General features: G+C 62.6%; 5 protein-coding genes across 8 annotated transcripts; 2 read left to right on the top strand and 3 right to left on the bottom strand.

Moving 5' to 3' along the window:
• LOC108637177 (ATP-binding cassette sub-family A member 2-like) lies at positions 4,976–8,199 on the top strand (the record flags this gene model as incomplete). 3 transcript variants are annotated; one of them, XM_018056174.1, is given in 9 exon segments in its annotated part: positions 4,976–5,154; positions 5,231–5,372; positions 5,450–5,584; positions 5,924–6,027; positions 6,109–6,201; positions 6,403–6,505; positions 6,576–6,713; positions 6,788–6,994; positions 7,434–8,199. In XM_018056174.1, coding segments are annotated over 9 exon segments (1,533 nt in total), but the record flags the coding sequence as incomplete, so codon positions are not given.
• CLIC3 (chloride intracellular channel 3) lies at positions 8,270–11,933 on the top strand. The gene is made up of 6 exons (XM_018056177.1): positions 8,270–10,118; positions 10,855–10,964; positions 11,037–11,162; positions 11,285–11,391; positions 11,467–11,642; positions 11,726–11,933. The coding sequence occupies exons 1-6, from the start codon at positions 10,083–10,085 to the stop codon at positions 11,882–11,884; spliced, it is 714 nt and encodes a 237-aa protein (XP_017911666.1). The 5' UTR covers positions 8,270–10,082; the 3' UTR covers positions 11,885–11,933.
• On the bottom strand, positions 12,504–15,788 carry C11H9orf142 (chromosome 11 C9orf142 homolog). 2 transcript variants are annotated; one of them, XM_018056178.1, is made up of 7 exons: positions 13,872–15,788; positions 13,742–13,802; positions 13,465–13,514; positions 13,195–13,385; positions 13,039–13,113; positions 12,791–12,875; positions 12,504–12,693 (listed from the first exon to the last, which is right to left on the bottom strand). In XM_018056178.1, the coding sequence occupies exons 1-7, from the start codon at positions 13,982–13,984 to the stop codon at positions 12,654–12,656; spliced, it is 615 nt and encodes a 204-aa protein (XP_017911667.1). In that variant the 5' UTR covers positions 13,985–15,788; the 3' UTR covers positions 12,504–12,653. The 2 variants fall into 2 exon arrangements, with proteins under 2 accessions (XP_017911667.1, XP_017911668.1); XM_018056179.1 differs by lacking the exon at positions 13,465–13,514 and having other exon boundaries at positions 13,195–13,345.
• LOC108637178 (lipocalin-like 1 protein) lies at positions 25,660–28,632 on the bottom strand. Its single transcript, XM_018056182.1, has 5 exons — positions 27,397–28,632; positions 26,835–26,908; positions 26,593–26,703; positions 26,225–26,326; positions 25,660–25,968 (listed from the first exon to the last, which is right to left on the bottom strand). Exons 1-5 carry the CDS (start codon positions 27,465–27,467, stop codon positions 25,943–25,945), a joined length of 384 nt encoding a protein of 127 aa, XP_017911671.1. The 5' UTR covers positions 27,468–28,632; the 3' UTR covers positions 25,660–25,942.
• On the bottom strand, positions 28,738–31,844 carry LOC106502686 (prostaglandin-H2 D-isomerase). Its single transcript, XM_018056180.1, has 7 exons — positions 31,584–31,844; positions 30,735–30,874; positions 30,565–30,641; positions 30,088–30,204; positions 29,843–29,944; positions 29,223–29,248; positions 28,738–28,879 (listed from the first exon to the last, which is right to left on the bottom strand). The coding sequence occupies exons 1-6, from the start codon at positions 31,695–31,697 to the stop codon at positions 29,223–29,225; spliced, it is 576 nt and encodes a 191-aa protein (XP_017911669.1). The 5' UTR covers positions 31,698–31,844; the 3' UTR covers positions 28,738–28,879.

Here is a 66,021-nt window from a genome sequence, read left to right on the forward strand (position 1 = left end):
CCCAGACGCAACCAACCGGCCGGGGAGAGTGCCAAGCCTGCAAATCTAGGCCCAGACCCACCCTCTCTCCGTGAGGCCAAGCATTGCCCTGGAGGCCGGAAGGCCAATAGGCCCGACCAGCATGGGTCTCAGGCGCTGGCAAGTGGACCTGGGGAGCCCACCACAAGGACGAGCCCAGTCCAGCCACTCAGGCGTGTCCAGCTCTCGCGACTGCAGCCCCCAGGCCTCCCTGTCCATCACCCGCTCCCGCGAGCCTGCCCACACGTGTCCATCGAGTCGGTGATGCCATCCAGCCCTCCCATCCTCTGTCGCCCCTTCTCCTCCTGCCTTCACTCTTTCCAGCATCAGGGTCTTTTCCAAGGAATCAGCTCTTTGCATCAGGTGGCCAAAGGATTAGAGTTTCAGCTTGAGCACCAACCAGTCTTTCCAATGAATATTTCAAGACTGATCTCCTTTAGATGGACTGGTTGGATCTCCTTGCAGTCCAAGGGACTCTCAAGAGTCTTCTCTAACACCAGTTCGAAAGCATCAGTTCTTCAGCGCTCAGCCTTCTTTGCGGTCCAACTCTCACATCCATGGCCTTACTTCTGTTACAGGCCAGGCCCGAGGTCTCAGACACCGGTCAGGGCTGTCCTGCTACCTCCAGAACCAGAGGGGCCAAGAAGGGTCCTGACAGCAGGAACAAGGCCCTGCCAGCTGTCAGGGGGCACGGCAAAGGCCTCCAAGGGGCGGCCACACAGCAGCTGCAGGGGCCAGAGCAGCCTCTGGCACAAAAGGCAGTGCACCCACGTCCCTCCACCACCCCCGGCAGGCCCCTCAGGCTTCTCTGCTGCACCCCCACGGCCCCCAGGAGCCCACCAGGCCAGGCGCCCACCTTGAGGTAGCCTCTGCCCCTCTGGCCCCCAGGCCAAGGGTCAGCACTCCTGCCCAAGAGGCAGGAAGCCCCACGGCCAGGGCCCAGCCAGTGCAGGTGAGCGGGGCGGGTCTGCAGGAGAGGCTAAGACAGAGGGCCATGGGACGGCGAAGGGGCCCTGCATAGGTGCGGCGGCGGGCGGAGGCCCGGGACCCCGTCCTAGGGCTCTGGCGGCGGACAGTGGCCGGAACTGCCCCGTTCGCTGACCGACTGCTGGGCAGGCGATGTCAGCACAGGCCCCACCAGAGGGAAGGTGCGAGGCGGGGCTGCCCCGACCCACAGCACAGGCAGACCCACTGCCCGGGCACACGATGGCGCTGGCAACCTGACTCGAGGGAACAAAGCACAGTCACCAGCAGGGAGGCCTGGCTCTCACCCTGCACTCGCCCCAGGAGGCGCCAGGGCGGCGAGGCTGTGGCCCGCACGGATGCCTGCGGGCTGATGCACGGTCAGGCTGGGGTCCCGCTGGGGTCCAGAGCCCTGGCTGTGCCGGAACCTCCTCCCTCAGCAAAGCCGGTTCCAGGCCTCCCCCCGAGCGGACGGCGGGTGTGCACGAGGGGTTAAGCCTGTGGACCACGGCTGAGCCCGCGGCGGAAGACAGGGAGAGCCATACCGCCCGTCTCGCCTGGTCGCAGGGCACGGCTGCCCTCCCCGGAAAGCTCCCTGCGTGTCCCCCGGGGAACAGTCCCCACCCGGCCACGGTGCCCCAGGCCACAGTCCCCCAGGCCTTGATTCTCCACCCCGCCACGGTGCCCCCCAGGCCACAGTCCCCCCCAGGCACGGTCCCCCCAGGCACAGTCCCCCCAGGCCACAGTCCCCCCAGGCCTTGATTCTTCCCCCAGGCCACGGTGCCCCCAAGCCAAGGTCCTCCCCCAGGGCTACACAGTCCCCCCAGGCCACAATCCCCGCCAGGGCCACAGGAGCCCATGACCACACACCCCCCAGGCCATGATTCTCCCCAAGCCACGGTCCCCCCCCAGGCCAAGGTGCCCCCAGGTCACGGTGCCCCAGGCCAAGTTCCCTCAGGCCACAGTCCCCACAGGCCACCGGTGCCCCCCAGGCACAGTCCCCCCAGGCCAGAGTCCCCCCCAGGCCAGAGTCCACCCAGGCCAGGGTCCCCCCCAGGCCAGAGTCCACCCCAGGCCACGGTCCCCCCCAGGCCAGAGTCTCCCCCAGGCCAGAGTCCCCCCAGGCCACGCGTCCCCCAGGCCAGAGTCCCCCCAGGCCACGGTCCCCCAGGCCTTGATTCTCCCCCCAAGGCCACGGTCCCCCCAGGCCAGAGTTCCCCCAGGCCAGGTCCCCCAGGCCAGGGTCCCCCCAGGACAGGGTCCCCCAAGGCCACGGTCACCCCCAGGGCCAGGGTCACCCCCCAGGCCACGGTGCCCCCAGGCCAAGGTCCCTCCCCAGGCCACAGTCCCCCCAGGCCAAGGTCCCCCCCAGGCCTTGATTCTCCCCCCCAGGCCACGGTGCCCCCCAGGCCAAGGTCCCTCCCCAGGCCACAGTCCCCCCAAGCCAAGGTCTCCCCCAGGGCCACGCAGTCCCCCCCAGGCCACAGGACCCATGACCAACACCCCCAGGCCATGATTCTCCCCCAGGCCACGGTCCCCCTCAGGCCAAGGTGCCCCAGGTCACGTGCCCCCAGGCCACGGTCCCCCCAGGCCACAGTCCCCCCAGGCCACGGTCCCCCCCAGGCCAGAGTCCCCGCCAGGCCACAGTCCCCCCAGGCCTTGATTCTCCCCCAGGCCACGGTCACCCCCAGGCCAAGGTCCCCCAGGCCACGGTCCCCCCCAGGCCAGAGTCCTCCCCAAGGCCACGGTCCCCCCCAGGCCAGAGTCCTCCCCAAGGCCACGGTCCCCCCCAAGCCAAGGTCCCCCAGGCCACAGTCGCCCCAGGCCTTGATTCTTCCCCCCAGCCACGGTCACCCCCAGGCTAAGGTCCCCCCAAGGCCACAGGACCACGACCACAGTCCCCCCAGGCCTTGATTCTCCCCCCAGCCACGGTCCCCCCAGGCCAGAGTCCTCCCCAAGGCCACAGTCCCACCAGGCCACAGTCCCCCCAGGCCTTGATTCTCCCCCGCAGGCCACGGTCCCCCTCAGCACGGACCCCCAGGCCATGGCCCCGGGAGTGGCCCTCTCCCTCGGCCACCTTCTGGAGGCAGGAGGCGGCAGCCCCTCAGGAGGCAGGACAGAGACTGCTCGGGCTAGAAACTGTCCCCCAACAACGCAGCCAAGCTCCGCGGTGGCCTGGCTTCCCGCCTCTGACCCCTGCGACCCCAGCCCCTCCCCATGCAGAAGGCGCCCCTGAAGCAGCCCCGGGGGGCCCTTACCCCGCCACCCCCCAAACTCAGGGCCTTGCTCGCCCACACTCTCGGCCCCTCCCTGCCTCGCTCAGAAGGCATGGCGGCTGCCAACTTCCTGCCAGCGGCTTCGAACCCACAGTTGGTGTAAGGCCTGCTCAGCACCCTGCGAGGGTCGCCGGCGGGAAGGCCGAGGAAAGCGTGGGGGAGGGCCGCAGGCCTCAAGCCCTGGGTGGCCGGGCCCCTGCAGCCCTGAGACAGCCCAGCCACACGGTGCCTCCCCAACACACCGCCCCCATCCCAGGGGCTGGGACACGGGTGGGTCTGGAATCGGGGCCCATGACCCTGAGGACACGCACGCGTGGAGGGTCAGAGAAAAGAGGGACTCAGACTCTGGGTGAACACTTTAAATTTCAGGAGGATGGGGTGCTCCTCACACCCCCACATCCAGCACGGGTCGGTAAGCTCTCACTCTGGGCTTCTGAACAAGGGCAGTGCATGTGTCTCACTGAGAGCACACGGACCCCGGAGCTCCGGGCAAGCTCCAAGTGGGGCCTGCCTGCCCCACGGAGGGGCTCGCCCAGAGACCCAGCCCCGCTCTGGGCCTCCACCGATGGCCCTGCAGGTGGAGGGGCCAGGCTACCCCCATTCTCACCTGCTCACTGGCTGGGAGTCTCCATGACAGGCCGTCACCCCCAATCTGGGGAACACAGGGAGGGCGGCCAGTTAGCCCATCAGGGGCCCAGCGGCTGACCTCCCAGGCCAGCGGAGAGCTGAGTGCCGACCCTGCTTGGGGCCCCAGGGAACGGGGCAGGACTCCCTGCTCCAGCAGCTCAGAAGCAGCCGGTCTGGGCTTCTGTCCTCAACCAGGTCAAGTCAGGCTGGGCTCCTGATGCTCACAGGGCTCATCCTAGGCCAGGGGCCGCGGGGCCGCCACAAGGACCCCACGGTTCAGGTTGGGAACAGCAGCAGAGGGCCTTCCTGGGATGGACAGGCGGCGCGAGGCGAGCACACACAGGCCGCCCTGAATTCAGAGACCCACACAGCTGTCCACCCAGCAGCCAGCCTCAGGCGGGTGGGAGCATGCCGCACCCACCCCCACCAGGACCCCTGGGTGCTCAATGCCCAAACCCCTCACTGGTCTCAAGCACAGGGAGCCCGGGACCCCTCGAACGCTGTCTGGCCCCCATGGCCCATCCGCACACGCCAACCAGGCAAGGGCACAACCGGTGTTTCCTGAGCGCCCCGTGCCCGGGACGTGCGGCTCATCCCATGCGTTCAGAGACCCTACAGGCGTTGCTGTCTTCTTGCAGAAGGGGAAGGAAGCGAGGCTTGGACACCAAGCTCAACCTTCCCACGGCCACCCTCTGGTCAGTTCAGGGGCAATGGGGGCCCGAGGCCACTCAGGCACACGGCACAGAGGTGAGGAGGCACCGGCGGGGGGAGGGCCCAGGTCAGCAGGGGGATGGTCGAGGGGCGAAGGTGGGATCCTCCATCCCACAGGGGATGGAGATACAGAGACGGCCGTCGGCACACACACGGGCGGGCGGGCGGGGCCTGGGCAAAGGGGGGCCGGGCCGGGGGCGGGGCCGGGCCGGGGCCGGGGCCTGGTCGGGGGCGGGGCCTGGGTAGGCTGGGGGCAGGGCCTGGGGCAGGGCCTGGGGCAGGGCCTGGGGCAGGTGGGCGGGGGTGGGGTGGGGGTGGTGCAGGGGGCCCGGTGGGAGCTCATAGGGCCTGCTAAGCGGCCGCCCTCTCACCTCCGACAGGTGTACAAATCGCGGAAGATTGGTCGCATCCTGGCCGTGGACCGCCTGTGCCTGGGCGTGCGTCCTGGCGAGTGCTTCGGCCTCCTGGGCGTCAACGGCGCGGGGAAGACCAGCACTTTCAAGATGCTGACAGGGGACGAGAGCACGACGGGGGGCGAGGCCTTCGTCAACGGGCACAGGTGCGGGCAGGTGGGCGGGCGCCTGGGCGGGCAGGCTGGCGGCGGCGGCCCGGTGCTGATGGCGCTGTGTCCCCAGCGTCCTCAAGGAGCTCCTCCAGGTGCAGCAGAGCCTGGGCTACTGCCCGCAATTCGACGCCCTGTTCGACGAGCTCACGGCCCGCGAGCACCTGCAGCTGTACACGAGGCTCCGGGGCATCCCCTGGAAGGACGAGGCGCGGGTGAGGGTCGCCCGGCGGGGGAGGCGGCCGGCGTGGTGGTGTGGAGGGGGGCCCCCTGACGTTCCCGTCACTCCCAGGTGGTGAAATGGGCCCTGGAGAAGCTGGAGCTGACCAAGTATGCCGACAAGCCTGCCGGCACCTACAGTGGAGGGAACAAGCGGAAGCTGTCAACAGCCATCGCTCTGATCGGGTACCCAGCCTTCATCTTTCTGGTGAGCCCAGGGGTGGCACTGGGGGGGAGGATGGGGGATGGGGAGGATGGGGGGGATGGAGGATGAGGTGGGTTGGGGAGGATGGGGATAGGATGGGGAAGATGGGTGATGGGGGAGGATGGGGATGGGATGGGGAAGATGGGTGATGGGGGAGGATGGGGGGTGGGGTGGGGGTGGGGATCAGGTACCCCAACCTTCATATTCCTGGTGACTGATCATAAGGGAGGGATGAGGGTCAGTACCCCATCTTTTGTGTTCTTGGTGAGCCTGGTGGGAAGCGGCTGCTGGGGCCAGCCGGGGTAGACGGGGTGTAGCAGCTGAGCCTGGCACTACCCCCAGGACGAGCCTACCACAGGCATGGACCCCAAGGCTCGGCGCTTCCTCTGGAACCTCATCTTGGACCTCATCAAGACGGGGCGCTCGGTGGTGCTGACTTCACACAGGTCTGCCCCTGCCCCCACCTGCCCCCCGCCCCCCCCCACAAGCCCCTCCACTCCATGCCAGCCTGTGGGTCTCGCCCGCAGCATGGAGGAGTGTGAGGCGCTGTGCACGCGGCTGGCCATCATGGTGAACGGACGTCTGCGCTGTCTGGGCAGCATCCAGCATCTGAAGAACCGGTAAGCCCCGGCAGCGGAGGGCCTGGGGGGGGGGAGGGGCACAGGGGGGCAAGGGAGGGGGCGGGGAGCCTGGGTGGGGAGGGGCACAAAGGGCAGGGTCCCACGGGGGCGGCCGAGGTCACAGGGGGCGGGGTGTCCACGGGGACAGGCCGAGACTGGGCCCCTCTGCTGGCTGGGTGTGGCCACGAGCCTGTCCTGCAGGTTTGGGGATGGTTACATGATCACGGTGAGGACCAAGAGCAGCCAGAACGTGAAGGACGTGGTGCGGTTCTTCAACAGGAACTTCCCGGAGGCCATCCTCAAGGTGGGCAAGGCCTGGGAGGCGGGGGGAAGGGGGCACCGCCCGAGCAGCCTCTGACCTCTGCGCCCCCCAGGAGCGGCACCACACGAAGGTGCAGTACCAGCTCAAGTCCGCGCACATCTCGCTGGCGCAGGTGTTCAGCAAAATGGAGCAGGTGGTGGGCGTGCTGGGCGTCGAGGACTACTCGGTCAGCCAGACCACCCTGGACAACGTGAGTGCCCCGGGCTGGGGCCGCCCTCCCCCCTGGGCCGGCCCCCCGCCCACGCCCCTGCCCCCGCCCACCAGGTGTTCGTGAACTTCGCCAAGAAGCAGAGCGACAACCTGGAGCAGCAGGAGACGGAGCCCCCCTCGGGGCTGCAGTCCCCGCTGGGCCGCCTGCTCAGCCTGTTCCGGCCGCGGCCTCCCCCCACTGAGCTGCGGGCGCTAGTGGCCGACGAGCCCGAGGACCTGGACACGGAGGATGAGGGCCTCATCAGCTTCGAGGAGGAGCGGGTGAGCCAGGGGCTCGGGTCAGGGCCGCGGGCTGGCCAGGGGGCCGGGCTCGGGTTGGGAGTGGGGGCCGGGCTCGGGGCGGGGCGGGGGGCCTGGCTCGGGAGGGGGGCGGGGTGGGCGGGGCCTTGGGCCCCACTGTGCTGAGCCGGCGCCAGGGCAGCTGATACTCTGGAGTAGTGTGGGTCTTGGAGGCCCGGGCGCAGTCAGGGGAGACAGACCACGGCGACCTCCTAGCACCTTGGAAACCGAGGGCGTTTTGGAGCCAGGCAGAACCGAGGTGGGCGGAGCAGAGCCTGGGAACAGCAGCCACAGCCACTGGCCTGGCAGGGGCAGACCACCCGGGAGCCCTGCACGCACCGAGAGGGAGCTCGGGGCGGACAGAGGCAGGAGGGCCAGCGAGAGGGACGGCCTGGGCCGGGGGCGGACTCACACAGCCCAGCCCGCCTGTTGCTGTCCACCAGGCCCAGCTCTCCTTCAACACGGACACTCTCTGCTGACCGCCGGAGCTGGGTCGAGGTTACGCAGTGGGAACAGAAGTCAGGCGGTGGCTGAGGTCCCACATGTGCCCCCCTTCCTTCCCCATGCCCACCTGCCAGGCCCTGGAATGGGCGGTCCAGGACCAAGGGCTTCATCCTCCTCCAGCCCTGCCCCCTCGGCCACCGCACCGCCCTCCCCTCGTTGTGCCAAAGGCTGGCCCAGCCCCGGGCTGCGTACACCCTCACCCTGCTCTGCCTTAAAGCCTTGCGGTCTGGCTGGCCCCTGGCCTCTGCCCTTGCCTAGCTCTGCCCACCACTCCCAGGGCCGAGGGGTGCCCCGGGCTGCCAGGACCGCCCGAACTCTCCTGGCGGGACCTGGCCTCCCCATGGGCTGAGCTCTTACACCCAGTTTGGATGGTGGCTGCTGCCAGCCTTGGGCTGAGGTGAGGGGTGGGTTCGGCCCCACCCAAGGCGCCTATTTATTTTGCTTTAGGATAAGGCTCCCTCACCCTGGCTTCCCGCAGGGAGGCTGCCAGGGGTGGTGGGCCAGGAAGCAGGAACGGAGACGCTGGCCCCACCGGCCAGGTGAGGGGCCTGACCACCCTCCCTACCCCTCCTGCTGGCATTGCCCTCCCCCCAGCTTGGCCCCCTGTCCTCCCACCTGGGAGCCAGACCTGTACATAGAGCACAGATGTTTGTTTTAAATAAACAGAAAAGTCCATGCAAGCCCGTGTGTATGGGGTGGGGTGTGGGGTGAAGGGGACCCACTGGATGCCAGGACACAGCGCCTGCCCGCAGGCACTGGCCTCTAGTTGGGGGAAGGAGATGGGGTCAACCTGGAGGAGGGGCCGGGCTCCTCTCCCCTCACTAGCCCTTCTAAACAGAGCTGTTAAAGTGCTGCTGGAAAGGGCCCGCAGGCAGGAGCTCAAGAGAGGAGTTTCCACCAGAGATGAGGCCCAGCAGGGGCCCTGAAGGGGAAGGGTGGGCAGCTCCACGGGCCCCTCTGGCGGCTGCTCTGCGGACGTGGCAGGGGCGGCGGGGATGGTTAGACAGTCCCAGTGCCGCAGGGGAGGCTGTGGTCCTGTTAAGGCTGGCACACAGCGTGGTAGGCGGTTCAGAAGACGCAGGTGGAGAAAGCACGGGCGGCGCGTCTGCGCTTCCTGTGTCCAAGGCCACTGCAGGCGCACGCGCGGGCTCAGAGCCACAGGCGCGAGCGCAGGGTGCTTTCGTTTGCTGGGTTTCTCTCTCCCACTTGGCCGGCTTTGCTAGGGCCACCCTAACAGAGAACCGCCACCAGGCAGCTTACACACCAGACACCTGCTCCCACCCCCGGGGGACTGCAGGCCGTTGATTCATCCTTCGGGTACTTTCGGGGACGTCCCAGAGGCGCTGCCGTTTACCGGGAGTGTTTCCCCACATCCTTGCCAAGAATATGGCGGTCACATTTCTGTCCGTTGAACCACAAGCCATTCTCTCTCTTGTTCTGATTTGTTCTTGAAATAAGTGTGCACTGCAGCCCTCGTGTGTTCTGTCGGGTGTTTTATTTCCTTTATTCTGAGCCACCTGTTCATTGCACCATTTTCCTAACGGATGTGTGAGGGTGTTTCCACACACAGGCCATCTGGCGAGGAGGGCCCGGGCCCCCCTCCAGGATGGGCTGTGTGATAAGGAAGCAGGAACCCAGCTGGGCGACCCCCTACCAGTGGTTGCAGAGCCGCCCGTGGTGGTGGCAGATGGGTCGGAGGCCCAGGCCCCGAGGCCACAGTACGGCCAGGTCAGCCCGGCTCGTGGCGGGGCCTGTGCCCGGGGCCCTGACCAGTGCTGGGTCTGGGGAGGGGCTGTCAGGCTGGGCCCGAGCGGGGCGGGGCCCCGGGCCTGGAGGAAGGCGCGTGCAGACCCCACGGTGGCCACCAGGCGGCGCGGCACCTCCACAGCCCGCCCCGAGGCCTGGCCCGGGCGGGAGACGCTGCGAGCGGCCGCTACTGGGCAGGTGCGCGCGCACCTGGGGGGCTGCCAATCCCCAGCCTCTTCTGTCCCTTCCTTCCAGTCCGAGAGGAGGGCGGTTCCCATGGGTCAGAAACTTGTGGCTTCTAACACCAAGAGCTCTTCTTTTCAAAGGTTAAGGACCGGGAGAAACACACCGCGACCGCACAGGGGAGAGGCAGGGGCGTGGGGTGGGCGGGCGCGCCCCGGGGACAGCTCACAGGTAGGAAGGGGGCGTCCCTTCCAAGTGGCTTCCCACTCTTGTGACGCCCTGGTCGGCAGGTGAGGAAACTGAGGCTGTGGCCAGGCTATTCCCAACTCCCCCGCTCCCTGGCCCGGGCGTCCACTGGGGGGAAGGCAGCGGGGTTTTCGGTGGGGGCGACCCTGACCCAGAGCTGCCCCCGCCGTCCACTGCCTCCTCCTCCATCACTCTGTCCCCTTCCCTCCCCTGGGACCCCTGGGGGCTTCGGTACGGTCTGAGCTCCCTTGTGCCCGCCCCGCAGGAGCCTGGCAGCCTTCCCAGCCGAGGTGACTCCACAGGGCGGGCGGGGGCTGGGGAGGGCGGGGCGCTCGGAGAACCTTAAAGAGCACTCCCGGCCCGCCCAGGCCCTGCTGCCGCGGCTCCCACCATGGCTGAGGCCGGCAAGCTCCAGCTGTTCGTCAAGGTGCCAGGCTGCCGGGGCTGGGGGAGGTCCCGGGGAGGGGTGCTCTGTGGGGCTCTACTTTCTGGGGCAGGCTGGGGGGGGTGTCTGCGGCTATGTCCCCTGAGGCGGTGGGCTCAGGCTGTCTCATGCAGGCTGTGTAACTGGGTGGGGGGGACGGGGGGTGCATTAGAAGGGAGAGCACGCCATCCCCAAAAGGGCTGAGGTGGCTCCATTCTCCTGGAAAAAAAGCCCCTTAGGGGTTGCACCAGGCAGGTAGCCCGAGGCCGGGGCTCAGGGGCTGTGCCAGGCAGCCCCCTCAGTGCCCAGATCTGCGATCCCTGTGAAGGGACTGCCAGGTCCTGGCCTCCTCCCACCCTTGGAGCCCAGGGCAGCAAGGTGCCCAGTTGGACGGGATGAATCACTCAGAAAACAGCTCCATTGGCCCGACCCACCCTTATGACCAGCCTGCAGGGCCTGGTGCCCAGGGGCCTGGCCTCTGCCCAGGCTCTGAAGATAAGGGTCAAGGGGCCAGGCCCCACAGCCAAGGTCCCACCCCTACACCCCTCATCCTGGCACCCTGCCCAGCCTCCAGGCCCTTGGCAGCTCCGCAGACCCCTCCTCCCGGGGACCAAGTCAAGGGCCTTCACTGGCCACTTGTCGAGGTTGTGCCTGAGAGCGCAGGAGCCCTGGGCAGCAGGAGGCCACAGGGGTCCTGGGTGTGCCCCCTGCCCTGGCAGCTCCGTGTCCCCCACTCCAGGCCAGCGAGGACGGCGAGAGCGTGGGCCACTGCCCCTCCTGCCAGAGGCTCTTCATGGTCCTGCTTCTCAAGGGCGTGCCCTTCACACTCACCACTGTGGACACCCGCAGGTGAGCCCTGCCCCGGGACCCTGGCCTTGCGCTCCTCTGCCAGCCACCTCCCGCCCTGCCTCGTGCCCACAGGTCCCCGGAGGTGCTGAAGGACTTCGCCCCAGGCTCCCAGCTGCCCATCCTGCTCTGCGACGGCGACGCCAAAACCGACACGCTGCAGATCGAGGAGTTTCTGGAGGAGACGTTGGGGCCCCCAGAGTGAGGGCCGGGCGCAGAGGGGCCCGCGAACAGGCCACCCCCGGGCAGAGCCCAGGAGGGGCAGGGCCCAGGAGGGGCAGAGCGGCCCGGAAGGGCTCTGACTCGCACCCCTCCCCCTCCAGATTCCCCAGCTTGGCGCCCAGATACAGGGAGTCTGCCGCAGCGGGCAACGACGTCTTTCACACGTTCTCCGCCTTCATCAAGAACCCGGTGCCCGCACAGGACGACGGTGAGGGTCTGGAGGCGCGGCGAGGGTGGGGGGAGAGGCGCCCTGGCCGGGCCTCACCGGGCCCCTCCCCCTCAGCTCTGCACCAGCAGCTGCTGCGCGCCCTCGCCAAGCTGGACAGCTACCTGCGCGCGCCCCTGGAGCACGAGCTGGGGCGCGAGCCGCAGCTGCGCGAGTCCCGCCGCCGCTTTCTGGACGGCGATCAGCTCACGCTGGCCGACTGCGGCCTGCTGCCCAAGCTGCACGTCGTGAACGTGAGCGCCGGGGCGGGGCGGGGCGGGGCGGGGCGGGCAGGGCAGACCCGCCAGGAGACCCTGACGGCGCCGCTCGCCCGCAGACGGTGTGCGCGCACTTCCGCCAAGCTCCCATCCCCGCTGAGCTGCGCGGTGTCCGCCGCTACCTGGACTGCGCCCTGCAAGAGGAGGCGTTCAAGTACACGTGTCCCCACAGCGCCGAGATCCTGGCGGCGTACCGGCCCGTCGTGCGCCCCCGCTAGCGCCCCCGCCACCTGCCCACCCGTCTGCAGCCCCATAAAGGCACCTCTGCCCCGGTGAGCGCGAAGGGGCATCGGAGGGACCAGAGGCCCTCAGTTTCTGCCACTCCCAGACGCCCACCGTGGGCCGATCAACTCCAGACAACAGCCCACAGGGACAGGCAGGGAAGCCGGTGGGTGGGGTGCGGCCCATCTCCCTACTGCTCCTGGGTGGCGGGACTGGACTGGGCTCCCAAACCAGTCAGGCCAGGGTGGGGCGGCAGGATGGCTGGGGAGGGTGGGGAGCGAAGCCCCATATGGGCAACTCCGGGCCAGAGGGCGGGCCCCACATTCCTCAGCTCTGCCCAAGTGCAGGCAGGCCACCCCCCACCTCCCTGGCCATCCTGTGGGGTCTGCACCACTGAGGCGTGTGCCCCAGCAGCAGGAACAAGGTTTCTAGCCTCTCAGAGCCCCACCCTTGCACAGCTGGCTGGGCTCCTGGGTGTGCCCCTGGGCGTGCCAAGCAGGGACAGGTGGGCAGGGATAGAGAGGTGGGCAGTCTCACCAGGAAGCACAGAGCCTGACACGGCCCCATGCCGGGCCCGCGGGCCCGGGAGCCAGCGTCTGGCCATGACCTCGTGACTTTCGCCAGATGAAGATGTTTATTTGATGGGGAAGGGGCTGGAGGAGTGGCCTTGTTCGAGCCTGGCAGCAGGCTGGGCAGGTGCTGGCGGGAGGTCCAGGGGGCCGCCCCTGCCCTCGCCTCACAGGCACTGTCCTGACTCTGGTGCCTTCAGGGATCATCAAAGTCTACACCACTTGCCGGCTTCTTACTGGGAGAGAAGAGGGGATGATGCTGTGGGGTGTGGAGGGGCGGGCGGGGTCCACGCTGGACGACGGGCACAGGAGGGACGGGGGGTGGGGGGGCACCTCTTGAAGCCGGGGTTGATGAGAGACTCCCCTGGACACCGCCTCTTGACCCCAGGTCCAGGGCCACCTCTCTGAGGATCTGGGTCTGGGGAAATAGGAGGAGGGCAGGGGGTCCTGAGTCCAGCAAGACCCCAGGCCCACGACCCCCTCCCACGAGGACAGAGCCCCTCTCTGGACTTTGAGGCTTGTTCTTGAGTCCCAGCAGAGTCAGCGGGGTGCCAAACCGAGTCACAAGTGACAGGCCTTACCTGGTAAGAAGAGATGAGGCCCCGCCTGCCAGGCACTCTTCCTGGGGCTGGTGGCTGTCTCCTCTGCTGCAGCAGCTGGGGGGTGGAAAGCAGGAATGCAGGCCCGGCCTGGGGGACCCTAGTGAGCCTAGGTGGGGGGTTCCCACCCCCACCTACCTGCCAGCCGCCGCTCCAAGCTGCACACACGCTCTGCCAGGCCCAGCATCAGAGTCTGCAACCTGGAGGCTGCCTCTGGGCCTGGCACCTTGGACAGGTCGAGTTCCAGCGCCGAGGGCCCCCCTGAAAGGGTCAGGGATGCTCTGTCTTCCTGCAGGGTGAGAGTCACAGCTTGCTGCTCGCAGGCTGCCCTGGGGGAGGAGGGGGGCTGAGTACCGTGGCCACATCCACTGCTCCCCACCCACCCTGCCTCTCTGCTCAGAGGCTCACCTGAATCGGAGGGCGATGTCTTCAGCTGCACTGAGGCCAAAACGGGCTTGCTACAGGGCACAAGGGCTGGTCATCAGGGGCCTGAGACCCTACGGCCTCTGGGGACACCCTCAGTCTGCGCGACCACAGCCTCCCGGGACAGCTGCAGGGCCGTGGGAGGGGTGCCCAGGTACTTCTGGGAAATTCCAGGCTGCCCCCTGAGAGCCCACAGGCGGTCCGCGCTGCAGGTGCGTGGTGCAGGGGGGCCTCCCGGCCACCCAGGAGCCCCGTTACCCACCAGGGCCGCCAGGCGGTCCGGCGTGAAGCAGGTGCTCCAGAGCTCCGCGGCGTCCGTCACACTGCGGGGCAGGGGCAGTCAGGCCGGGCCGCCCGCGACCCCTCGCAGCCCCGCGGGACCCACTACCCACCAGAGGTTGAAGCCGCCGCGTTCCCCGGGCCCGCCGCCCTCCCCCTCGCAGTAGCACACGAAGCGCGGGGGTCCGGGGCCCGGCGGCAGCGTGCAGAGAGGCGGCGGCACCATGCCGCCTCGGCGGGCCGAGGGATCCGGCGGGCAGGGCTTCGGGGCTGGGGCGCCTGCGGGCCCGGGGCGCCTGCCGACCTGGGGCGCCTCGGGACCTGGAGCGCCTGCGCGGGCAAAAGGCTTCCGGAGCGGGGCGGGCTGCGGCGGGGCTTGTCCCGGGGCGGAGCCTGCGCCGTGGGGCGGGGCTTAGTCCGGGGCGGAGCCTGCGCCGTGGGGAGGGGCTTAGTCCGGGGCGGAGCCTGCGCCGTGGGGAGGGGCGACGTGCACGGAGCTGGCTCCCGGGTTGCTCTCACCGAACCTGGTCACCGTCTGGGGCTCTTTGGACCTTCCCTTCTGCGCGCCCCCTGTCCCCGCTGAGTCCGGGGCTCCCCCCTCGGCGCAAGCCCTGGGGGGCGTAAGCCCCGCCGGCCACCACTTTGGCCTCAGATCTCTTTGACCCCCGCCTCTGGTCCCTGCGGCCTCCCCCTGGCCTCCGCACCCCGCTTCCTGTGTCAACTGGACCAAGTCAAATACAAAGCACAATAAAGTATGGTGACTCGCGCCAGCCTTCCGGCCTTCCGCCCCTCGTTTGTTCGCTCCGCCATGTTTAGCCAGCGCCCCTTGCTTCCCGGTGTTGTCCCAGCCCGGAGCTCACCTTGATCAGTAGCCAGGTCTCTGATCTCCTGGAGCTGGGGAGCGCTCACTGGATGGACAATGAAGCATGAAGTCCTCAGGTCGCGCCCAGTGCCCTCTGAGCTGTGACCTGGAAGAAGAGAGGGATGGAGCACGCCAGAAAAGGGGGCACCAGGCAGAGGGGGCGGCCTCTGCAGAAGCCCGGCTGTGGACACAGGACAGCTCTGCCCCAGGCTTGGCGAGGCCAGGGTGACAGGACCGAGGCATATGGGGGGTGGCTGGCAGGTGGGTTTGTAAGCTGTGATGATGGGTTTCAAACGTGCCTGCAGCCAAGCCTGCCGCAACCGGCCGCTGCAACCTGCTTCACAGCCCTCACCCGCCCCCGCCCCCTCCCCCAACCCAGTGCCAGCCTCGGGACCTCTGCGTGCGCTGTTGTCTGCCTGGCACCCCCTCCCCAGACTCAGGCACTCCCCTCAGGTCTTCACGAAGAGGTCCCTTACCGGTGAGGCCTTCTCTTGTTTTATACCTGATTTCAACACCCTGCCCCGCATCCCCTGTCCTCTCCTCTCTGTATTTACTCGCTCTTCAGCTTGTCCCTATACAAGGTATCTTCTGATGTACCTGCGGTGACAGCAGCCTCTAAGACGGCCCCCAGCCGAGTGCCCTCCTAGTTTTGCACCTTTGGGGACCCCTCCCCTGAGCCTGCACTGGATGGAGCCCCTCGAGGATAGCCGATAGAATGTGCCGGAAGTGATGGGCTGCCACTTCTTTCTTCCTCTGGAATTGCTCAAACAGCGCAAGGAGCCCGGTGGCAAAGGACCAAGGCCCAGCGCGGGGAAGCCGAGACCGCGACCCTCTCCCGGCGGAGCCTTCTGCTGGGAACACAGCCTCCACCAGAGGGCACACAGCCAGCTTCTGGACCCTCAGAAACAGGCAGATAACACACGCTGTTTCCAGCCGCTGAGTGCTGGGGTTAATCTTTCTGCAGTAGGTTACTAATACGGTTATTCATTCTCTTTCTTGCCCGTTTTACCATGAGGTTCACAAGGGCAGGGCTTTCTGTCTGTGTCATTCGCCATTGTATTCTCAGTGTTTAAACGGTGGCTGGCACGCTCTTGTTGTTCTGTTGCTAAGTCACGTCAGACTCTTTGTGACCCCCATGGACCTCAGCATGCCTTCACAATCTCCATCACTGTCTCCCGGAGTTTGCTCAAACTCATGTCCATCGAGTTGGTGGTGCCATCCAACCATCCCATCCTGTCGTCCCCTTCTCCTCCTGCCCTGAGTCTTTCCCAGCATCAGGGTCTTTTCTAATGGGTGGAACATAGAGATATTTAATAAATATACAAATGAATGACTGCAGAGTGGAGAGCTGTTGGCGGGTTTAAGCAGGGGTGGGATGGCGGTGTCCATTCTGATTTTTGTGTATAAAGCCCATGTTGAATGTCATGAGGCGGGGGGATCAAGGGTTGCAGTGGTGAAGGCAAGGGGGGCAGGGAGAATAGTAGAGGGCTGCTGAGTTCCTACAGCAGAGCTGACGCAGCTGGGGCCAGGGGCTCAGAGTGGAGTTGGAGAGAGGTAGCAGGAAGGAGGGGATGGATCATGGATGACCCCTGCATTTCAGAAGTGTAGAAAAGCCCTTCCCAAGATGATTGGGGCAGGGCAGGATTGGAGGAGACCTGGGGCGTCTCCTTTTCATGGAATTCCTGACATGACTGTATGTCTGATGGAGGTGAGTGAAAGCTGCTGTGCTTGCAAGACTCTAATCTAGACGATCAGGCCGGGAGGTGTGAGTGTGGCACCACCACCCCTTGTCCTCCAGTCGCTAAGTCGTGTCCACCTCTGTGCGACCCCATGGACTGCGGCATAGCACGCTCCTCTGTCCTCTACCATCTCCTGGAGTTTGCTCAGCCTCATGTCCATTGAATTGAGCCAGTGATGTTATCTAAGCATTGAATCCTCTGCTGCGCTTTCCCCTTTTGCCTCCATTTTTCCTAGCATCAGGGTCTTTTCCAGTGAGTTGGCTCTTCACATCAGGTGACCAACATACTGAAGCTTCAGCTTCAATAGACCTTCCAAAGAATATTCAGGGTTGATTTCCCTCAGGACTGACTGGTTTGCTCTCCTTGCAGTCCAAGGGACCCTCAACAGGCTTCTCCAACACCACAGTTTAGAAGCATCAATTCTTTGGCACTCAGCCTTCCTTATTGCTCAACTCTCACATCCATACATGACTACTGGAAAAACGCTAGTTTTGACTAGATGGACCTTTGTTGGCAAACTCGTACATTTGCTTTTTAATACACTGTCGAGGTTTGCCGTACTGTCTCTTCCAAGGAGCAAGCACGTTTTAATTTCATGGCTGCAGTCACCGTCCGCAGTGATTTTGGAGACCAAGAAAAAAAAATCTAGCCCTATTTTCTATTTTTTTCCCCGACTATTTGCCATGAAATGATGGGACCGTGATCAATGCAAAGAATTAGAGGGAAAAAAATAGAATGGAAAGACTAAAGATCTGTTCAAGAAAACTAGAGACACTAAGGAACACTTCATGCAGAGACGGATGGGCACCATAAAGGGCGGAAATGGTCTGGACCTAACAGAAGCAGAAGAGATTACAAAGACGTGGGAAGAATATATAGAAGAACTATACAAAGAAGATCTTCACGACCCAGATAACCACGATGGTGGGATCACTCACCTGGAGCCAGACATCCTGGAATGTGAACTCAAGTGGGCCTTAGAAAGCATCACTACAAACAAAGCTAGTGGAGGTGATGGAATTCCAGTTGAGCTATTTCAAATCCTGAAAGATGATGCTGTGAAAGTGCTGCACTCAATACGACAGCAAATTTGAAAAGCTGAGCAGTGGCCACAGGACTGGAAAAGGTCAGTTTTCATTCCAATCCTAAAGAAAGGCAATGCCTAAGAATCTTCAAAGTGAAAGTGAAGTGAAGTTGCTCAGTCGTATACGACTGTTTGTGACCCCACGGACTGTAGCCTACCAGTCTCCTCCGTCCATGGTATTTTCCAGGCAAGAATACTAGAGTGGGTTGCCATTTCCTTCTCCAGGAGATCTTCCCAACCCAGGGATTGAACCAAGGTCTCCCACATTGTAGGCAGACACTTTGCCATCTGAGCCACCAGGGAAGTCCAAAGAATGTTCAAAGTACCACACAATTGCACTCATCTCACACACTAGTAAAGTAATGCTCAAAATTCTCCAAGCCAGGCTTCAACAGTATGTGAACTGCGAACTTCCAGATGTTCAAGCTGGATTTAGAACGGCAGAGGAACCAGAGATCAAATTGCCAACATCCGCTGGATCATAGAAAAATCAGTTCAGTTCAGTCACTCAGTCGTATCCAACTCTTTGCCACCCCATGAATCGCAGCACGCCAGGCCTCCCTGTCCATCACCAACTACCGGAGTTCACTCAGATTCACATCCATCGAATCGGTGATGCCATCCAGCCATCTCATCCTGGGTCGTCCCCTTCTTCTCCTGCCCCCAATCCCTCCCAGCATCAGAGTCTTTTCCAATGAGTCAACTCTTCGCATGAGGTGGCCAAAGTACTGGAGCTTCAGCTTTAGCATCATTCCTTCCAAAGAAATCCCAGGGCTGGTCTCCCTCAGGATAGACTGGTTGGATCTCCTTGCAGTCCAAGGGACTCTCAAGAGTCTTCTCCAACACTACAGTTCAAAAGCATCAATTCTTCAGCACTCAGCCTTCTTCACAGTCCAAATCTCACAACCATACATGACCACAAGAAAAACCATAGCCTTGACTAGGCGGACCTTAGTCGGCAAAGTAATGTCTCTGCTTTTGAATATACTATCTACGTTGGTCATAACTTTTCTTCCAAGGAGTAAGTGTCTTTTAATTTCACAGCTGCAGTCACCATCTGCAGTGATTTTGGAGCCCCAAAAAATAAAGTCTGACACTGTTTCCACTGTTTCCCCATCTATTTTCTATGGAGTGATGGGACTGGATGCCATGATCTTCGTTTTCTGAATGTTGAGCTTTAAGCCAACTTTTTCACTCTCCTCTTTCACTTTCATCAAGAGGCTTTTTAGATCCTCTTCACTTTCTGCCATAAGGGTGGTGTCATCTGCATATCTGAGGTTATTGAAATTTCTCCTGGCAATCTTGATTCCAGCTTGTGCTTCTTCCAACCCAGCGTTTCTCATGATGTACTCTGCATAGAAGTTAAATTAGCAGGGTGACAATATACAGCCTTGACATACTCCTTTTCCTATTTGCAACCAGTCTGTTGTTCCATGTCCAGTTCTAACTGTTGCTTCCTGACCTGCATACAGATTTCTCAAGAGGCAGGTCAGGTGTCCTGGTATCCCCATCTCTTTCAGAATTTTCCACAGTTTATTGTGATCCACACAGTTAAAGGCTTTGGCATAGTCAATAAAGCAGAAATAAATGTTTTTCTGGAACTCTCTTGCTTTTTCCATGATCCAGAGGATGTTGGCAATTTGATCTCTGGTTCCTCTGCCTTTTCTAAAACCAGCTTGAACATCAGGGAGTTCATGGTTCATATATTGCTGAAGCCTGGCTTGGAGAATTTTGAGCATTACTTTACTAGCCTCTGAGATGAGTGCAATTGTGCGGTAGTTTGAGCATTCTTTGGCATTGCCTTTCTTTGGGACTGGAATGAAAACTGACCTTTTCCAGTCCTGTGGCCACTGTTGAGTTTTCCAAATTTGCTGGCATATTGAGTGCAGCACTTTCACAGCATCACCTTTGAGGATTTGAAACAGCTCAACTGGAATTCCATCACCTCCACTAGCTTTGTTTGTAGTGATGCTTTCTAAGGCCCACTTGACTTCACATGCCAACAAGTGTTTCTTGACTTCCTACTTTTGCATTCCAGTCCCCTATAATGAAAAGGACATCTTTTTTGGGTGTTAGTTCTAAAAGGTCTTGTAGCTCTTCATAGAACTGTTCAACTTCAGCTTCTTCAGCGTTACAGGTTGGGGCATAGACTTGGATAACTGTGATATTGAATGGTTTGCCTTGGAGATGAACAGAGATCATTCTGTCGTTTTTGAGATTGCATCCAAGTACTGCATTTTGGACTCTTTTGTTGACCATGATGGCTACTCCATTTCTTCTGAGGGATTCCTGCCCGCAGTAGTACATATAATGGTCATCTGAGTTAAATTCACCCATTCCAGTCCATTTTAGTTCGCTGATTCCTAGAATGTCGATGTTCACTCTTGCCATCTCTTGTTTGACCACTTCCAATTTGCCTTGATTCATGGACCTGACGTTCCAGGTTCCTATGCACTATTGCTCTTTACAGCATTGGACCTTGCTTCTATCACCAGTCACATCCACAGCCGGGTATTGTTTTTGCTTTGGCTCCATCCCTTCACTCTTTCTGGAGTTATTTCTCCACTGATCTCCAGTAGCATATTGGGCACCTACCGACCTGGGGAGTTCCTCTTTCAGTATCCTATCATTTTGTCTTTTCATACTGTTCATGGGGTTCTCAAGGCAAGAATACTGAAGTGGTTTGCCATTCCCTTCTCCAGTGGACCACATTCTGTCAGACCTCTCCACCATGACCCACCCGTCTTGGGTTTCCCCGTGGGCATGGCTTAGTTTCATTGAGTTAGACGAGGCTGTGGTCCTAGTGTGATTAGATTGACTAGATTTCTGTGAGTATGGTTTCAGTGTGTCTGCCCTCTGATGCCTTCTTGCAACACCTACCATCTTGGGTTTCTCTTACCTTGGGTGTGGGGTATCTCTTCACAGCGGCTCCAGCAAAGCGCAGCCGCTGCTCCTTACCTTGGATGAAGGGTATCTCCTCACCGCCGCCCTTCCTGACCTTCAACGTGGGATGGCTCCTCTAGGCCCTCCTACGCCCGCGCAGCCACCGCTCCTTGGACGTGGGGTTGCTCCTCCTGGCCGCCGCCCTGGCCTCAGATGTGGGGTAGCTCCTCTCGGTAGCTTCCTGCGCCGTCGCAGCCTGGCACTCAAGGCCACTTGCCCCTGACCTCAGACGTGGGGTGGCTCCTCTCGGCCGCGCTTAGTGCGCCGGCCGCAGCCGCCTGCCAGAAAACCATCTACTTCTGCTTTATTGACCACACCAAAAACTTTGACTGTGTAGATCGCAACGGACTGTGGACAATTCTTAAAGAGCTGGGCATACCAGACCACCTGACCTGCCTCCTGAGAAACCTGTATGCAGGTCAAGAAGCATAGTTAGAACTGGACATGGAACAACAGACTGGTTCCAAATGGGAAAAGGAGTATGTCAAGGCTGTATATTGTCACCCTGCTTATTTAACTTATATGCAGAGTACATCATGAGAAATGCTGGGCTGGATGAAGCACAAGCTGGAGTCAAGATTGCCAGGAGAAATTTCAATAACCTCAGATATGCAGATGACACCACCCTTATGGCAGAAAGTGAAGAGGAACTAAAAAGCCTCTTGATGAAAGTGAAAGAGGAGAGTGAAAAAGTTGGCCTAAAGCTCAACATTCAGAAAACGAAGATCATGGCATCTGGTCCCATCACTTCATGGCAAATAGATGGGGAAACAGTGGAAACAGTGACAGGCTTTATTTTCTTGGGCTTCAAAATCACTGCAGATGGTGACTGCAGCCATGAAATCAAAACGTGCTTGCTCCTTGGAAGAGACAGTATGGCAAACATAGACAGTGTATTAAAAAGCAGAGACATGACTTTGCCGACAAAGTTCCATCTAGTCAAAGCTACGGTTTTTCCAGTGGTCATGTATGGATGTGAAAGTTGGACCATAAAGAAAGCTGAGTGCCAAAGAATTGATGCTTTTGAACTGTGGTGTTGGAGAAGACTCTTGAGAGTCCCTTGGACTGCAGGGAGATCCAATCAGTCCATCCCAAAGGAGATCAGTCCTGAGTGTTCATTGGTAGGACGGATGCTGAAGCTGAAGCTCCAATACTTTGGCCACCTGATGTGAAGAACTGACTCTTTGGAAAAGACTCTGATGCTGGGCAAGATTGAAGGCAAGAGGAGAAGGGGATGACAGAGGATGAGATGGTTGGATCGCATCACTGACTCAATGAACATAAGTTTGAGCAGGCTGCAGGAGTTGGTGATGGGCAGGGAGGCCTGGCGTGCTGCGGTCCAGGGGGCCGCAAAGAGTCGACATGACTGAGTGACTGAACTGAATTGATGGAACCGGATGCCATGATTATAGTTTTTTGAATGTTGAGTTTTAAGACAGGTTTTCCACTCTCTTCTTTCACCTTCATCGAGACGGTCTCTAATTCCTCTTTGCTTTCTACCACTAAGATGGTGTCATCTGCATATCTGATGTTATTGATGTTTCTCCTAGCAATCTTGATTCCAGCTTGAGTTTCAATTAGCTTGGCATTTCTCTTGATGTACTCTCAATATAAGTTAAATAAGACAATATACAGCTTTGATGTACTCCTTTCCTAGTTTTGAATCAGTCTATTATTCCTCTCCCATTGTAACTGTTGCTTCTTGACCTGCATACTGGTTTCTCAGGAGGCAGGGAAGGTGGTCTGGTATCCCCACCTCTTTCAGAATTTTCCAGTTTGTTGTGATCCACACAGTCAAAGGCTTTAGCATAGTCAATGAAGCAATAGTAGATGTTTTTCTGGGATTCTCTTGCCTTTTCTATGATCCAAAGGATGTTGGCAATCTGATCTCTGGTTCCTCTGCCTTTTCTAAATCCAGCTTGTACATCTGGAAGTTCTTGGTTCACAGACGTTTGAAGTCTAGCTTGAAGGATTTTGAGCATTACCCTGCTAGCATGTGAAATGAGTGCAATTGTGAGGTGGCTTGAGCATTCTTTGGCATTGCGTTTCTTTGGGATTCGAATGAAAACTGACCTTTTCCAGTCCTGTGGCCATTGCTGAGTTTTCCAAATTTGCTGGCATATTGAGTGCAGCACTTTCACAGCATCATCTTTTAGGATTTGAAACAGCTCAGCTGGACTTCCCGCACCTCCGCTGGCTTTGTTCGTAGCAACGCTTCCTAAGGCCCGCTTGATTTCACACTCCAAATGTCTGACTCTAGGTGAGTGATCTCACATTGTGGTTATCTGGGTCATTAAGACCTTTTTTTGTACAGTTCTGTGTATTCTTGCCACTTCTTAATGTGGAAGCTCCTGACTCCACTTTAAATGTGGTTTCTATTCACGAATCTTTGCATTTCCTCCTGTGGAGATGTTTCTCTGAAAGCATTGCTGACCGACTGGCAGGTTTGGGGTTTTTTTTTTTCCAGATACAGCAACTTTTCCCCTTGATGCCAGGGAGGACCCTTCCTGGATATCGTGTCCCTCGGGACGGGGAGCGTGTACATATGGAGATCTCTTCAGGTCAAATTCAAGTGACAGAACGGGTCGGAGGGGGTGCTCAGAAATCTCCTGCCGGAAGTCTGTGTCTTAGAACAGTGGATGCAGAAGGGCACACTTGAGCCGGAGAAAATTAAACAAGCACTCTGGGGAGACATGGCTGATGCAAGAATTAAGGCGTGGGGGAGTGATTCTTGATTATACATAATTTGACTTAAACTTTACACTAATTAGAGCAGCCTGTCTTATGGCCTGTCAAACATGAACTGTGTATCTGCTTTAACACAATGAGGAGGAAGGGGAAAATGCATTACCTGATTGCTTAGAATGTTCACTCTGAGTACAGGGATAATTGCCACCTCCTGCCCCTTCCTCCCCAGCGACAGTGCTATACTCCTTGGAAGATGAGAGTCCCTTCCCAGACACCAAGGTCATGCTGGCTTGCTGTGCACCTGCTGACCTGTCTTCAGACCTTGAGAAAATGTATCCCTGTCGTGTTTGGTGCTTGTTGTTCTGACAAGATATAGAGCTGTGGTTCAGGCATCCACATTGGACCCGGGTGGCCATTGTGGACGTGGTTTCAGACAGCTCCTGCCTCGCTGGGAACTTGAATGTTTTAAGCTGGATCAGACTTTGCTAGCCACAACCACCTGCGACCTTATGGTCTCAAGGTCTCTCCTTGTAGCTGTGTGTTTTGGACCCCACTGATTCTTGCCCTACAAACAGCCTTCCTCCTTGTCAGCTTCTATCCCAATTCCTGACAGTTTATGTATCATTGCAGTTTTTGCCTGTATAAACGTCCCTCCTCATTTTGCAGCTTGGGGAGCACAATTCAAGTGCTTCTTAAGTCTGGGCCTTCTGCTCTACAGCCCTCAGTTTAGCTCAAATAAAACTCTTCTGTCCCTATGGTCAACGTGAATCTTCAGTGACCAGTCCAAGCTGATTAACAAGGAGAGCTCGACAGAAAGAAAAGACACAGTTTAAGGGAAAAAAAGAGAGAGAGAGAGAGAGAGAGGGTTGGGGACTCCCCTGACAGTCCAGGGGCTTGGGTTTGGTTCCTGGTGGGGGAACATGCCATGTGGCGTGGCCAAAAGCAGAGAGTATGTCTAGGAGGAGGTTTGGGAGGAGCCCCTGTGATTCCTCGGAGCCCCGGTGCTGGGGGTTGGGAGGATGTTGGAAAGGCTGGTTAGAGGCTGAAACTGAAGGCTCCTGAGTGCTTAGGCGTGGAACAATCTTTTTCCCAGTGACCGGGCTCTTTGTAATAATACCGGTGGGGTCAGCTGAGGGGGCCCTTGTTGGCCACCCAAGGTGTTTGTCCTTTGCTCTCTTGAGGGGACCCACGGGCCGGTTGTGGGCTGAGGAGCGGCGCGCTGACCGCGACACGTGCAGCCTCGGGACCCGGGTGCGCAGCTGGCTGAAGGCTGCCCCCTTGTGGCCAGAGCAGGGCGTGCAGGACTGGGCCCATCGGCGGGCGCCAGGGGCGTGGCCCTGCCGGGGTCCAGGGGGCCGCGAGGGCAGGCTGCATCTCCCCGCCCCACAGCGAGTCCCCGCTCTTAGGCGATTGCCAGGCCGTCTTCTCTCTGTCTGTGTGGAAGCCGAATGTCAACCAACGAACCAGCCGATCAACTGGGAATTCCCTGGCGGCCCAGCGGGTAGGACTTGGCGCTTTCACTGCGGGGGCCCTGGGTGTGCTCCCTGCCCGGAGAGCGAAGTTCCCACAAGCTGTGCGCCTCGGCCAAGGGGGCTGGCGGAGAGCACGCTGAATAGACCAACCGGTTCATCGCCAGTCCCTCTCTAGATGCCTGTCTGGTGGGCAGCTGGCATCTTAGGTGGGAGGGGCTGGCTCTGCGCCTTCCTACCTACTGCCTGCCTCTGTGGCACAGGTGTCAGGCTGGGGGCAGGGGCAGACAGGACAGGTCCCGCCCCTGTGGTGCCCACAGCGGGTCAGAGCCTGGCTGGCTGCCCGGGCATCAGCGGCACCGGTGGGGGTCCCGGCGTGCAGGGGTGAGGGGCTGTCTGGGGCCCCTGGGACGTGGGGGCTCTTCCTCCCAGGGATAACGCTGCCCGGAAGGGCCCAGATGGAGAACGCTAGTCTGGTAGGACAGGGCTGCGTTTCTACTGAAAAGCATCCAGCCAGCTGACGGGCGGAAAGAGTAGCGCAGCTAGCTGTCACCCGCGGGACCGCGGTCAGCTTTCTACATGTTCACGTCGTGCACGACTGTTTTCTGGACGAGTCACAGTGCAGGTGCCGTGCCATTTTCCCCTGAAATGATTCGGGGCCAGCCGTGAAAGGACAGCACGATTTCCCTCATAAACACAACGGCAGGACAGACATCTGTGGGCAGGCGACAGGGAGAAGGGGTGCTGGAGGGCAGGCCAGGGTGGATGGGGTGCAGGCTCCCCCCGGGCTGTAGGGGGGCCCCGGTGGGGGGGACCCGGGGGCCAAGGAGCCCAGGTGCCTACCGGGCGTGAGTCGGGGGTCACTTTCTCGGGCAGCTGCAGGTCTGCACCCCTGGCCTGGCTCCGGGGGTCCGAGGGGGACTCAAGGAAGCCACTGAGATGCCTTGTCCGGCCACCAAAGGAGCCACTTCTCTCGGGCCTAGCTCCTGCCCAGGCGGTGGGCAGGGCTGCCGGGCAAGTGTCCTGCCCTGCCCCTCCAGGCCCCGGAACCAGCTGCAGAGCGCTCCCCGGTGGGGATGGAGCCCGAGCCGCACACTGTCCCTCCCAGGCGGCCCCTCTCGCGGGGCGCCCCCGCCGCGGCCCACCCGGCCCCTCTGCCCCTACGTCCACGAAAGGCGCGGCAGCGGCTTGTGGAGACTCTTTATTGTGCTGGGGGTGGGGTAGAGAGGCAGCTGCTCCTCGAGGACTGGGCCGCGGGCGCCGCCATCACCGCCGGGCTCCAGCTCCTGCGCTGCGGCCCCGCTGGGGTGGAGCTCGCGCCCCTCCCGCTCCGCCCTGCCCAGGGTGGGCGGGGCCTCCCGGGGCTGCGGGGCGCTGGGCAGCTGTGCTCCCCGATCACCTAGGCCAGGACCTCCGCGCACTGGTCTGTGGAAGAGAGCGGGTCCTGAGGAAACGCCGGGCGCCCCCTCCCCACCTCCCCGGGGCAGAGGTCCCGGACCCTTCCCCGAGGGGCCAAGCCCCTCCCCTGCCTGTGACCCCCTCCTCCCTCCCCTGGCCCTCCTGTTGTGCGTCCAGCGCCGGAGGAGTGAGCCTTGGGGCCTCCCGCACGCCCCCAAACCCCAGTCTGGGTCGGGGGTCCTTCTGCCCCTGCAGCGCTGGGCGGCCAGGAGATGGTGCTCACCTGACTTGGGCAGCAGGACGCCCTGGCTGGGGTTCAGGCCCACTTTGGGTGCCAGCTCCCGCATCCTCTGGGCGCCTTCAGGAAACAGCTCTGGGGCCCGGGCTGAGGGCAGGGGCGCCGTGAGCAGAGGGGCAGGGCTGGGAGGGAGAGTGGGAGGTGGGACGGGGCTGGGGAGGGGCCCAGGGAGACACTGGGAGACGCTGGGAGACGCTGGTTTCTCCTGCCTCCCAGTCAGGGCTCGCTGGGGAGGCACACGGGGACACCACAGAGCAGGCCTCCCAAGTGGCCCCAGAGGAGGCTGCGATGGGGCCGGGGCGGCGCGGGTGTGGCCCTTCAGGTGGGTGGGCCTCCCGCCACCCGTCACCCACCGTAGAGCTGCAGCCAGGTGTTCCTTACAGCCCCCTTCTGCGTCTCGAAGTACATGACAGCAAAGTGCTTGTAGTCAGTGAAGGCCACCCTGATGTCGGTCTGGGCCATAGCTGGGTGGGGGCGGGAGCGTGCTGAGCTGGGCGCCGGCCTGGACGCCCCCTGCCCATCCCCACGGTCCCCGCGAGCCGGCCCTGCCGCTGCCCCCACCCGCCCGGCACCGCCCGCGACGTGCCCGCCTCACCCGCGTTGCTGAACTGCCCGTCCACGGCCCCCCTGGTGAAGGTGCTGTCCGTCTCCTGGCACCCGCCATCGGGCCTGGGAAGGGGACCCCAGCGGCCTGAGCTGCAGCCCCTGCCCACCGCCCAGCCCCGCTGGGTGTCCTGAAGACGCGGCCCGGCCGCGACAAAAACGGCTGCCGCCTGGCTGCTGCCGGCTGCCCCGAGGCCGCCTGTCCCCCATCAGATGCACGCTTGATCACACGGATGCTTTACGCTTCACTTAGAGGAGAGGAGACATCCTGGGGCAGAGGCACAGCCAGGGGACGCGGGGCCTGTGGGGTCTCCCCGTCTCCCTTCCAGACACTGGCACTCGTGCACACGCACACACGGACACGGCTCCCCCACACCCTCAGGTGGGGCCCCTCTGAGGAGCAGGTTTCGACGGCCCTGCAGTCTAGCACAGGCGGGGCCTGGCTCTGACCCCCTGATGGGTCGGGCGCACCCCTGCTTCCTCCTGGCTCCCACCTGACCGTACGCTGGTTGGGCCTAAGGCCAGTCCAAGGTGGGACTCCTGGGATCACTTACGTGGGGAACCCAAACTTGATGCCCAAGTTGCCGTTAGCCAAGGAGGTCACCAAGACCACGGGCATCTTCATGTTGTCCTTAGCGTCCAGGAAGCCCTGGTCGTCCGACACCGCCCCAACCACGTACCAGGGGCCCTGGAACTGCAGGGGGACAGGACGAGCTGGGGGCAGCCCCGGCTGCCACGTCAAACCTGACCCGAACCTGGGGGGCAGCTGCTCTCATCTGGCTGGTGGCCCAGCGAGTGGTGGGGACAGAAGTCAGACTTGGGCCTGAGAGGCCTACTGTCCTCTGCACCCCCCGCCCCAAGTCAGCCAGACAGGCGGATGCGGGCTTGGTCCCCTTGAGCTGAGCTTGAACCAGAGTAGGGGCTGGGCTGGGTTCCCTCAGCCCTCTGGCCTGTCTGGTAGAACGCAATCAGACAGAGGCTGCCAGCCCGGGCACGTCCGTGTGCACCTGGCTGGCATCGAAGTCAGCCTGGATGGGGACCTGGGCCTGGCCTGGGGCTGCAGCGAGTAGGGCGAGGGTCCCACTGATCAGCAGCGTCTGCAGCATCCTGGAAGGCGGCTCTTGCTGACGGCGCAGGGCTCCGGAGCAGCACAGGAGGGTTGTGGTGGCCTCTCCCACTGTGCCTTTATGCCCCTGAGATGCCCTGGGGCGCTGGCCTGCCCGCCTGGGACAGACCCCACCGTGATAGGCTCCGATCGGGTTGCTCCCTGGGGCGCTGGCCTGCCCGCCTGGGACAGACCCCACCGTGATAGGCTCCGATCGGGTTGCCCTGGCCCAGTGGCCCCCACCAGACCCCGCCCATCCTTCCCAGGGAGGGGGCCGGATGCCCCAGAGCAAGGGGAGGAGAAGGCCTGGCAGGCCCTGTGGGATGTGGCCTCCAGCCCTGGGCTCAGGCAGAGCCTTGGGAAGCCATTCCAAAATCTCACCCTCACCTCTGACCCTCACAACCTGGGGGCCTGGACAGGGCCTGGTGGGCAGGCTGCTGTGGGCACTACGCCTTGTGAGCCAGGGGGCCCAGGACAGGGGCCCAAGTATGGCCATGCCTTGAGGGGGTGGCTGGAGGGGCTGCAGTGGGTGAGATCCGGCTGCATGGAGTGCATGGGAACACAGCTTCTCTGAGCTGTCCCGGCTTCCGGCCAGCCACCTCTCCCATGCCATCAGGGGCCGAGCTAGTGCGCCCCTACCCGCCCCTCGGGGCTTCCTGCAGAGCCAGCCGCTGAGATTTCACAGAGGGTGAAGGGACACCCAGGCCCAAAGCAAAGGGGGGCCGTCAGGTCCCTGGAGAGCTGGCCAGAGCCAGGCCCAACTGCAAGACAGACAGTCAGGAGCCAGGCGCTGACTTGCTTCAGAGTTTATTTTCAGAGCGGGATAAAGGCTGAGGCGGGCAGGGATGGCGAGGGGCTGGGGCTGGGGTCTCGGGTGTTGCAGGAAACGGCTGAGCAGGGCAGAAGGGCCAGGTCCTGAGAGCCGGACTCACCTGGGCAGGAGAGCGGGACCTGTGGGTGGGGCCGGCCACACGCCCCCCACCCCAAGACCCCAGCCCCCTGCAGCCTCAGGTCGCAAGGGCCCGTCCACTGAGGCCTCTCAGCAAAGGGCACCGGCCTCCCTGCCGTCCCCTGGTCTTCCCACCGCAGTCCTGTCCCGGCCGCCCGCTCCGCCTGCTCCCAGTGACCTTGCTGAACCCCAGCGGAGGCCTCTCTGTGAAGCAGCCCTTGTCGGCGGAGGCCAGCCCTCGTGGCAGAGGGGAAGCTGCTGGTGAGCGCGTGTTGAATGAACGAGTGAGGGGCTGCTGGGGGAAGGTGGCCCCCAGCCCCACTCACCTATGTGTGCACCTCCATGCACTTGTCTGCCAAGAAAGAAGCCCAGGCCTGCGGTCAGTGCCCCAGGCCCGCCCTGCGGCAGGCGTGACCCCTAAACTGCTGACTGTCACCCCCATCACTCCCGCCCCTCCCCCAGGCTCTGTCTACCCCTCCGAAAGGAAGATCCGGCCCCCCCCGCCCCCCGCCCCCGGGGCCAGAGCAGGCTTCCTTGGCAAGGAGGCCGTGGGCACTTCAGGGAGCCTGTGCTGAGCCCCGTGTGGTTGTCCCTGCGTCCCGACGCGGACACCCGTTCACAAGCCCCGTTTCTAGGGCCTGCCCTGCACCCCTCCCAGGCTGGGGCCTTTGCGTCCCGGGGGCCGAGCCAGGGCCTGGCACACGGTGGGCGCTTGGTGAATCCGGGGAGGGGGTGTTTCCTGAGGCGTATCTTCCTGGGCCGGGCCCAGGGACTGCAGACCAAGGTCTCGGTGTGAGGCCAGACTACCCCCGCTCCGGAGGCCGTGCACCAGTCAGTGGGCAGTCTGGCCGGACGGGCTCCACCCCTCGGCCTCCCCCGGATCAGGAGACGGTCTGTCTGCCTCTAATCTGACCTTAATCCCCTCCCGTCAGATTAGCGTGCTCACCAGTCTTGGGCAAGAACACAATGCCTTCCTCTGTGAAGCCCAGGTTCCTGGCGAAGGTGGTGAACTTTTCCTTGACCTCGGCTCTGGGGGTCTGGGTGCGGCCTGGGGCAGTGGGGAGAAGCCTTCGGCCTCCGTTTGTCTGGAGGATCCCCGTTCTGCCCCTGCTCCCGAGCCCAGGGCACCCCCAGCCGCCCCCACGGGTGGAGCCCCAGGCCTGGCGGTGGGCGCGGCGCCGGGACACGTACTGTAGAGCGTGGCCATGAGGGAGTCCGGCCCCGGGCCCCGGACACTCTCGGTGTAGAGCAGGGCGTACGTCTCGTAGTCTGTCTCCGCCACCGACACCTCGTGGGTGCTGCTCCAGTCTGGAGACCCGGGAGACAGCCCCGCAGGGCCCCGTGTCCCCAAACCAGAAGGGCTCAGAAAATCAGGGGTGCGTGGGACAGCCACAAACCCCGCAGCCACGGCCCTCTGGGTAGGAGAGATGGCCAGGGGAGGCCATCGCAGGCAGGGGCAAGGAGGGCAGGAGCCCCGGGGTGCAGAGCTGCCAGAGGAGCGAGGGGCGCGTGGGGCACGGACGGCTGCAGAGAGAGCCCTTCATGGGGGCTGCTGGGCAGACCCAGGCCGGCCCTGGCGGGGCAGCCACCCCTCACCCTCCCCTGTACTGCCGGGCAGGGTGTGGCCCAGAGTCCCGGCCAGCAAGTGTCGCTCCTGGCCGCACTCACGAGGGCTGGTGTAGCTGTAGCAGCCTGGGGGGCCGGCCGGGCGCAGCAGTAAGGTCCGGGTCTCACACTGGTCTTTCCTGTGGGCAGGTCATCCTGGGGTCAGGGGTTGGGTGCTGGGGGTGTCCCTGCGCCGCGAGCTCTGGGCCCCAGATGCCCGCCCCGCTGCCCACCTGAGGAAGGTAGAGGTGACGTTGAGGCCGCCATCCGCCGCGGGGGCCACCTCAGACTTGCACATGGACAGCACCTTCTTCTTCTCCAGGAACCAGCTCGAGTTGGAGGCAAGGCCGGAGGTGAACCAGCGTCCCAGGAACTGCAGCGACAGGACCCCATGCCGGTCGGCCGGGACCCTCCCGCCGCGGCTGGGCGGCGCACCCCCCCGCCCCCGGCCGCCTCGCAGCGCCCCCGGCCCCCCTGCTCGGGCGCGGCCCCTTCCGCTCACCGCGGCCCCGCCCCCACCGCGGGGTCCCGCTCCCGCCGCCGGGGCGGGCGGCGGAGGTCGCCGGGCCTCCCTAGAGGGGTCGGATGCGGGCGTGGGGCGCGGAGCTGGGAGACCCGCCCCGACGCGCTGCAGCGACCCCCCGCAGGCCTCTGCGCGCGTGTTCCCGGGGCAGGGGCGCGCGCCGGGGCGCACTCGGTCCCTCGCCATTCCTGGCGCCGCCCGGCTGCCCCGTCATCTGCGCGCTCCCGCACGGAGGTGCGTCCCAGGCCAGGTGTGGAAGGTGCGCCTGTTTGCTCTGGGCGTCGTGCGCTCGTTGGGCTAAGCGTGTTGGGTCAGAGGTGGCGGGCGCGCAGGTGACCCGCGGGCCAGGCGCGCGCTCCCGCTCACAGGCGCGTCCCTGCCCGGCGGGCTCCTCTCTGTAGGGCTATTCTCTGTCGGTGAGTCGCCTGGGCAGGCCTCTCCCGGTCAGCCTCCTCCGGCCGGTCCAGCCCTTCTTCTCTGCTCCCCGCTGCCCAGGGAGAGCTCCCCGCTGCCCACGGGCACCGCCCTGTCTCTGCGCCTGGCAGGAGCCCTCCCTCACCTTGCTCTCTTCGAAGCTGGGCTGCAGGGCGGCCTCGGTCGGGGCTGGGGTCTGCAGGACTCCCAGGACCCCCAGCAGGAGCAGCCCCATCCACGGCCTGTTCGGAGTGGCCATTTTCCCAGAACCGGGCCGGCGGTACAGGCAGAGAGACGGGCGGGAGGCAGGGAGGCCGCCCAGAGACCCCTATTTATGGGCCTGGCTTGGCCTCCGCCCAGGCCCAAGGACAGCCCACTGCAGGCTCGTGACGCGGTGGGGGACAGGGCAGCAGAGTCCAGCGGCGGCCTCGCCCCCCACGGGGCTGCTTATGTAAGAGGCACTGACTGGGACAGCCTGGGCCTGCCCCCCGGGCTGAGCTAGGGGGGCAGAGGCCCCCGCGTGGCAGGCCCCTCCTCCACCCTGGGAAGGTCCACTCCAGCAGCCTGGTTGGGGCAGGGGGCAAGTGCCTTGGTGCTGCCCTACCTCTGGGGCCTCTGGTCACTTGAGTCCCGTCACAAGCCCTGCCATTGTTCTGTGTCCAAGCCTGCAACCCTGGGGCGACACAAGGCTCTGTTTGCACTGCCTGAATTTCGTCCCGGAAGGCCCAGCAGGCCAGGGGGCGATGGGAAACTTGGGCCAAAGGAAAGAAGCCAAAGCTCCCCCCAGAGTGGAGCCGGAGGGCCTGGTGTGCAACACAGCGTCCCCGGAGCCAGCTGGCGGGGTCTGGCTGGGGGCCCCCGGGGCGTCCTTCCCGGCCTCGGCCCCACGGCCTTGGGCAGAGGTCCATTCCTTGCGCCTGCACACCTACACAGCTCCACACCTGCACTCCTCCACACTTGCACACCTGCACAGCTCCACACCTGCACAGCTCCACACCTGCACTCCTCCACACCTGCACACCTGCACAGCTCCACACCTGCACAGCTCCACACCTGCACTCCTCCACACCTGCACACCTACACTTCTCCACACCTGCACTCCTCCACACCTGACCTGCACAGCTCCACACCTACACAGCTCCACACCTGTACTCCTCCACACCTGCACACCTGCACAGCTCCACACCTGCACTCCTCCACACCTGCACACCTGCACAGCTCCACACCTGCACACCTACACTTCTCCACACCTGCACTCCTCCACACCTGCGCACCTGCACAGCTCCACACCTGCACTCCTCCACACCTGCACACCTGCACAGCTCCACACCTGCACTCCTCCACACCTGCACACCTGCACAGCTCCACACCTGCACTCCTCCACACCTGTACTCCTCCACACCTGCACACCTGCACAGCTCCACACCTGCACAGCTCCACACCTGCAGTGGCCCCACCCTGCCTGTCCTATTACCTGGGGTGCCAAGCTGGTGGCTCCCCCGGGGCCAGAGGACGTGAGGTCCCCACCCCCTGCAGAGAGAGCCGTCTCCCCCCAGAGGCCTCCCTGGGTTGACAGGCTGTCTCTGAGGTCCTGGGCCCTGTTCAAATCTGGCAAGTGTCCCCTGTCCCTCTGGTCCTGACCAAGGCCACCCCTATTAGCTGGGGCCTCAGCACAGGACTGAGTGGGGTCAGCAGCTCTGAGCAGCGGTGAGTGGGTGGGTGCGCACACCTGGGGTGGGGGCTGAGGAGGTGAGGCTGGGGAAGGAAGTCCTTAGCGTGGTGCAGACACAGGGGACATGGCTGTGGCTGGGGGACACAGGAGCTGGCACACACCCCGGGCCCAGCCCACCACAGGGTGCAGCCCCTGTCCGGTGCTTGGCACCTTCCGCCCGGAAGCTGGATACTTGGCAGCCCGGCCTCTGGCTTTGGACCGGACCCAGGGCTGTCCGGAAACCACGCGGAAGGGGAGGCGTGGGCCGGGTCAGCTCCTTGAATGGAGCCAGCGCGGGCCCTGCCACCCACCTCGCAGGGGCAGGATGGCGGGCCCCAGGCCCACAGGGGTCCTAGTAAGGGTTAGGTGCCAGGCCAGACCCCTGCTGTGGGGGCCCCGCCCCTGGAGGATGGCCCAGGATCCCAGAGCACAGAGTCTTTTGGGCGACACCATGAAGAGGGCCCCCTGCCTCCTCAGTGGCGCCAGGGCTGGCGGGGGCCGGCCCCGAAAGAGGCCAGTGTGGGGGAGCTGGCACAAGAGGCTGGAGGCGGGGCGAGGGGACCCCCACTGCTCTGCCCTGGCCTCCCATGCACCCTGCCCCTCCGCATGCTCAAGGCCGTGGGGGGACAGTCTGTCAGAAGCAGGCAGGAGTTGGGGGGCTGGTCCCGGGCCCTGCACCGCCCTGGGTCTGCCCCAGGCTGCAGCCTGGCCCAGGGCAGAGTGGGGGACTCCTTTCAGGACGACAGAGGGGCAGGAGGAGGCGGGTGAGAGGGAGGCCCGGGACGTCCGTGTGGGCCCCGGCCTCCTGCCATTCATCACTGAGCCCCTCGGCTCTTTGGCCGTGGGGAGGCTCCTGGGTCCTCGGGGCTGAGCTGCGTGCCTGCCGAGCCCCGGTCACGCCAAGACCAGAGCGCCTCTGCCAGCAGTAAACATGTCTCAGAGCAAGGCAGGGGACTGACGCAGGTAGAGGGCAGAGAGCGTGTGGGAGGAGGCGGCCCAGGACGCGAGGACCACGGGCTGGGCCCGCACGTCTCTCGTGGGCAGGCCCCGGCCCCACAGGAGGGGCCTTCGGGCCCGGTCACCAGGGTGCCCCTCTAGGGAGCAGGGAGGCTCCGGGGACCCTGGGCGCCCACCCCCAGGCCCAGGGTTAGGGAGTATGTCCGCCCCCCTCTTCTGCCCATGGACACCACATCCCCTCCTCCCCTGCTCCCAGACTGGCCACCGCTGCTGACTGTGGCCTGGATGAGGCCGGGGGGTCTGGAGGAGCAGGAACTGCATCAGCCCCTCGGCCTCCCTGTGACCCAGACGGAGGTGGGTGGCTGGGCTGGTTCGTCCACACTGTGGAGTGAGGAATTGGGCCTCAGAGCCCTTCTGCATGGGCCGTGTTCAGCAAGACCCCCAGGGGTCTGGGCGGGGGTGGCTGCTCTTCCCCCGGGTCTCCAGGGGGTGGGCTGAGGACTCCTGAGGCCCCTAGAGGGGAGTCTCTGAGTGCTGCCAGCTCGGAAAGCCGGCTGTTGGTGGCCACCGTGCCCATTGCACGCCGCCCTCCAGGGCCCTGCGGGGTGGGCGGCTGGGGCTCAGCCCTGCCTGGCCAGGAGGCCGGGCTCCCCATCTGCCCGTGCAGGCTTCTCCCTGAGAACCATGCCCGACAGAGGCCAGGGCTGCAGCTGGAGGGCCCCCCGCCCAGCCCCCACCCAGCCCCCGCCCAGCCCACGACACAGGAGGCCGCTCCGCTCAGATGGGCCCGGTCTTCCCTCGCAGCCTGGCCGGCGCTGCCCTGAGTGCTGGACCCCGCTCAGACCTCCGCTTCGGACTGCTCCCCGGGGCGCTGGGGGGCTTTCCTACCTCCCCCGCTCCCCCCACCTCAATGCTTTCCTGTCGTGCCTGCTCCCGAGTGGCTGACCCTCTGAGCCCCAGTCTCCTCTGCGCTACTGACCCCTCCCCAAGCCTGACCAGCCCCATCTTCCCTGTCTCCCAGTCCGCGCCCCACCCTCCCGCCCCCACCAGCCCTGCGGAGCCCCCTAGTGTGGCCTCCCCGCTCCAGGCTGCTCAGCGACTGCTGTGGTGCAGCCACTCTGATGGCCGATGGCTGGAGGAGCAGCTCTTTCTTACTAGGAGCCTCTGTCTGTCTTCCCAACGCGTTTCCCACCAGAGAGAGGCTGGGCTGCAGAGTTGCTGGGGTGGGCGGAACCCCCAGTACACCCCCCAGTCCCGCCCCTGCCAGCACCTCTGGGCAGCCTGGCTTGGGGCTGGGGAGGTGGGGGCAAGATGAGCTTGGGCTGGAGGGATGGGGCGGGCATGGCCGGGGCTGGTCTCCCCGCAGCTCCCTGGGAGAGCAGTGTGCTCTGCCCGCGGGGCCTCGTAGGAATCAGAGCGTGGACCTGGGCAGCTCTGTTCCGGGAGCCTCTTCGCAGCGCTGGGGGCTTCTGCGGGCAGGGCTGGGCAGAGGCCGGAGGGCCCTTCCCCAGTCCTCCCAGCAGAGTGCGGTTGGGTCGGGGCTTGGGCCTGGTTGTGCTCCGGAGGACCCAGGACTCGATTTCAGGGCCCAGGAAGCGGGTGCCGGGGGAGCTGCTGGGCCCCGCAGGGGGAGGAGGCGGCCCCCTGAGGGCGCTGTTGATGGGGGGCACACGTACCAGCCCCCCCAGCGGCAACAACTCGGTTCTGCCAGATCCAGGTGAGGTGGGGCCCTCTCCAGTGACCCCCTCAGAGACGCCTGCAAGGTCTCTCCCCTCCCTCCTGCCCGTGGGCCATGCAAGGCTGTGGCCGGGGAGGGGCGTCTCGGGCACCAGGCTCCCCCCGCACGGTCCCGTTCCGGTGGCTTGGCTCTGAGCCTGGCCTGCCTGTGGTCAGCCCTGCAGGCTGGGCCTCCTCTGCCCTCCAGGTGGGGGGCGCGCGGGACGTAGGGAGGCAAGGCCCCTCCTGGCACCCACAGAAAGTCGAGCCGCCAGCCCTGGTAGCCCAGGCGTTCTCGCTGGTTCTCCGAGGGACAGGCAGGTGGGGCAGCTGAGAGGGCACGGCCCTGACCTGGGAGGCTGGAGCTGGCCTCTCAGGAGCCCACACCCAGCCCTGGCATCAGAAGGGGTCCCCCAGAGGCTGACCTGCGTCTACCCTTAGGCTCCTCCCCTCCCCTGGGCCCATCACGGTATCCAGTAGCTCTGGATGTGACTGGACCCAGGCTGCTCTGTGGGCCCCACGGGCATGTGAGCCACAGGTCAGCACTAAGCAGAGCTGAGGCTGCGGTTTCCGTAGAGCCCGGGGTCTGGGCGTGAGGCGGATGGGCATCTGCCTGGGGGGTAGGCGCTGGCCACAGACGTGCTAGGGGTTGGCCTGGACCTTGGGAGGTCACGAGTGCCATCCTCCTCCTTCTGGCTGGGTGGGTCAGAGATAAGCCTAGACTTGATCTCCTGGGGGCAGTGACGGGCCCCAGTCTCCGTGCAGTGCCCTCCCCCGACATGGCTGGCCCTTCAGAGCCCAGGCTCTCCCCACACCCGGGGGCCCTCGCTGACCCACCTCACAGGGCCCTGGTGGAGCACACCTGCTTGCTGCTGAGCCATCAGCAGTACCCCCTCCACCCCACCCAGCCTGCGGGAGGGCTCTCAGAGGGAGCTGGAGGGCAGGGGGCATACCCCCCAGACCCCACTGCACCCCTCAGGCCAGCCCCCCACCCTCCAGGTGACTCACAGCCTTCGGGGCTCCCCACTTCCGAGATGCTCCTAGCATGAGGGGGTCCCCAGCACGGAGATTTTAAGTGGAAGAGGGGCAGAACCCTGGGTCACCCAGAAACTGCTAGAAAGAACATTCCAGAAAATGCCTGAAGGCCTCCTCCCCATTCCCTGAGGCTTTGCCCGGCTCCCGGATGGGCCCCATGTCCAGGGGTGCCCTGGGAGAGACCTGGGGTAGCCAGGTGGAGACAGGCACAGTGTGGCCACATTCAAGGAGGGAACGGGGGCCCTGGGTCTGCAGCTGGGCACCGCCAGGGCTGGCGAACGAAGGGGCTCAGGACTCCACCGCGCCCGCCCAGGCCCCAGAGGACAGCTGCTGTGTGACTTAAGGAGGCGAGTTCAGACTCGGGGTGCCCCCAGGCGAGGCCATCTCTGAGTTTTTGCCCAGACCACATGGGCCCACTCGCCCCTGGGCGGGCCCCGCCTGTGTTTCTGTCTGCTCCGTGCCCTGGGCTGGCCTCTGCTGACCCCTGTGATGACCACATCTCCACTCCGCTTCTTCTTTCCCAGCCCAGGAGGTCGGGCTGGTCCGGGGGCCCGAGGACGCTCCGGGCCAGCAGGGCCCAGGGCTGCTCTGCCGCCCCCAGAGAGGCCGAGGCGCTGCAGCGCTCTGCCCCAGGGAGGGGTGGGCAGGGCTCCGGGAGAGCGGCCTGCCCCTCACGCCCCCGCCTGTCCCGGCCTCCCTGAGCTGTGACACCCAGTGTTCAGACTTCCAGAAGCATCCAGCCTGGTGGAGGGTGGTCGGAGCTAAACTTGTCTTCTCCCCTGTGGAAGGCCGCATGGGTGGTCTCTGGGAAGGCGGGGCCTGTGGGCACCACGTCCCCTGGGGCATGCGCTGTGGCCAGGCTGGGCACCCCTGAAAGGGCCCCAAAGCCGAGACTGCTCGTGGGGTCTTGCACCTCCAGGACCTCAGGGGAGTCTCTGGATTATGGCATTTTTCTCTCCTCCATAACTTGACCATGTCAGGCCGGCCTGAGGGTGCGCAGGGTCCCCTGGTGCCCTCAGGGGCCAGAAGGCCGCCACTCGGGTCTGGGCCCGGGGCCCTGGGCTGGGCACACTCCTGCGGTGGGCGCTCCTGCCGCTCAGGGCCCCAGGGGTGGAAGCCCAGCGTTGAGCAGGGCCTGCAGCAGGGGGACCCCGGGGGGACACTGGGCTCTGTCTGGGTCCCCCTGGCTCCCCGCTCCCCAGGCCCCCGCTGGGTGCTCGCGACGGCGGCCTGTGTGTGAGGAGGGGCCCAGCTCTCCTGGTCCCGAGAGCCCAGGACGGCCGGGAGCGTGCCCAGCCGTGGGGTGGGGGCCAGAGAAGAAAGCCTGACAACGGCAGAGAGGGCGCTCTGGCTCTGGGTGCTCCCGCAGTTTGCCCTGCAGCCAGGGCGACCCCGGCATCAGCCGTCGGGTGGTCCTGCCCCCTCCTCCCCGCACCAAGCGCTCACTCCTGGTGAGGGTGGGTGTGGGCACCGATGGCTTCGAAGGACAAGACACCGGCAGGGCCTCGACCAATGACCAGCGGTGAGAGGGGGCAGCCCAGGGCAGGGCGGGCTCAGAGGCAGGGCGAAGCGTCTCGGGAGAGGGCGGGCCTGGGCCATCTGGGAGCAGATACCCCGCAGAAACAGAGGCAGGAAAGAGACGGGGTGGGGAGACGGGCCCCAGAGGGCACAGGAGGCCTGGGGGACGGGGGCCTCCGCGGGGAGGGCGCGGGGCAGGGGGACCTGAGTGGGGAGGGGGTTCTGGGTCTCTTCTGGGTCTGGGGGCAGAGTGCTGCAGGCGTCCTGGGGCTCCTCACCCCACCCCACGTCCCTGATGTACTCAGTGAGGCCCGGTCAGGCCCTCTCTCACTTGCTGGGTTTCTTCTGAGGCCCTGAAGCTAATCTTGCATTTGTAGCTTTAACCTTTCATCTCGAGAGTGCCCCCTGCCCAGTCCCCCAGCACACGTCCCCTGGGCCTGGGCCCTCCCTCTTCCAGTCACACAGATGGGCCCCGCAAGTCCAGTCCTCTCTGCCCTCAGGCTGACCCTCCCCTGCCCTGGCCTCCTCCACCTGACGAGCTGCTCCTCCCGCGTCCCCTGCCCCCACCCCCAGCCCCCACCCCCAGGTGCCCTTACTGTGCGTGACTCTGGGGCCCCGGTGGCCCCAGCCCTGCCCCGGACCCTCTTCCAGAGCCACTGTGCCCAGTCCAGCTGCCTGGGTCCTGATGGCCTCCTTACCAGGGGGCCTGGGCCAGGACGCAGGCGCCTGGGGTCCAGTGTCGGTCCCTCCCCAGAGGACCCCACCCCACCCCACCCGAGCGCCTCAGCCCCTCGGGGCTCCTAGGCCCCCACCCTGCCCACCTCGGCCTCTCGGGGCAGGGCTTGGGCAGGAAGGCAACATGGTCACAGGTGATGCCCAGGCTCTGGACAAACCTGATGAATTTTCCCCTCAAGTTTGTTCAGCTCTTCCCTCTGCCCTGTGAGCAGGAGGTGAGCCCTGGGAGGACCCTCCCTCCAGAGCCCACCTTCTGCCCTCGGGGACCTGCCGTGACCTCCACACAGAGCGCCTGGCTGATGCCGACCACGTCTCCCCTCTGCCTCCTCCTGCCGGTGAGGCTGCTCACCACAGCCCACCTCTGGGTGCCCCCAGGCCTCCCCTGGCTGCCCTGTGACTGGGGGAGCCGCTCTGGATCCTTCCTGGGCGGGGGACCCACCTTTCAGGCCCCGGGGGACAGGGTGTGGGCTCAGTGCTTGCAGGATGGGGCCGGTGGGGAGAGGTAGGCAGAGGGAAGGGCGTGAGGCTGGGGCGCCTCAGGAAGGATCCTGCACCCACACGTTTCTCAAGGGGCTGCACCCCTCAGGGGGGCATGGTGGGTCCTGAACTTGGGGTGTCCTGGATGAAGTCGGGGTGTTCTGGGTGAAGCTGGAGTGGGAAGCCTGGTGGGTGCTGAAATCAGGGTGTCCTGGATGAATTCTAGGTGCCCTGGGTGAAGTCGGGGTGCCCTGGGTGAAGTCGGGGTGGGAAGCTTGGTGGGTGTTGAAGTCAGGTGTCCTGGGTGAAGTCTGGGTGCCCTGGGTGAAGTCAGGGTGTCCTGGGTGAAGTCGGGGCACCCTGGGTGAAGTCGGGGTGTCCTGGGGAAGTCAGGGTGGGAAGCCTGGTGGGTGCTGAAGTCAGGGTGTCCTGGGTGAAGTCTGGGCGCCCTGGGTGAAGTCAGGGTGCCCTGGGTGAAGTCGGGGCGCCCTGGGTGAAGTCGGGGTGTCCTGGGTGAAGTCGGGGCGCCCTGGGTGAAGTCGGGGTGTCCTGGGGAAGTCAGGGTGGGAAGCCTGGTGGGTGCTGAATTCGGGGTGCCCTGGGTGAAGTCTAGGCACCCTGGGTGAAGTCAGGGTGTCCTGGGTGAAGTTGGGGTGCCCTGGGTGAAGTTGGGGGTGTCCTGGGTGAAGTCAGGGTGCCCTGGGTGAAGTTGGGGCGCCCTGGGTGAAGTCGGGGTGTCCTGGGTGAAGTCGGGGCACCCTGGGTGAAGTCGGGGTGTCCTGGGGAAGTCAGGGTGGGAAGCCTGGTGGGTGCTGAAGTCGGGGTGCCCTGGGTGAAGTCTAGGCGCCCTGGGTGAAGTCGGGGTGTCCTGGGTGAAGTTGGGGCGCCCTTGGTGAAGTCGGGGCGTCCTGGGTGAAGTCTGGGCGCCCTGGGTGAAGTCAGGGTGCCCTGGGTGAAGTCGGGGTGCCCTGGGTGAAGTCCCTGTGCCCCTGGACCCACCCTCTGCCACCAGCCTGGGCCTGGGCACCTCATCCCCCAACGGAGCTCTGGCTGCAGCTGCCTGGCCCCTCCCCACCGGGGGCTGTCGACCTTCCCACCTGTCTGTACGGGGGTCACCCCAGGCTGTCCTGCCTCCCAGCCGCCCCCGAGCAGAGCCCGGTGATGGGAAAGTGATGGTCATCCTTGAGCTTGAAGATGGTCAAGGTTGTCCTGAATCACGCTCGGTCCACCTTGAAGGAGCTGCCCACTGGGCCAAGGGGGGACCATTGGCTTTGAAACCATGGGGGCTGGGGCTGGGCCAGGTCCCGGGACCCCCGTCCATCCCGCCTGGGCATCCCGGAGCCAGGGACCCTCTCAGCCGGCAGAGCCTGTGCTGGGGCTGCCCTGAGGCACGGGCCAGCGCCAGAGGCTCCCCGGGGTTGACAGGACAGGCTGACCCTGGCCTCCCAGAGCCATGGTCTCTCCCTACACGAGGAGGCGCGGAGATGTTCCTGCCTCCCCAGGGCTCCAGACCCCACCCGCCTGCCCTGACCCTCTTCCTTCCATCCTGGCGGCTCCAGGACCCTCAGGCTGGGTGCCCTCTCGCCCCATCCTCCTCAGCTTGTGCCCGGGACAGACCTGGAGAGGCCCGCTGTGGCCCCGGGGTGACCGAAGCCCTGGAGCTGGTCGGGGCCCGGGGCCTGGCTCTGAGTGCTCCCGGCAGGATGATGCCTCCCACCGGAGCCCCAGGCTCCTTCCCTGAGAGGCCTGGACAGCGGCTTCCCTGGTGGGGGGCCATGAGTCCCTCTGCCCAGCTTGCCCCGTTCTGGGTTCTGGTCCCAGATGGAGTGGGCGGGGCCCCTGCTGAGACCGCCAGCTCCTGTGAGGGTCTCCGGTGACATTCTGGTTCCCCCGCCCCCGTACCCATGGTCTGAGTCAGGCACGCCATCCTGGACATCTGGGTCTCATGGGCCAGGACAGCAGCTAGGAGCTCCCAGCCAGGCCTGGGGGCGTCACCACCAGCACCAGAGCTGAGGACACCCTGTGCCCAGCTGGACGGCCACCCTGGAACACACGCCTGCCTGTCCTGGTCTGGCGGGCACAGCCGTGGCCCAGCCACCCCCGCTGGGAGATGGCCCAGCCATGCTCTGGTCCTGGGGGCAGGTGGGTGGTGGAGACAGACTGTCGGGCCAGCCGGGCACTGACCCACTCTGCACCAAGGTTGGGTCTCAGCCAGAGCTGCCTGCGGCCACTGCCCTGCTCTCCAGCCCCGCCCCCAGGCCCAGTGGTGCCGGGGTCCAGCCCCGGTGGATCCAGGGTAATTTGAAGTGGGGACGGCATCGGTGATTAGGAAAGAATTATTTAATTAGAGCTATAAAGAGAGATTAGGGAAGAATAGTGTAGTGAGAGAGAGGAGAGAAAATAGGGAAGAAAAAGAGGCTGTATTCCTTGGTTTACATAGAAAGCCCATAAAGCCCTGAGACAAGGGACTTGCACCGTCTACGTAGGCCACAGGCGCCCGCTTGAACAGTGGAGGGTGCCCCGCCGGGGGCTCCCTCTCGCGTGGGTCTTAGAAGCCCAGGCAAATGAGTAGACACAGCGAGCCTCTAGCTCCAGATGGGAATTCAGCCTGAAAAGGAGAGAAAGAAAAGAACAACATGGGGGAGCCAAGCACTGGTGCAAGACCCACAACTTTATTTTCAAAGGCAGCTTATATACCCCAAGTTGTACACAGAGAAATAATGGAATATGCAGAGTGATGCAGGGGCAGCAGTCCTGACCCTTATTGAGACCAGGCTTTCTTTCTGCATCAGTTCAGTTCAGTTCAGTCGCTCAGTCATGTCCGACTTTTTGTGACCCCATGAGTCGCAGCACGCCAGGCCTCCTTGTCCATCACCATCTCCCGGGGTTCACTCAGACTCACATCCATCGAGCCCATGATGCCATCCAGCCATCTCATCCTCTGTCGTCCCCTTCTCCTCCTGCCCCCAATCCCTCCCAGCATCAGACTCTTTCCCAATGAGTCAACTCTTCGCATGAGGTGGCCAAAGTACTGGAGCTTCAGCTTTAGCATCATTCCTTCCAAAGAAATCCCAGGACTGATCTCCCTTAGAATGGACTGGTTGGATCTCCTTGCAGTCCAAGGGACTCTCAAGAGTCTTCTCCAACACCACAGTTCAAAAGCATCAATTCTTCAGCTCTCAGCCTTCTTCACAGTCCAACTCTCACATCCATACATGACCACAGGAAAAACCATAGCCTTGACTAGACGGACCTTAGTCGGCAAAGTAATGTCTCTGCTTTTGAATATACTATCTACGTTGGTCATAACTTTTCTTCCAAGGAGTAAGCGTCTTTTAATTTCATGGCTGCAGTCACCATCTGCAGTGATTTTGGAGCCCAAAAAAATAAAGTCTGACACCGTTTCCACTGTTTCCCCATCTATTTCCCATGGAGTGATGGGACCGGATGCCATGATCTTCGTTTTCTGAATGTTGAGCTTTAAGCCAACTTTTTCGCTCTCCTCTTTCACTTTCATCAAGAGGCTTTTTAGATCCTCTTCACTTTCTGCCATAAGGGTGGTGTCATCTGCATATCTGAGGTTATTGATATTTCTCCCGGCAATCTTCATTCCAGCTTGTGTTTCTTCCAACCCAGCGTTTCTCATGATGTACTCTGCATATAAGTTAAATTAGCAGGGTGACAATATACAGCCTTGACATACTCCTTTTCCCGTTTGGAACCAGTCTGTTGTTCCATGTCCAGTTCTAACTGTTGCTTCCTGACCTGCATACAGATTTCTCAAGAGGCAGGTTAGTTGGTCTGGTATTCCCATCTCTTTCAGAATTTTCCACAGTTTATTGTGATCCACACAGTCAAAAGCTTTGGCATAGTCAATAAAGCAGAAATAGATGTTTTTCTGGAACTCTCTTGCTTTTTCCATGATCCAGCACATGTTGGCAATTTGATCTCTGGTTCCTCTGCCTTTTCTAAAACCAGCTTGAACATCAGGGAGTTCATGGTTCACGTATTGCTGAAGTCTGGCTTGGAGAATTTTGAGCATTACTTTACTAGCATGTGAGATGAGTGCAATTGTGCGGTAGTTTGAGCATTCTTTGGCATTGCCTTTCTTTGGAATTGGAATGAAAACTGACCTTTTCCAGTCCTGTGGCCACTGCTGAGTTTTCCAAATTTGCTGGCATATTGAGTGCAGCACTTTCACAGCATCACCTTTGAGGATTTGAAACAGCTCAACTGGAATTCCATCACCTCCACTAGCTTTGTTTGTAGTGATGCTTTCTAAGGCCCACTTGAGTTCACATTCCAAGATGTCTGGCTCTAGGTGGGTGATCACACCATCGTGATTATCTTGGTCGTGAAGATCTTTTTTGTACAGTTCTTCTGTGTATTCTTGCCACCTCTTCTTAATATCTTCTGCTTCTGTTAGGTCCATACCATTTCTGTCCTTTATCGAGCCCATCTTTGCATGAAATGATTCCTTGGTATCTCTAATTTTCTTGAAGAGATCTCTAGTCTTTCCCATTCTGTTGTTTTCCTCTATTTCTTTGCGCTGATCACTGAAGAAGGCTTTCTTATCTCTTTTTACTATTTGGAACTGCGAGCTGGCTCACTAAGCGCGCAGCCGAGAGGAGCTTCTTTTTGCATACCTTCCTGTATACAAAAGGTCTCAGGTGATTCACATTATCTTCTGGCCAAGAGGCCTGTTAACATTTTTATGGCTCCTTTCCTAGGAAAACTCATTTTCCCTTGAAGTGTTTTTTCTTTAATCTGCATCACCCTCAAAGTACTAAATAAAGTTACATCCCTGTAAAACAAAGGTGCAATGGGTTATAACAAAGAAAGTGCTTAACTCAAAGATCTAATGTTGCTAATGCCAGGGCTACTACCTGTTTTTTCTATATACCAACAAATAAAAGATATGAAAACTTGGCAGCAAGTATTGGCTCAACAGTGAAACCCTTAATCAGTTCTATTCTAATGATTTTGACTCCTCAGAAGTCCCTACATTCCTAGGATGTTTTAAGCTTCCTTTGCCTCTCACGGAGGCTGTAAACAATCCCATGCATAGCTGTAAGAGTCTGGATAAACCTGTCAGGCAGGCTAGAAAGCCATCAGAGGGGTTTTTGGATTGAAACACTCTTATTATGCCCAGGAGACTTATTATCTAAAAGCTCTAAATTAACTTTTTACAGGAAAAGGTGGTGAGGGGACAGCCCCCTATTAATGTCAGAGGAGTCGGTGAAAGGCATAATATAGTAAGGCAGACAGATTCTGGCTTTGGGGTAGATGCTCGAGTAGGTCCAGGGAGGTTCCCTCGAGATCCGACTCGCCTTTGCCTGTCGGGTCTCTTCCTCATGACCTTTGCCATGGGCGGGATTCCCCATGCTGGCTCCCGGCACAGTGGAGTGGCAAGAGCCGCTGCCCCCACCCCACCCCCTGCCCCGTGGTGGCCGCTGCTGCCCATGGAGCCCCCTTCCCCTCCCCTAGTCCTGAAATGGGTGCCCCTGGTGAAGCAGACCCAGCTGGGGCCCCTGAGGGACTACAGGCCCCTCTCTTGGCAGAGCGCTGCTGGGGGCTGGGAGGAACCTGGGAGTTTCTGGGCTCAGGGCTTGGTGCCTGGACTCCGGGGGGCACCCTCACCTGTAGAGCTTGTCCCCGCCCCCCCCCTCCCCGCCCCGCCAGGCACAGCACCAGCTCTCAGCGGGCTGAGCCGTCCCAAGTGTTCCCAAGTCCTGCCTGGTCTCTGCTTACATGCCCGAGGGCCCTGCCCTCAACCGCCCACTCCCTGGCCTGCTCCAGAAACCTGGGGTCCCCTCAGGAGCGGGAGCCCCAGGCAGCCTGGCCTGTGAGGGGAGCTGCAGCCCCTCGGCTGGGGGCTGGGGGCTCAGCCGTGCCCCAGGCTGGCCAGTTGCCTGAGGTCAGGGCACCCAGAGAGCTGGAAGAACCTCGTTCCTGGTGTGTCTGGGGGGCATTTGGGAGAGAGCAGCCCCAAGGGCCCAAATAGAGCAGGAGGTGGGGGGGGTCACTTGGCCAGCCTGAGCTGTGTCCCCCCTCCCCTGCGCACAGACACCCGTGCCCCCGGGTCTCACGCGCCCCCGAGTTCCCAGGCCTTAAAACTTGGGCTGAGTCACACCCCCACTCCCCCGGGCCCAGCGAGCAGACTGGGGAGCTTGTCCCTAGACTGGATCTCCCCGCAGGCATCTAGACCATGTCCTGTGGGTCCTGTTTCTCTGCAGAACACACCGGGGCTGTAGACAGCCCGGGAGTGGAGGGGGTGGTGGCTGGCTTCTGGCCCTGGGGCTCTGGGCCAGCACAGAGGAGGAGCTGCTGCCCGGAGGGGTGAGCCTGGGGCGCGGGCAGCCGGGCCGCTCCACGGGGCCGTGAGGACCAAGGACTAGTTAAACAGTAGAATATGAGAGCCAAATGTTGAGATTCAGGAAAGACTAAGAACAAGGTAGAAGCCCGGGATGATTGCTCAAGACACAGAGAGGAAGCGCAAATCAACAGGGCAGGAAGGGGCAAAAGCGTCTACAGGCACCCCAAGGAAAACGAGAGAAAACTTCCACGAAGAAACAGGGAATTTCCAGCAGACCCACCGCAAGGGATTCAAGAAGGAAAGCACGCAGAGGCAGCCTCCGTCCACAAGGCCTCCTGCCGGCAGGCCTGGGGGCTCGCTGACTCGCGCCTCCCGCGCCTGTTTGCAGTGTTTGAATGGTGAGATTTTAAAAAGTAAAAACTTTAGAATAGTTTCAGATTTACAGAAGACTCGTGGGGGTGGCACAGAGGGCTCCCTAAAGCCTCCAGGTCAGGTCAGGTCAGGTCAGGTCAGGTCAGGTCGGTCGCTCAGTCGTGTCCGACTCTATGACCCTGTGGACTGCAGTATGCCAGGCCGCCCTGTCCATCACCAACTCCCGGAGTTTACCGAAACTCTTGCCCATCAGGCCCCCAGTCCCTGTTATTAACATGTCACGTCAGTGCAGGGCGTCGGTCACAGGGAATGGATGAACGTTGACACACTGTTAACTGAGGTCCGTGCTTTATCCATGGCTTCCCCGATGGCCGAGTGTGAAGAATCGCCTGCTGTGCAAGAGACACAGGAGACTCGGCTCGACCCCCGGGCAGGGCGGTCCCCCGGAGGGGGAGATGGCAGCCCTGGGTCAGGATGGTCCCCTGGAGGGGGGGACAGCAGCCCCGGGCAGGGCGGTCCCCCGGAGGAGGGCACGGCAGCCCTGGGCCAGGACGGTCCCCCGGAGGAGGGCACGGCAGCCCTGGGCCAGGACGGTCCCCTGGAGGGGGAGATGGCAACCCGTGGGCCAGGACGGTCCCCTCAAGGCGGGGACAGCAGCCCTGGGTCAGGATGGTCCCCTGGAGGGGGAGATGGCAGCCCTGGGTCAGGATGGTCCCCTCGAGGGGGGGACAGCAGCCCTGGGTCAGGACGGTCCCCTCGAGGGAGGGACAGCAGCCCTGGGTCAGGATGGTCCCCTCGAGGGGGAGATGGCAACCCGCTCCAGTGTTCTTGCCTGGAGAATCCCACAGACAGAGGAGCCTGTGGGCTACAGTTTGGGGTCCCAAAGGGCTGGACGCAGCTGAGCAGGGACATGGATACGGACGTGCCTGTCCTACTTTCTCAGTTTTCCCGTCTTCCTCTGCTGTCCCATGTGACGGCTGACGATCACAGCTCCTCGGACGCTCTGGGCTGTGACCGTTCACACACTCGCCCCTGGCCTTCCCTGAGCTTGACGGTTGCAGGATTGGGGAGGGGTCTCGCAGGCTGCCCCTCTGCTGGGATTGGGCAGAGAGCCCAGCACGACTGTGGCTTAGATGAGACGCGAGCCTGTTTCTCTCTGATGTAAAAGCCCAGAGGTGGTGGCCGTAGCCCACGAGCCTGGTGGCTCGCGGCCCCTCCTGCAGCTCGTCGCCTCTGTGGGTGGCCTCTGCTCCACGCTGCTGGCTCAGTCCTCCCCCCACCAGCAGCGAGGACAGAGGCCAGGGCGCGCCTCTCTCAGAAGCCTTCCGGGGCGGTGCAGAAGTCACCACACATCTCTGGTGCAGAGCTGCCGTGTGGCCACGACCCGCTGCCCAGAAAGCCAGGAGCCACAGCCTGCATCCTGCGGCCGTGTTGCCAGCTCCCTTGGGCCTCGCCAGGATGCGGCCGCGTCGACGGGGGCCCCAGGCCTAAGGGCCTAGCACCCCCCTCTGGTCGGGCAGCCCCTAGTCCTGGAACTTATCCTCTGCGTTCTGTGGCCGACCTCCCCAAGCCCCCCCCGGAGTCCAGATGCCGCGCAGGCCTGGCGCTCAGGACACCCCTCCGCCCCTTGCACGTGCGTCAGCGTCCTCTGGGCTGTGACTCCGTGGCTCCCAGGTATCAGGCCCTCCAGGTGCACCCTGGCCCCTGGCTAGGCCATGCTGGGGGCGTGGCAGGCTTCCCCGTGCAGCGGCCAGCTGGGGTCCCACACTGGGCAGAGGTGAGGTGGGCCACCGTGGAAGGGTCTGCCAGGGCCTGCCTCAGGGGCACTCGGATGAGGTCCTTGGGGCGCCCTAGGTTAGAGGGGCACAGTCACCGGATCTTGGGGGAGGTGAAGGGGGCTGTGGGGTGCTGGGGCTCCCTTTGCCTGCAGCAGGAGCAGAAAGGACACAGCGGGGTCCCGGGGTGGACGTGAACCAGGCCCGGCGCCAGGACACATGGTGGCAGGGGTGCTGGGGGCCTGTGCCCGGGGCTCACCGGGCCCCAGCGCAGAGGAACAGGTTCTTTGGAGGCTGCAGAAAGGGGAGGCTGGGGTGGGCATGGGTCCTGAGGCCGGGAGGACCGCAGGCCGCGGGCCTTGAGGAAAAGACTGGGCCCTGGGATCCAAGGTCAAGGGAGGTTACGGCCCAGAGCGGGGCGGTGGGCAGCAGGACCCAGGCCCTGCCCACTCCCGGGCAGGTGGCTCTTCTTGAGTGAGAAGCCTGGTCTCTGCCCCCAGCTGCCTCGGGGCCACCCGGACGGTCATGCCGGGACCCCGCCTGGCTGTGGGGGGAGGCTGAGACGCTGGCTCAGCCCTAAGGGAGGCTGGACCAGCCGGGGGGTCGGGCCAGCGGGAAGGCTGAGCGGTGGGCTTAGCGGGGTCTCACCGCCAGTCTTGGTCCCAGTGGCCGAGATGCGGGTTCAGAGCTCTGGCCGGCTCGGCCACAACCGGGCCCTCAGCGCTGAGGTCCTCTGACCTCAGGCAGGGCTGAGTGTGGTGGGGCCGTGGACAGGCCCTGTTGGAAGGATTCAGCTCTCAGTACTGGACGCAGAGCAGCCTCCCCAGCCCACGGCTCCGGCCAAAGTCCTCGGTGCTGGCCCAGTTGCGGCCCTGCTGCAGGGGGAGGGACCCTGACCTGGGCTCTCCAGGGTGGGTTGGCGTGGGGAGCTCTGCCTACCCCTAGCTCCCTGTGGTTCGTCCTCGGCCCGGCCAGCAGCAGCCATGGGAAGGGCGAGGGAAGGCTTCGTCCCTTAGCACTGACCAGACGGACGCAGACACAGCTTCAGAACGTGGGGCCTTTTGAGGGCGACGGCCAGACCTCCGGAGCCCAGGCGGAGCGAGACCCTCGTCTCTGCCCCGGGGGTGCTGCAGGGCTCAGGGGACATCCTTGCTTCCCTTCTCCTGTTATCGGAACCAAGTCTGGGTCAGCCCCACCTCCTACTAGGTGTGGCCCCTTGCCCCCTTCCTGAGGAGACACACACATGCACACACCTACAAGCGTGCACACACACACACACCTGCTCACACACACCTAGGTGTGCACGGCCGCTCGTCCTGCACTCAGAGCTGCCGGGGTCTGCGATTCCGGGGTGCACATCCCTCAGCCCTTCCCCTGGGGGCTGCAGGCCCCTCACCCTGCCCCTTTGCCCCCTCCCATCCTGGGAGCTGTGCGTGTGTGTCTGTGTGTGTGTAGGGTGCGTGTGTGCGTGTGTGTGCCTCCTCACCACCAGGCTAGTTACCCTAGGGGATGACGTGGCCCCTCCCCCAACCAGCCAGGGGAGGGACAGGCGTGGGGTGCCCCTACCCATTCCCAGAAACTAACAAGTCTGGGGTCTGGGCTCACAGCATCTTGGTCTGTGAAACTAGCCCGGGGGTGAGAAGAGGGCAGCACCCACCCCCACGCCCGGTGCCCACACCACGCCATGCCACGCCCATGCCCCGCCCCACCCACACCCCGCGCCTATGCCCCTCACGTCCCGCCCCTGCCCCGGGCCCCCGCCCCACGCCCACGCCACTCTCACACCCTGCCCACGCCCCACCCCTGCCCCGCCCCCATGCCTCCCCCCACGCCCATCCCCTCGCCCCCCGCCCACGCAACACTCACGCCCCGCCCCGCGTCCATGCCACGCCCATGCCACGCCCATGCCACGCCCTGCGACCCGTGCCCCCGCCCTGAGCCCATGCCCTCCCACACCCGGCGCCCACGCCCTGCCCTCAGGGCTCAGCTGTCTCCGGAGGCCTGGCCCTGGGTGGGGGCAGCTCCCTGCCCCTGAGTCACCCTGTCCCCTCGCCGGAGCAGGGTGGGCATGGATGCCACTTGGTGCTGTGGCATCCAGGGGCACACAGGGACCCCCCCAGGGCCTTGTAGGGGTGAGACGTGACCCAGGCCCAAGGACGCGGGGGAAGGAGGGTGTGGGATCCCCGAGACCAGGCCAGCTGGACACGCCAGAGTGGGGTCTGCTTCTGGGACCACCGCGGCCTCACACTGGTCTCCCCAGCCCACCTGCCCAGCCTTCCCCAGGGGGCGGCCAGGGGACCCCGCCACGTGCAGCGGCCTCATGGGACATCTGCTGTCCAGGGGCTCCAGAAATTGCTGGAGTGGAAAAAACCCGACTCCCAGCTAATCCGCCCAGACCTAAGAAATACAATAACTTCCTTCAAAACAAAACAGCTTCCCGCCAGAGCATTCCTGCCTGAGCCACCCGAGCAGCCCGCCCGCGGGGCGATCATCCCGAAGAGACACAAGAGACAGCGTGTGCGTGCGTGTGTGCGTGCGTGTCTGCGTGCGTGGACTTGGTGGAAACGATGTTTGTGCCCTCCTACCCCCAGCACCCAGGGAACTGTGGCCTCCTCACCAGGGAAGGGAGGTGGGCCTCAGACCCCTCCGGGATCCTGCGGGCAGTTCCCTGGGCTGGATCTGCGGTGCCCAGAGCCATGACCCTCCCCGAGCCCCACCCCCATTTCCCGTCTGGGAGAACGCTAGGGGGTCCCCAGATGGCTGCCCGGGAGGAGCCCTGCTGTGCGGGCAGCCATGGGTGATGGGTGACGTTGGACACCTTGACGTCCAGCCGGGGACCCTGCTGGCTGAACTCCAGCCGCCTGGCACTCTGGCCTTGCCAGCCTTCAGCAAGCCCCCTGGGGAGGAAAGAAGGGGTGTGATGGCTCCGGGGTGCTCTAGGGCTGGGGTCAGGAGGGCTCTACCTGCTGAGTGGGGGCCTGTTCTCCCTCCCAGGGTCTGTCTGTCCCTCTGGCTCCTGGGAACCAGTCAGCTTGCATGGGGCGGGGGCAGGGGGTGGGGAGCCTGGCTTGTCAGCCCCGCACTTTCCTCCATGCTGGAGTCCAGGCCGCCCCGCCTGGCTCCCAGGTCAGGTCCAGGGTCTGCAAGGGGCCCCTTTCCAGGACAAGACTGGCCTGGAGGCCTCACCCAGCCCCTGTTCCCGCGGCCCTGCCCCATGGCCACTCAGGGGTGCGCAGGCCCTTCACAAAGCCCCCCTACACAGCCTGCCCCTTCTGTCTTCCAAGCAGAGGTGTCTGGAGGACTCCCTACGGTCTCCCTCCCTGGACGGGGGTCTCCCTCAGCAAGCGGGTTTCCCCAGTCACGTGGCACCATCCTCCTTGGGGGCCCTGTGTCCTCACTGTGTGTGTTGGGGGGCCAAGGGGTGACTCCTGGGGAGTCAGGCAACCAGGCCCAGGTTGCCCTTTGTTGGGGGGTGGCTACTGGGAAATATGTTTCCCTAGGGCCAGCATGGGCCCAGGAGGGCAGGCGGGGGTGGGGCTCCCGCTCAGTTCTGCACCCACAGATCCAGTCCCCCAGGACCCCGAACACCCCAGCCCGCCCGTCCCCCTCTTCCTGTCTCAGAAAGCGGGTGGCGTCAGCTCTGGAGGCCCCCAGGGTCTGGTCCCTGGCCAGCAGGCCCAGATGGTGCTGGGGGCTGTGGGGCCAGGATCAGGAGACTTGATCCGGCCGCCCACAGGGCCTGGGCCCACAGCGGGCCAGCTGCCCGGCTCCAGCCTGCAGCCTCCCACGTCCCCGCAGGGCACAACATTCCAGGACTGGCCCTTCCTGGCCTGTTCTCCCCGTCTCCCTGCCCCAGGGACCCGAGGGGGGGCCAGCTTCACATAGCACACCCCTGCGCCCAGGCCCACCCCACCTGATGCTTCCTCACCCTTGGCCTGGTCACCGGGTGGGGACCACCCGAGGGGCAAGTGGGCCAGGCACCTGCCTCCCACCTTGTCCCAAGGTCACTTGGGTCTGGTGGTCCGGCCACGTCGAGCGGGCCCATATCCACCGTCCAGGCCCGCGGGGCGCCTACCCAGGCCCTGGCATCCTGCCCAGAAGAAAGCACGCAGGGCGGCCCTGCCGCAGATGCCCGGTACACAGACCCTGTGCCTGGATCTGTGGGCTGGCTTCCCAGGGGGACCGACAGCAGTGACCGCGGGGCAGCGCCCGGAGGACCCCTTCTGTCTCGAGGGACGCAGGGCTGTGTTCCACCCGGGAGCGAGCCTAAGGCGCCACCTCCCCGAGAGCCGGGGGACACGAACAGGGGTGCAGGGGTCCCGGTCATCAACACTTCCTGTGACCGCCTCCTGTCCAGGCAGCTTGCAGCCCGGCTCCCCTCCAGGGACACAGTCACTGAACTGGAGACTGTGGCAGCCCCCGGGCCAGGGATGGGGCTCTCGACCCAGTCTGGGGGGGGGACAACGGGTTTCTGTAAGCGAGGGCCGGGAGGGCGGTGGGGAAGCACGGAGCTCCCAGAGGGCCTCCCAGGACGCCCATGCCTGCAGAAGAGGCAGGCGGGACCACGGCCAGCGCAGGCGCGGCCGCGGGGCCGATGGAGGGCGGGAGAGGTGGAGCCCCCGGGGTTGGCGGCCTCCCAGCCCAGACCCGGACCGAGCACCAGGCAGCTGGCCCTGGGGCCCTGCCCTTGCCGGGGTTTCCTTCGCGTTTTTCTTTCCTCCTTAGGGTTTTACATCCGTGTCCTTGGAGATTAACTTTACAGGTTTATTTATTTTTTTTGAAACAGAGCCTTCAGTGGGCCTGTGGCTGAGCGCAGGAAGTAGGTGGTTCCACGGGGACCCGGCAGCCCCTCAGGTGAGGAGAAAGGGGTACCTCCTCAGCTGTGCGGGGACCCCGGTTTCCTACGGGGGAGATTGCCCTTCCCCACTGCTGTCGGAAGTTCGCGTGTGCCTCGCAGGCAGCGGAAAGGCCCTGCACGGGCGCCCCGTTCATCAGTGTAGTGCTTTTCATGGACATCTGCCCTCCCTGCCCTTTATTCGGAGGAGCGTCTCCCCTCGAGCAGGTCTTCTCCGGTGCGGGCCTGACGTGGTTCGGGGGCGGGGATCGCGCGGGGCGGGGGTGGTGGAGGCTCTCCCTGGCTGGCCCCGACCCCGGCCTGCCCTCCCAGCCTGGCCCAGCTGCAGCGGGGGTCCCGAGGAGCCGCCCCCCTCCCCGCGGCCCCTCGAGTCCTGGCAAGTGCGGCAGCCGCGGGGTCGGGGGTCCGGTCTGCAGTTCCAGGGGACACGGCAGCCCTCCCCGCTTTCCGTGTCCTCGTGTGACAGTTTAGGAGGCATTTGTTTGGGACTTTTCTCATTTCATCTTGGGCGTGTGAAGGTGCCCGTGATGCTCTCTCGTGACCCTGGACGGTCTCGGACAGGCTGTGCAGCCTGGCGGTGGGTACCGCCTCTCTCCTTCCTCCCTGCTTCCTCATCCCTTTGCCTCAGGCAGCCTTGCCTGTCGTCCGTCCACTTGACCGGCCGCTGCAGAAACGGCCGTGGACGTTGCTGTCTGCGCCGCTCTTTTTCCGTTTGGGTCTTGGCCAGGCTGTCTATTTCCTCCTGAGACGCCCTCGGGGCGAGCTGCCGTTTTCTCCACTTCCTGACCGAGGCGGTTAACCCTTCCCCCTTCCGCTCCGCTAACACACCGCGCCCCCCACCCCTCCAGCCCCAGGGCCCGGGCACTAGCTTTGACAGAAAGTGTTTTCTGATGTGTTTAGTGAAAAATATCTTCAGGGCCTCCCTCATGCCTCAGTCAGTTCAGTTCAGCTCAGTCGCTCAGTCATGCCCGACTCTGCAACCCCATGAATCGCAGCACGCCAGGCCTCCCTGTCCATCACCATCTCCTGGAGTTCACTCAGACTCACGTCCATCGAGTCGGTGATGCCATCCAGCCATCTCATCCTCTGTCGTCCCCTTCTCCTCCTGCCCCCAATCCCTCCCAGCATCAGACTCTTTCCCAATGAGTCAACTCTTCGCATGAGGTGGCCAAAGTACTGGAGCTTCAGCTTTAGCATCATTCCTTCCAAAGAAATCCCAGGACTGATCTCCCTTAGAATGGACTGGTTGGATCTCCTTGCAGTCCAAGGGACTCTCAAGAGTCTTCTCCAACACCACAGTTCAAAAGCATCAATTCTTCAGCTCTCAGCCTTCTTCACAGTCCAACTCTCACAACCATACATGACCACAGGAAAAACCATAGCCTTGACTAGACGGACCTTAGTCGGCAAAGTAATGGCTCTGCTTTTGAATATGCTATCTAGGTTGGTCATAACTTTCCTTCCAAGGAGTAAGCGTCTTTTAATTTCACGGCTGCAGTCACCATCTGCAGTGATTTTGGAGCCCCCAAAAATAAAGTCTGACACTGTTTCCACTGTTTCCCCATCTATTTCCCATGGAGTGATGGGACCGGATGCCATGATCTTCGTTTTCTGAATGTTGAGCTTCAAGCCAACTTCTTCACTCTCCTCTTTCACTTTCATGCCTAAGTGGTAAAAAGTCCGCCTGCCATCGCGGGAGACATGAGCTCGATCCCTGGTCCAGGAAGATCCCACCTGCTGCGGAGCAACTGAGCCGGGGAGCCGGAACTATTGACGCCAGGTGCCTAGAGCCCCTTCTCCGCAACCAGAGGGAGCCCCCACACTCCACAGCCAAGGAAGCCTGTGTAGCAGCCAAGACCCAGCACAGCCAGAGATAAAGAAATAAAGAAAGGCAGAAACCGATCTCTGATTGCCACCTCTATTTCCTCTTTAATTGCTCATCAAGTATTTAGAACTTTCTTCCCTCCTTTTTTCCTTTTTAGAAATTCAACTATAGGTAATTTATAATGGCCTTAGAAGCACATTTCTTAATTACCAGAACTGCAGAGATTTGTTTTTAAAGAAGGTTTGATTTACAATATGTTTGTTTTGTGGTCAGATAACATTTATCACTCCATTTAAAAATTAAAAAAAATTTTCTTGACCATGCCGAATGTGGGATCTTAGTTTTCCCACCAGAGATTGAACCCCTTGCAGTGGAAACGTGGAGTCTTAGCCACTGGACCACCAGGGAAGGCCCCTACTCCTCCATTTAATTCTTTCTGTTTATGGAAATTCGATTTGTGGTCTAGTAGTTGGTTAAATTTTGTAAATACCCACATAAACTAGATTTACTGGTCATAGTAAAAAATGTAACTGACCTGAGCTGAAGTGCAAAACTGTAAACACTTGAGATGCCCATCAGGGGGCAGATGTATGACCAGCTTTTGGTGCATCTGTGCAGTTAAGCACTCAGTTCAGTCACTCAGTCGTGTCCGACTCTTTTCGACCCCAGGGACTGTAGCATGCCAGGCTTCCCTGTCCATCACCAACACCCGAGGCTTGCTCAAACTCATGTCCATTGAGTCAGTGATGCCACCCAACCATCTCATCCTCTGCCGCCCCCTTCTCCTCCTGCCTTCAATCTTTTCCAGCATCAGGGTCTTTTCCAGTGAGTCAGTTCTTCCCATCAGGTGGCCAAAGTATTGGAGCTTCAGCTTCAGCATCGGTCCTTCCAATGACTACTCAGGACTGAGTCCCTTTACGATTGACTGGTTGGATCTCCTTGCAGTCCAAGGGACTCTCAAGAGTCTTCTCCAACACCACAGTTCAAAAGCATCCGTTCTTCAGCACTCAGCTTTCTTTATAGTCCAACTCTCACATCCATACATGACCACTGGCAAAAACATGACTTTGATTAGATGGACCTTTGTCAGCAAAGTAATGTCTCTGCTTTTTAACATGCTGTCTAGGTTGGTCATAGCTTTTCTTTTAATTTCATGGCTGCAGTCACCATCTGCAGCGATTTTAGAGCCCAAGAAAACAAACTCTATCACTGTTTCCATTGTTTCCCCATCTATTTGCATGAAGTGATGGGACCAGATGCCATGATCTTAGTTTTCTGAATGTTGGGTTTTAAGCCAGCTTTTTCACTCTCCTCTTTCACTTTCATGAAGAGGCTCTTCAGTTCCTCTTTGCTTTCTGCCATAAGGGTGGTGTCACCTGCGTATCTGAGGTTATTGATATTTCTTCCAGCAATATTCCAATATTCCACAAGATTCCAGCTTGTGCTTCATCCAGCCCGGCATTTCACAAGATGTACTCTGCATATAAGTTAAATAAGCAGTGTGACAATATACAGCCTTAATGTATCCTTTACCAGTTTGGAACCAGTCTGTCGTTCCATGTCCAGTTCTAACTGTTGCTTCCTGACCTGCATACAGGTTTGTCGGGAGGCAGGGCAGGGGGTCTGGGATGCCCGTCTCTCAGCAGCAAAAAGGAATGGACCATTGATTCAAGCAACAATATGGATGCATCACAAGCTCATTTTTTCTGAGTGAAAGAAGCCAATAGAAGTGTCTGCTCTGCACGTTTCCACTCAGATGAAACCAGAAGGAGCAAACTTACCTGTAATAACAGCAGTGGGTGGGGGTGAGGGGTTCAAGGAAGCTTTCGAGGTGACGCACTCACTTACTTGGCTCCACCGCGATGGTTGCATGGACGTACACGTTTACCACCTTATCAGTGTGTCTCCCGAAATGTGTTCCGCTTGCTGCATGCCAGCTTCAGCTCAGTAAGGCTGTTGGGAAGACCTCCTTGTGTCCTTGGGGAGAGGGTATGGCGTTCGGCTGCTGAGCGCAGTGCCCTCTGCACACCCGCGTTACTCAGACCTCCTGTCCTTAACGCCCGGAGCCAGCACTGCCATCTAGGGAGGGAGGTCCGGGAAGCTGACCCTCGAGGATTGTGGGCTTGCGCCGCCTGTGGTTCTGTTATTTCTTGCTTTTGTTATTTTGAGGCCGTGTGATTAACTTCATACAAATGGAAAGTTCCCGTACGTTCTTGACTCTGCTGTCATCATGAAACGACCCTTTAGTCACTGGTAGTTCTTCTGTCCTAAAGTCTTCTTTGTCTGGCATTATTATAGCTTTCACTGGACCTGTATTCACCTAGGGAATTTTTTTCCTTTATCTCCTAGCATTTTGTTGTTGTATCCCTTTTTCTTTTTTTTCTCCTAACATCTATTTACCCTTTTGTCTTAAATGTTCCTCTCATAAAACAGCCTATGATGCATTAAAAAAAAAAAATCCTGGTCTGGGAGCTTCCCGGGTAAAGAATCCACCTGTCAGTGCAGGAGACATGAGTTTGTCCCTGGTCCGTGGAGCAGCTAGGCTCATGCGCCAAAGCTCCTGAGCCCGCGCGCTGCAGAGCCCGTGCTCCGATCAAGAGCGCCACTGCAGCGAGAAGCCGGGCACCACCAGACGAGTAGCCCCTGCTCCCCGCAGCCAGAGGAGGGCCTGGGCAGCGACAGACTCGGCGCAGCCAGAAATAAATCAGTTAATTAAAAAAGTTTATCTGATGAGCCTTTTAAGATGTATTTAGTTAACTTTGTTTAATGTAATAACTTATATTGGGATTTAAATTTACTTTCTCACTTTGTGCTTTATATCTTTCCCACCTGTTTTTTCCATGGGGTCACAAAGAGTCAACACAACTGGGCGACTAAACAGCGATATATTTGTGTGTGTGTGTGAGTGTAGTCGTGTGCACACATGCGTGGGTTTTCCTCTATGTACACATGTGTGTATATATGTGTATGTGCACACATGTACGTGTTTGTGGGCAGCATCTATTAACTCTAGACATGGGATCCCTGTGACGCAGCAGCCTCATTCCGAGCACGCAGCTCTGAGCCACTTTTACAGCACTCTGACAGCAAGCGTGGCGGTTTCCACCCCAGCCAGTTCTCTGGTTCTCGGCACCAGCTGGGGGTCCCACAGTTTGATTTTGACACTAACTCCCTGGCGTATGTCCAGACCCCCACAGACCAAGGACTCCATCCCACAGGGCTGTCCCCTCACATCGGATGCCACCACCTCCCCAGCTATAATCAGGGGCTCCCGTGACCCCTTCCTTGGCTCAGTACCAGCTGGGGCAGTCCACACAAGCAGGCCCACAGTTCTCTTGCTATTTGAAATGTGTCCTGAAGGTACAGGGTGGAATCGGCCGACGGCCAGGATGCACGGCCTTGCCAGCACCTCTGCGCACTCACGGAGCGGACCACTTCAGGCCTCACAGGCGGGGTCTGGGGAGGCTGCATCAAGCAGGCAATTAAATGACTGGCTGTTAGTGATGTGCCCCCAGGAGGTCTGGGTGGGGCCAGAAGCTCCCCCGCCCCGAGCCACGCCTTGGTCTTCCTGGATTCCAGCCCCCACTCTGAAGCTACTTAGGGTTCCCTAACCCCTCCGCCCCAGCCCCCAGCAACCACCGCTCCACCGTCTGTCTGTGGGTCTGCTTATCCTGGACGCTTCATGTAAATGGAACCACACGCTCTGTGGCCTTTTGTGTCTGGCCTTTTTACTCAGTGTCCTCGGGGTTCACGCTGGTGCAGCGCGTGTCAGACCCTTCTTTTTCGTGGCTGAACATTGCGGGGCAGGTTCACAGCCCCTGGGGCTCTCCTGCTGAGGCTGGACCTAGCCCCGAACGTGGACAGGGAGGGCCATCCAGGTTGGCAGCTTTCACGAGTGCGGGAGCGTCCTCACGAGGCGTGTCTTGGGCTGCAAAGACGAGCTGCTCTCCACACCCGCCGCTGAATCCGAAGGCTCACCTGGGGCCTGGCCACACACCGGCAGGAGTGCAGCACGCTCTGTCTAGGCTGCGTCCCGGAAGCGTGCGGGCGTGGAGAGCAGAGCGCACACCCCGGGGCAGGAGGTGTGAGAGCCTTGATCGCCTGCTCAGCGGCTGGTGCCTCCTCCCCTGACCTCCTCCGGCATTTCCAAGGCTGGGATCTTGTGTGTCCCTTCCTGGGTGGTGGGTGCTGGGCTGGCCCTGTGTGGGGCTGCCGCGGGCCTCAGACCTCACAGCTAGTGCCCCCACGTTACCAGGAACAAGAGCCGTGTGGGCACGTGTGCAGGGGGCATGTGTGCGCCTGCGTGTGCTCGTGTGTGTGTGTGTGTGTGGTGTGCGTGTGTGTGTGTGTGTGTGGTGTGCTGGAGGCCTGGGCAAGGCCAAGGAGGTGGAGGCCATGTTTCAGCATCGCCCCAACCCTCCCCCACCACAGCGGGGAACTGTGGCTTCCTCACCAGGGAAGGGGATGGGGGTCAGCCGCCCGTAGTCCCGCCCTCTCCACACCCGCCGGCCCTGCAGCGGCAGGAGCCCTGTGCCCTCTCCCCAGTCCCACAGGCGTGCAGCTGTCCCTCTAGCTGCCCTGCCCTGTCCCCCATCACATGGTCAGACCCAGCAAGCCCAGTCGCAGACATGGGGCCTCAAAGGGTCCTGAGGCCTCAAGGGCCCTCTCTCCCTGGTGGGGGCTGCTCTCCCTGAAATGGTCCCCCAGGGGCTGGGGTGGTCTCTCCTGCGCCGGGGCAGTCACTGCGGCCACCCAGACCCAGACGCAGCTCCATCCTCCCAGTCATGTCTCCGCCCTCGGGGGCCCCAGACCTGGGAGGAAACAGCTGCACTGACCCTCGGGTTCCCGGACTCTACACCCCCACCAACGTCACGGCCACAGCTCAGCTGGGCCCGTGTGTCCACCCAGCCAGCAGGATTAGAAACCCACGACCGGGATTGGGGCCTGGTCTGGGCCCTCGCCCATGTCTGGCCCCTCGCCCATGTCTGGCCCTGATGGCAGGTGGCCACCACACTGCCCTGCCTGCAAGGGGGCTTGGTTGAGAGAACCGCAGGGCTGAGCCCCCCAGGGGGTTGGGGTCTTCTGACGTCTTCATGCCTCTAAAGGCTCAGGTGCCAGTGAGTCTGCATCCAGGGACAGGCCCCCGCTTTCGACTTTACAGGGTTTCTGCTTGTCAGAGGGCAGAGGTGGGGTTCCAGGTGACACTGACCCGTCCTGGGGACAGGCTGGTAACCGAGCCACCCAGAGCCGTCCCAGGGAGGGACGTCCAGCCAGCCAGCCTCAGAGAGAGGCGGCAGGTGGCATGGGCCAAGGGCGTGACCTGGACAGACGGCCAGTAGGACAGCCGTGGGAACACTCGGGCCAGCGGGGATAGGGGGTGGGCGGCTGCAGTGACCCTGCGCAGCTACGCGTCTACTTTAGCCAAAAGCAAGCCATTTGGGTCTGCCAGGCGGGGCCATTGCCCCACACCCTCCCAGGGGGACAGGCAGAGACCCAGCCTGGAGGACAGGGCCGGGCCGGAGGGCGGGGCCAGGGGGCAGGGCCAGGGAAGGGCGGGGCCATGAAGGGCGGGACTGGGGACACCCTGCAGGCTCCCTGCGCGGCCGGTCACCGATGGGCGGGGCACGGAGGGCGGGGCCAGACTGGAGGGCGGGGCCAGGGCGGGGCGGGGCCAGGGCGGGGCGGGGCGGGGCAGGCCGGAGGGCGGGGCTGCGGGACACCCCGAAGGCTCCCAGCGCTGCCGGTCACTCGTGGGCGGGGCCTGGCAGCTCAGAGTCAGAAACGGCTCTTCAGACGGTTAAACAGGCCCTTCTGTCTTCCCGCAGAGAAGGAAATGGCAACCCACTCCAGTGTTCTTGCCTGGAGAATCCCAGGGACGGCGGAGTCTGGTGGGCTGCCGTCTCTGGGGCAGAGTCGGACACGACTGAAGCGACTTAGTAGCAGCAGCAGCAGACTTTAAATATCAGAGAATGCGATGGCACCCCACTCCAGTACTCTTGCCTGGAAAATCCCATGGATAGAGGAGCCTGGTGGGCTGCAGTCCATGGGATCGCAAAGAGTGGGACATGACTGAGCGACTTCACTTTCACTTTTCACTTTCATGCACTGGAGAAGGAAATGGCAACCCACTCCAGTGTTCTTGCCTGGAGAATCTCAGGGATGGAGCCTGGTGGGCTGCCGTCTATGGGGTCTCTCAGAGTCGGACACGACTGAAGTGACTTATTTTATTTTTTTCTGTCTTCCCACGGAGATCAGCGGGGCAGCTGCAGGCCAGACCACATCCTTCCAGCATTCGTCTCTGCCCAACCCCGGCTCAGTCCCCTCAGGACCAGAGCGCCTATCCACCCCCAACCCTCGCAGTGCTTCCAGGCCAGCTGACAGTGAACCTCAGGCCCACCCCACTGACCAGACAGGAGGGGCGTGCAGGTGGCCAGAGGTCTGGTGACTGCCAAGGGGTCGGGCAGCATCCTTGAACCTCAGTTTCCTCATCTGTGCAGAGGCACCAAGAGCACCCCCTGCCCCTCACAGGGCTGTGCAGGGTTAAGAAGAAGGCTGGGGGCTGAGCGGGGCCCCTCCTCTCTGCCTGCACCTGGGGTCCGTACCCCACCCAACTGCTGTCCCCTGCCTGGCCCGTGCCCCAGGCCGGCGAGGGCTTAGACCTGCATCTAAGGATGGCCCCTGTCCACGGAGAACACCATGGGTCAGCAGGGGAAGGACAGAGGAAGGAACACGGCGGGGCAGAGAAGAGACCACGGCGGAGGGTCCAGCCTGTGAACCACCACCCGGTGGCCAGTCCACAGAGGAGAGGCCCATCTTCACTCAGGAAGGATGCACCCCACAACCACAAGCCTTCGGTCAGAAACACAGCCACCCTCATGCCCACCTTCTCCACTTGTCCTCCCACCAGCCACCCACCTGCACACCTTGAGCCCTCTGCTCACCCCCCCTCCCTCCATCCGTCCATCCGCTCAGGGCCCGCCCCCTGCCCCAGCAGGCAGGTCTTCACTGCCTCCTCTGTGTCCGCTGCCTTTCGGGGTCTGGGACACAGCGGCGGGCAGAGCAGGCTTGTGTCTGGACAGCCTGAGCTGTTGGAGAGTCAGATGCACACAGAGATATCAAACCGTGACCACAGGAGGCCGTCACACGCTGGGCCCCTGGGGTCTATTATGGGGTCGATCTGGGTCATCAAGGAGGGCTTCCGTCCCAGAACCTGCCTGGTTTCTGCGACACCCTGCTCGGTGGACATGTCTGTGGGACCAGGCTCCACCGCCCAGGGATGCTGGAAGGGCTGCTTTCAGAGGAGTTTTAAACCAGCCCCACCCGGAGTTCTCCTGAGGGTAGATGCGCCTGGAGGCCAAGGTCAGGCACAGCAGGGGTCTCTCTGGATGCCTGTTGCCCTCTCCTGGGGCCAGTTCCACCCTGGCCCTGGGCGCACACTACACCTCCTGGGCGGGTAGATCCTGGGGTACACCAGGAGGAGACTCAGGAAGGGGCGGTGCCCTGGTGCTCAGACTGGGGTTGGTGTCCCGGCTGGCAGGTCTCTGTCCTGCAGTGTCCCTGTCCCCACACCCTCAGCGGCAGGAGGCCCAGCTCCCCTTCCCCAGCCTGGGGCCTCTGTGTCCAGTCCTCCAGGCCTTCTGGGGGCAGAGAGGGGCCTTTGAGGGCCCCCAGCAAGGAGCTGGAGGATGAGGGGCCTTGTCCTGGGAACCACCCAGTACCGCCCACAAGGACATACAGACACACTCACGCCCTTGTGCGCACGCCCCTGGTGGGCAGGGGCTGGGCACGGGTGCTCCGAAAGCAGCCCCCACCCGGGTGCCTCCCCACCTGCCCCAAGGTCACGGTCGCTCACACTCCTAGGCCCCAGCACAGCGCATTTATTTCACGCTGGGAGTGGAGGCGGGGAGAGCAGGGCAGTGAGGCCGGGTTTGGCGGGGGGGAGGGTGAGGTGAAGTCATCTTTCAGCAGTTGTCAGGCAGGACTGGCCAGTCTGATGGAGAGACAGAGCCTCGGGACAGAGGCCGGAGGGGCCGGGGCAGAGCTGGGAGGGAAGCTGAGGCAGACACAGACGCACGCACACGTGCACACCCTGACACACGTGCACACACACGGACACACCGACACGTGCACACATGTACACACAGCAAACACTGACACACGTGCACGCATGCGCACACACGTGCGCAAGTCTCTTTCAGGAGGGAAAGGGGAAGAGGCAGGTGGGAGGGAGGGGGCAGGGGCTGGGGTGGGGGCCAAGGCACCTCGAGGGGCTGCCCTGCCGCCAGCCTGACCTCCTGGGGGGGAGTGGCCCATGGGGCCAGACTCATTGCAGACCTCGGTGGCCAGGCATGGTGGGTGTGCGGTGGGCGTGCACGTGCTTGTGAGTGTGTCCCCGAGGGCATCCTCCCTGTGCACGTGTGTATGCATGTGTGTGTGTGTAAGGGGTGTATGCTCAAGCATGTGGCTATCACGTGTAAGGGCAGAGGCAAGAAACTCAGGGGTGATGGGAGGGGCACCTGGCAGGGGAGGGGGGGGCCTGGGGGAGGGGGACCCGGGTGGGAGGGGGTGACCTGGGTGTAGAGGGGTGACCTGGGGGAAGAGAGACCCTGGGGGAGGGGGTGGCCCCGGGGAAGGGGACCCAGGTGGGGAGGAGACCAAAGAGCAGTGAGACCCCCAGTACACACTCAGGCTGAACCCTGGGGTAGCTGGGACCCTACACTTGGGCCCCAAGTGTGGGCCGGGCTCCCGCAGGGCCCCACAAGGCTCCGAGGCCCCGGGCAGACCCCAGCTGGGACAGAAGCCCACCTGTCAGGTCCGGGAAGATGATGTTGTCGTCCGAGAGGCCCTGAGCTCGGACCAGGCAGACGAACTTGTCCAGCAACTGAGTCTGAATGGCCCATATTCTGCCTGGGGGCCGAGGAGCACAGCCTGGCTTCAGCCACGAGGTGGGGGAGCACAGGCTGGCCTCCCCGCCCCCCACCCATCCTGACCGGCCGCGCTGGGGCGAGGGGCTCACACAGCAGGCTGACCCTGAGGACCAACTGCAGGCCCGACTGCTTCCTGGAGAGCAGGAGGGCGAAGGATGCGTAGTCTGTGTCTTGCACGTGGATCTCCTCGGGGTCCGCCCCGGGCTCTGGGGGTGCAGCCTCGTCAGGCCTCCCCACCAGCACCCACAGGCTGCCCCCTCCTCCCCCGCCCCCCGCCCCCTCACCTCCACTGTGATCCACTGAGAACACCCCAGGCTGGGACTGAGAAATAAGCTCGTACGACCAGGTGATACAGCGCTGGCCCCTGGGGAGGGGGACAGGCAGGAAGAAGGTTCCAGAACCTGGCCAGGCCTTTCCCAGGCGCCGCCCCCAGGTGGACCCACCGGGAGGGCCCACTCACAAGCCCTACGCAGACCTGGGGCTTTGCCCTGTGGAGGGGGACCTCAGCCCTGGGAGCTCTGATGCCGTGTGGCCCACCCATCTGTGGCCTCGGTCTGGACCATCCGTTGACCATTCCTTGGCCTGGAATCAGACCTGAAATGCACCCGAGGCGCACGCTCGAGGGACGGTGTTTCTGGGCCGTGACGTGCCTGGGAGAGCTCTGGGTGGGCCCTGGACTTGAGCTGGGAGGCAGGACCTGGTGCCCTGACCCTGCCAGGCAAACGCACTCGACTGACAGCAACAGCGGAGGCTTCCGGAGGTGGCGTTTGCACTGGGTCCCAGCCCTCGGAGGGATCGGGAGCGGGTAAGGATTTGGAGACTCCCCGCTGGGGTCTGGCGTGGCTGGGCCTGCACAGAGCCGGGGCAGGGGGCTGCTGTGTGCCCCGGTGCTGGCCTCCGGGCTTCCTGTCTCATGCCGGGATCCAAGGGCCCCAAGCAAAAGAGATCTCTGGGTGGGTGGGTGGGTGGGCGAGGAAGGCCACGGGACCTGCTGGAGGAGCTGCCCGGGTAAGGAAGCCTTGTGGCTTCCCCATCTCCAGGGGGGCTGTGCACCCCCAGGGGACCCCAGGGCTGTCCATCAAGCCTCCCCACTTCTCCCCAGCCAGTCATCCCGGCCGGTCCACCACAGTGCCTGTCGCCCTGGACAACACAGCAACAGGTCCAGGGGGATGCAGGACTCAAGAAGAGCCGACCAGACACCATGGCCAGGCCGGCCTGGGTGTTTCTTCTGTTCTGGAATTTTGATACTGAGGAGGTCAGTGTAAGCCACCATGTTATCCCTGTGAGGGGAGAACCTGCCTGAAAGGAAGTCTAGGGCAGGCAGAGCTGAGAGGAGGAGAGGGAGGGGGGTGAGGAGCCTCTGATCACAGTGTCTTGAGATCCTGGATCCCGTGGAACCTGGCATCCACCAGCCCTGGGCTCTCCTGAGTCTGTGATCTAGTCCGTGCCACCCCTCTTTTGAAGACGGCCCCCCAGACCCGGGGTGAGGTTGTTAGCAGCTTGTGCTAGACATCAAGTTAGGAGGAAGGCCCTGGGAGAGTGCGGCCGGAGCCCTCGGCGGAGCTGCCACGGAAGCATCGGCCTCTGAGGGTTTGGGCCCCAGCCCCTCACTCACCGGAACATGGCGTATGCCACTTCTAAGCGGTTGTTTTTGTTTAGCGTGAACGTTGCCGTGAAAGGGCTCAGCAGGGACCTGTCTGCTACCGTGTGGGTGTTGCCTGCCAGGCCGAGGACAAACCACTCCCCCTGGAACTGCAAGGGGCTGGGGGTAGGCAGGGGCCGGGCAACGGCTCCCGGGTTTGTTCATGCCCGCAGGAGCCCGAGAGAGCCCGGGCCCAGCAGGGACTGTGACGCTGGCCCGGGGGCCTCTCTGTGCAGAGGGACTGAGACGTTCCCCACAACTCTGCAGGGAGAGGTGGGGACTACGGGGGAGTCTAGGGTTCTCTGCTGCTGGAGGCCAGGGGTTTCCATGGCAGGGGTGCCCAGAGAGCTGGCTTGGCTGACTCCCCGCACCCGGGCCCGGCGGGCACCTCCCGTCCCTTCCTGGCCCTGACCTTGCTGTCCTCGAAACTGTGCAGAACGGAGCTGGGGGCTGCCCGGGTGTGTGGGCCCTGGCCCTGGAGGGCTCTCGGCAGGCACAGAAGCACCCACAGAGCCTCCCACAGGCCCATCCCAGCAGGGGCGGGGCGGGACGCGCCACTGGTGCGGCTGACCCCAGGCTCGCCCACCTCTTTATCTGCCGGCTGGGCGGGCACCCCTCCCTAGGGGTGTGACCCCACGACGTCCTCCTCAGAACCAGGCTGGGGGTGGGCTCCAGGGGCGGGGCCCAACCAGGCCCTGCCCGCCAGAGATGGGGGCATCTGG

Source organism: Capra hircus, chromosome 11 (assembly GCF_001704415.2).
Source record: "Capra hircus breed San Clemente chromosome 11, ASM170441v1, whole genome shotgun sequence".
NCBI classification, from domain to species: domain Eukaryota; kingdom Metazoa; phylum Chordata; class Mammalia; order Artiodactyla; family Bovidae; genus Capra; species Capra hircus.

What these genes read in the sequence shown, in the direction of transcription:
- CLIC3 (XM_018056177.1), top strand. Translation starts at nt 10,083, where the DNA reads ATGGCTGAGGCCGGCAAGCTCCAGCTGTTCGTCAAG. An exon ending in ACCACTGTGGACACCCGCAG is followed by an intron (nt 10,965 to 11,036) that starts GTGAGCCCTGCC and finishes TCGTGCCCACAG; the next exon opens with GTCCCCGGAGGTGCTGAAGG. An exon ending in CCAAGCTGCACGTCGTGAAC is followed by an intron (nt 11,643 to 11,725) that starts GTGAGCGCCGGG and finishes GCTCGCCCGCAG; the next exon opens with ACGGTGTGCGCGCACTTCCG.
- LOC108637178 (XM_018056182.1), bottom strand. Translation starts at nt 27,467, where the DNA reads ATGAAGATGCCCGTGGTCTTGGTGACCTCCTTGGCTAACGGCAACTTG. An exon ending in ATCAAGTTTGGGTTCCCCAC is followed by an intron (nt 26,909 to 27,396) that starts GTAAGTGATCCC and finishes TCCCCTTCCCAG; the next exon opens with GCCCGATGGCGGGTGCCAGG. An exon ending in CGTCCTGCTGCCCAAGTCAG is followed by an intron (nt 25,969 to 26,224) that starts GTGAGCACCATC and finishes TCTCTTCCACAG; the next exon opens with ACCAGTGCGCGGAGGTCCTG.
- LOC106502686 (XM_018056180.1), bottom strand. Translation starts at nt 31,697, where the DNA reads ATGGCCACTCCGAACAGGCCGTGGATGGGGCTGCTCCTGCTGGGGGTC. An exon ending in CTACAGCTACACCAGCCCTC is followed by an intron (nt 30,205 to 30,564) that starts GTGAGTGCGGCC and finishes CCGGGTCTCCAG; the next exon opens with ACTGGAGCAGCACCCACGAG. An exon ending in CCTCATGGCCACGCTCTACA is followed by an intron (nt 29,945 to 30,087) that starts GTACGTGTCCCG and finishes CCACTGCCCCAG; the next exon opens with GCCGCACCCAGACCCCCAGA.
- C11H9orf142 (XM_018056178.1), bottom strand. Translation starts at nt 13,984, where the DNA reads ATGGTGCCGCCGCCTCTCTGCACGCTGCCGCCGGGCCCCGGACCCCCG. An exon ending in GACATCGCCCTCCGATTCAG is followed by an intron (nt 13,386 to 13,464) that starts GTGAGCCTCTGA and finishes CTCCTCCCCCAG; the next exon opens with GGCAGCCTGCGAGCAGCAAG. An exon ending in CTTGGAGCGGCGGCTGGCAG is followed by an intron (nt 13,114 to 13,194) that starts GTAGGTGGGGGT and finishes TCCACCCCCCAG; the next exon opens with CTGCTGCAGCAGAGGAGACA.